This window comes from Diceros bicornis, chromosome 13 (assembly GCF_020826845.1).
Source record: "Diceros bicornis minor isolate mBicDic1 chromosome 13, mDicBic1.mat.cur, whole genome shotgun sequence".
In the NCBI taxonomy this organism is placed as follows: domain Eukaryota; kingdom Metazoa; phylum Chordata; class Mammalia; order Perissodactyla; family Rhinocerotidae; genus Diceros; species Diceros bicornis.
In genome coordinates, this window is record NC_080752.1 from 32,457,460 (window position 1) to 32,529,548 (window position 72,089).

Consider the following 72,089-nt stretch of genomic DNA (forward strand, 5'->3'; position numbering starts at 1 on the left):
TAGTTAAAAAAAATTGTACAGCTTATATTCAAAGTTCAGCACAGAATTAAAGGCAAGAAAAATGCTAATAAATATACAGAAAGGCAAAAATAATTCTAATGTTCTCCACCTCACAAAACAGCCACAAAGAGCTTTCTTAAATCACATGAAAGATGCCGGACTGTCTTCCTTCCTTTGAGCCATTGCAATGGTTACGTCCTCTGTCCTGTCTTCTCTTGATCTTACCTTTCTGATGGGCAAGATATCTTTCTGAAAGCAAGATCTTTCTCAGATTCTGAAAGCCGGGGAAAGTATTTTTATTATTCTCTCAGGCCTTGGTGAAAAAGATCTTCTAAGTAAAAGCATTTGAGTGAAAGTGACAGATTAAGAATATGCGAATTATGCAACACTCTTTCTGTAGTCATATCAGAAGCCAGGCTCCTACTGCCGTCAATAGAGAGCTCCCATCTGGGAGGGCTGGAGGTTTGCTCTTTGTGTTTGTGAATTCCTTTCCAAGGTAGCCTGTGCGAGGGCACGCAGAACTACAGCACCCAATGTGATTCGGACGCCTTTGTTGTCTGCTTTTGAACATTAAGAGAGGACATGAGCTGTGAGCTACAAACATTGCCTCGGGGGTAGTATTTTTTGTAAATGAAAAATGTGATGAAATGGACATTTGCACATCTCTAATTATTACAACTCTTTTAAGTAGAAGCGGTTTGTTGTATGGAATGGGAAAAATAGCTCCCTTGCTGATGTCACCACTGTCCTAATGTCTTACATCTCTAGTCTGGCTTCTCTTGTTGAGTATATTTCACCACACATGCCCCTTTCCACGCTGACTCCATCGCCACACCATGTGTACACATTTTTAAAATGTATTCGTCTTCATTTCAAGGGCATACAGAGTGAGGCAGGGACGACAGTCTGATGAGTTCTGCTGTCCACCATGACGTGGCAAAATGTCCACACGATTCTGACTTCATTTATACATAAGCATTATCCAAGGATCTCAATAAAATGCAGATTCCAAGGCCCGCCTGCACAAAGTCTACTATGGTAGGCTGGCCTGAGGCTTGGGAATATGATTCATAAAACACTTTGCACAATTCTGATGCAGGTGATCAAGGGACAAGACTTTGTGAAACACTGTGTGGTTACCGAGAGTGGGCTCCCACTCACCCAACCTGGGTTTGAATTCTAGCTCCATCATGGAGTAACTGTGATGTTGTGAGTCCATTACTCTTCAATTTCCTCACCTACAAAATAGGATGATAATATGTACCTTGCAGCACTATTTTGAGGCTTAAGTGAGAGTTTCTAGTATCTAGACGGAGCTCGATAATCGTTCTTTTTTTCTGGATCTCTAGCTCAGTTGTCTATGACTCATTTTTTAATCAAGAATATGACTCAAAAGAGAAAAGAAAAGTTATCGTGAAATGGAAGGATTTCATGGGACCAATGTGTGTGTATGTGTTGTTTTGCTTACATTTTAAAATGATAAATTATATTTACAAAAGTGTGACTATAATACATATGTATATTTTGAGGAATAAGTTGTTTTTTTTTTGTCTGAGGAAGATTTGCCCTGAACTAACATATTGCCAATCTTCTTCTTTTGTATGTGAGCCACCGCCACAGCACGGCCACTGACAGACAAGTGGTATAGGTCTACACCCACGAACTGAACTTGGGCTGTTGAAGCAGAGTTCAATAAACTTAACCACTAGGCCACCAGGGCTGGCCCAAGGAATAAGATTTAAAAGGCCACCTATGGCAAACAGCCGGGCACCCACCACCCAGTATAAGAAATAGGACATGACTAACATCTTGGAAGTCTCTTGGATTCTCTTTCCTAATCACGTCTTCCTCCCCCACCAGGGTAACCACTACCAAGTATTTGGTATTTATCATTCTCATGCATTTCTTTACAGCCCTGGTTCTCATCAGTATCATCTGGACGTTTGCTAGAAATACAGATTCTCAGGTCCCACTCCCAGACCTCCTGAGCCAGAAACTCTGGGGGGAGATCCAGCAATCTGGGTTATAAAAAGACCTCCAGGTGATTCTGATGCACACTAAAAACCACAGCTTTGTAGTAGGTAAATACTCTGTATGTGTCTGTGCGAGACTAAACAGTATATTATTTAGTTTTACCTGATTTTGACTTTTATACAAATAAAATCATACTGTATGTATTTTTTTCTTTGATGTTTTTCTCTACTTCATGTTTTTGAGGTTCATATGTATTCATATGCGTACTCATAAGGTCATACATTTTACAGCAATATAGTATCCATTGTTGAATATATGACAATTTATTTAACATTTCAGAGACATTGGATTTTTCCTAATGTTTTGCTATTTTGAGCAATGCTACCAGTAACATTCTCGAATATGTAACCGGTGCACCTGTGCAAGACGATGTCTCTAGGGAAGCACTTCCCAGATGTTTTCATGTCAGAGTGAACATGGAAAATGATAATATTTGTAAACAGGGGTTAAACAGGCTTCTCAGAGCCTACAGTGGATTTTTAGGCTTGGTTCTCTGAGTTCCTATTCAGCCATCCTTCTGGGTAAATAAAGAGGCTGGAAATCTAAAAAAAAAAATTCCCAGACTGGCTCGTAGCTGGGTTTCCAGAGGCAAAAGGGATTTTGCCGATTAGTTGCACTCCCATAAGATGGGGAAGGCCTTAGAGGGTAAAGCCATCCCAGCTGCCGCTCCTGGAGCTAGCGAGTTCCTTGTACCAGCCTCCCTGCACCCTCCTTTGTATATTTGAGTGACAAGAAACAACCCAGGGGAAATGCAAATCAAAACCACAGTGAAATGCCACTTCACACCCACTAGGATGGCTATAATCAAAAAGACAGACAGTAACAAGTGTTGACAAGGACGTGGAGAAATTAGAACCCTCGTATTTTCTGGTGGGAATCAAAAAGGGTGCAGACACTTTGGAAAAGTTTGTCGGTTCCTCGAAAGGTTAAACATAGTTACTAAGTGACCTGGAAATTCCACTCAAGGGATAAAAAGATGATGTCTCCCCAAAACTTGTACATGAGTTTTCATAGCAGTGTTATTCATAGCAACCACAAAGTGAAAACAACCCAAAAGTCCACCAACTGACAAATATAAAAACCAAATGTGGTATAGCTATACAATGGATTATTATTCAGCCATAAAAAGGATTGAAGCAGTGACACATGGATGAAGGAATGAAGAACGTACAATGTGGATGAAACTTGAAAGCATTATGCTAAGTGAAGGAAGCCAGACACAGAAGACCACATATTGTATGATTCCATTGATGTGAAATGTCCAGAACAGGCAAATCCGTAGAGACAGAAAGTAGATTAGCGGTTGCCAGAGGCAGGAGGGTGAGGAGGGGCTGGTGAATGAAGAGTGACTGCTAATGGGTTTCTTTTGGAGAAAATAGAAATGTTCTGGCACTAGATAGTGGCAATGGTCACACAACCTTGTGAATACATTAAAAACCTCTGAATTGTACACTTTGAAAGCATAAATTTTATGGTATGTGAATTACATATATCTCAGTAAAAATAAATAAGAAAGAAAAAAAGAATCCATTCACGTAATAAATATTTATGGAGTGTCTGCTATGTGCAAGGCGTTGTCCTGGATGCTGGGATGGGCAGGGAAAGAAAGAGATAAAGAAAGGGTGCCTCAGTGAGGGAGCTAGGCCTTAAACCAGTAGTAACAAGAATGTAAGATGAGAGCTGCAGCAGGACAGAGCAGGAGTGTCTTTGCTGGTCTAGAAGGTATGGGGGAATGCTGACCGTCCTCTCTACCCAATGCTGCAGGCGAAGAACTCACAAGTTTAGAAGATGAATAACCGTTATGGGTTGAATTGTGTCTCCCAAAAATTCATATCTATAAGTCCTAACCCCCAGTACCTCAGAATGTGACCTTATTTGCAAATAGGGTCACTGCAGATGTAATTAGTTAAGATGAGGTTGTACTGGAGTAGGGTGGGCCCCTAATCCAATAAGATTTGCGTCCTTTTTAAAAAGGGGAAATTTGGACACAGAGATATGCACACATGTGAACATGAAGGCAGAGATCGGGCTGACGCTTCTACAAGCCGAGGAACACCAAAGATTGCCAATAATCCACCTCTGGGAAGACGCCTGGGAAAGATTGTCCCTCAGAGCTCTCAGAAGGAACCAGCCCTGCTGGCATCTTGACCTTGGATGTCCAGCCTCCAGGACTGTGACGTAATAAACTTCTGCTGTTTAAGCCCCCCAGTTTGTGGTACTTGGTCACAGCAACCCTAGCAAACTCAAGCAGCCACATACACAGACCTTCATCTGGGGAGAGGACAAGATCCCACCTTTATTGAGTGAGTACCTGTATACACGCCAGGCATTTCTGCAGGTGTATTACATGCCTCGTCTCATTTATGCCTCAGAACAACTCGCAGAGGTGGCAACTATTATTATCCCCATTATACAGAGGATGACACTGAGGCATGGAGGTTAAGCAGGCTGTCGGACGTCACACAGGCAGTAAGTAGTCAGGATTCAAACCCAGCACGTCTAGAGTCTATCAACCCAAGCCCTAAACCTGCATGATCCCACTTTAACCGGCACAGGCCATGTCAAGAGGCCTCTGGTGTCCCTTAGCTTCCTTTGATCCAGCTGGCCAAAACACAAATCCAGGAGACGCTCCAGTTGGGTCTCCTTGAAGAAGCTGCATTTGCCTCCAAGTCTGAGAATCCCCCAACCCTGTTTCTCCACTGAGTCTGCAGGGCAAAGGCAATGGGGCTGCACATAGATTTTAGCAGCGCCAGCTTTGGAGACTGCTTCCGCACACAGAAAGCGAGTCAGCTGGAAGGCACGCTGCTGCCTTCTGACTTTGAAGGAACTCTGGTGCTGCTGTGCAGGATAGGAATGCCAGGACTGCCATTGCCTGACACGACCGGGACCCAGGGGACCGTCCCTGCATCATGGAGCAGGGCCCTGCAGGCTGTGTGAGGCTGCACACCCTCTCCTGCCTCCCTCCTCGGGCCTCATCAGGCAGTTTCCTCCCTCTGAACTGCCCAGCCCGCATTTCAGGCCTTTGCAGCTGCCCTAAGCTACTGGATTTGGAATCTGAAATTTTTCTCTGATGCAGGCCTCCTCTGAAGCCAGAAGTGGCTGACTGTCTCCCAGCCCTGGGGTGGATGGATGGGTGGGTGGGCAGGAAGGGCACGTGTTGCTAAACAGTGTCCTGGCTGGCAGCCCTGGCAGGCGGCAGGGAGTCGGAGCCAAGTCAGCTTGGCTGAAAGGATGGCGATCTGAGGTGTGTGTGGAAGGTGGCAATGAAAGGTGGGAGCCTTTTGGGGTCCCTTTAAGACACACAGAAGTACAATATGATGGCATGGTCAAGGGTGCTGGAACAGACACACGTGCGTTATCACACCAGCTCCCATGCCAAGCTCATGTTCCTATCTCTAAATCCTGCCTCATGGGTTTCCTGAGGTAATGCATATAAAGCATCTGGCCCAGGCATATGGAACATTCTAGAAGCCCGATAGATGCACCTCCCTCCCTTTTCTTCCTGGCATTTCCTGTATGACAGTGATATTTAGAGTGTGTTCTGGGGGTCCTATGTCATTTTGATTCAAGCAACATTTATTAAGTGCCTTCCAGAAGCAAAGCATGGCCCTTGGCACAGAGGATAAAGAAATGAACAACAGAGACCCTGGTCCCTACTGTCACGTCACTGACTGGAGTCCTAGAGGTTTCCATGGGGAGCCACAGGGAACTGGTCCAGTGAGCCGAGTCCCACCGAGGGTGAGCGACTGTCCCAGTTTGCCCAGGACTGAAGGGGTTCTTGGGACATGGGCTAAAATCAGGACAGTCAGGAATTGCTGGTTACCCCTGTTTCAACACCCCAGCTGCCCCACCTGCACACATTCCGGTTCAGTGATCCACTCGGATCAGCTTAATTCTGCCTTTATCTCATATATAGTGAATTTCCAAGGAAGGTTTTGCCTGAAAAAAATATTTTTGTTACCAAAAAAACATTTTTTTGACAGCTTCACCTCCGTGCTCTATTCTACGGGCTGATTCTTTTGCAGACTTTTTGCTCAGACCACGAACCAGATGTGATGCACTTGCTAGACAGGACGTGTGTGTAGACTTTCTCTCTGTCTACGAAATGGGGTTTGCAGTTCTTGCTTGGAATTCCCACCCAGGGAACAGCTCACAATGATCTAAAATTGAAATTACCCCTGTAAATGCAGCTCAAACCTAAAACACTGTCTTAGGACAGGAAGTCCCTTCGTCACACCTAGGTGCTTGAACAATTCCTTATTCCTTATTAATGGATAAAACCTTGTTCCTGAGACTACAGAAGCCACAGTCTACCTTCCAGATGCTTTGTGCCAGCGTGTATTCAAGCATCTTTCTCTGCAAGGGTATTACTAAGTGTCTCTGTTGTTCTGGGGATTCGGGCCAATGACTCTCATTAAAGGATGCTCTAATTCCTTCCAAGACACTGATGCCCCTCTCAGCAAAGACGTAGAGACCCTGTGGCTCTGAGCATTCTTGCCTGTGTGGAGATGGTCTTACCAAGGAAACAGAAGCTCAGCATGGTGTGTACCTCTAGCTCCTGGGACCTGTTTCACTGCAGAAGTCACGACAGCTTTGCACAGACCCCAAAATCTTTCCATCAGGTTTCTTTTCTGCCTTCTCCAGGAGCTCAAGCTTCCTTCAAAGTCGGTGAGGTTTCCTTGACACTGGCAACCACCTAGGGATGCTGAGTGCCCTTTAGGGAAGAATTCAGCCAGGAAGATAATAGATGCTAATGTCAGAAGGGGAGCTGTGGAGGGGAAGACTCAGGAGGGAATCACCTTGCAAGAAGTGGAGTGCTGTTTCTGTAATTTCCCCGTGGAATTTCCATCCACCCTTGCCAGGGAATGAGGTCAGACAAATGAGTTTATTTATTCTCAAGGGTGACTAACAGAATGGAAGGGTCGCAGAGCAAAGGAGGATTTGGGGAACAAACCACAGTTAGCAATATTATGCAGAACTTGACTCTTCCAAGATGCTTCTTTTTCTTTTTTTTTTTTTTTAACTTTCACAGAATTATTAATTGGTCTGCAGCTTTTCAGACAAAGCAATTCCCTGAAGTCTGAATCTTCCCTTCTGGATGTGCAGACTCTATCAAGGCTTTTTTCAAGTCCCCAGATTTTAAATTATTTTTTGAGGCTGAACTCCTGCTTATCACAGCAGAAATGTGCTCTTCATTTTAAGGGGAAAAGGTCCATTTTCTAGGGTTACTCTTAAAGAGATTGTTGATGGTGGAGGCATCTGAGTTCAAGAGGAAATAACTCCTCCCAATTAAAAATTGGGCAAAGGATCTAAATAGACATTTCTTTAAAGAAAATATACAAAGGGCCAATAAACATATGAAAAGATGCACAATATCATTAGCCATCAGGAAAATGTGAATCAGAACCACATGAGATAGCCTTCACACCTACTGGGATGGCCATACTCACAAAGTAAGATAATAACAAGTATTGTCGAGGATGTGGAGAAATTGGAACCCTCATCCCTTGCTGGTGGGAATGGAAAATGGCACAGCCATTTTGGAGAACAATCTGACAGTTCCTCAAAAGGTTAGACATAGAGTTACCATGTGGCCCAGAAATTCCACTCTTAGGTGTATACTCAAGAGAACTGAAAACATATACCCACACAAAAAGTTGTATATAAACATCATGGTAGTATTATTCTTAATAGCCAACAAGTGGAAACAATGCAAATGTCCATCAACTGATAAATAGACAAATAAAAAGTGGTATGTCCATATAATGGAATATTATTTGACTATAAAAAGGAATGAGTACTGGGGGGCCGGCCCAGTGGTGTAGCGGTTAAGTGCATGCACTCCACTGAGGTGGCCCAGGGTTTGGATCCTGGGCACGCGCTGATGCACTGCTTGTCAGGCCATGCTGTGGCGGTGTCCCACATAAAGTGGAGGAAGATGGGCACAGATGTTAGCTCAGGGCCAGTCTTCCTCAGCAAAAAGAGGAGGATTGGCAGATGTCAGCTCAGGGCTGATCTTCCTCACACACAAAAAAAAAGGAATGAGTTTTGCTACATACTACAACATGGGTGAACCTTGACAACGTTGTGCTCAGTGAAAGCAGAAAGTCACAAAAGACCAATCTTGCATGATTCCATTGATATGAAATGTCTAGAATAGGCAGATCCAATGAGACAGAATATAGATCAGTGATTGCCCGGGGGTAGGGGGTGGGGAGGAAAGGGGAGGCCAGGGGAAATGGGGGGTGACTTTCAATGGGTAAGGGATTTCTTTTGGGGTGATGAGAATGTTCTAAAATTATTGATTGTGGTGATGGTTGCACAGTCCTGTGAACGTACTAAAAGCAATTGAATTGTAAACTTGAAGTAGGTGAATTGTACGGCATTTGAATTATATCTCTATAAAGAAGTTGTTATTTTAAAAAGGAAATGAGAAGTCCTTTCATTTGAAGTGAAAAGAAGTGACTCTTGAGCTGCTTGCTGAGGACTGAGTGGAGGTCACCAAGGTGAAGAGGAAGAGCAGAGCCTTCCAGCAGCAGCCCATGCAAAGGCCCTGTGGCAGGAGAGCATGACAAATTCAGGGTTCTGAAAGGAGGCAATGGGGCCAGAAAGTGAAAGAGAGCAAGGAGTGAGAGGAGGATGGGCAGCAGGTAGGGGCGAGATTCTAGAGGGCCTTGCAGGCCAGGAAAGGGAGTTTTGTCTTTATCCTCAGAGCACGGGAAGCTGTTACAGGAAACAACTATCAGATTTACTTCATGAAAACATGGACTGAGCTGCAGTGTGGAGAATGGATTGGAGAGAAGGTAGAGGGGAAAGTGAAGGACCACTGGCAGATCATGGAGCAGTTCAAGTGACAATGACAAATAGCATCCAGGAGTTTTCGATCATCACAGATACCTTGAGAATTAAGCACATCAGCAGTTTCCATCTTCCTTTGACACGTTGAGAAGTTAAGAAGTTAAGTGACTTTATGTGAGGTCAGTCAGGAAATGATAACAGAGATGAGTCTCTCCATTTTACTCTTAATGGAAACCGGAAATCCCATCCCCCCTACTCCTGGGAAAATGGAGCTCCTTTCTTGGCCAAGCTCACACTTGTTTTGCTCCCTCCTCCTGAGGGCAGGTGGGTCTAACTTTTCTCCTCCTGAAAGGATTTGCTGAAAGTAAATGTAACAATGCCAAATACTGAAGCCTGCTCCCGGGAGGCGCACGTCTCCATTGGAATCCCAGCTCCACCCCTGATGAAGCCCGAGGCTTCACCTCTCTATGCCTGAGGTTCCTATTCAATAAGATGTTGATTCAAGGAGTGCCTCGTTCAGGGGACTGTTGAGAGAATTGTCAAACAATCCCCATAAAGAGCTTAGAACAGAGCCTAGTATATGTCAAGTGTCCAATAAAAGTTGGCCATCATTATCACATTCATAACTATTAGTACCTTGAAGAAAAAGCACACATATAACAGCAGGCGGACCCCTTGCATCCCAGCATCGGGGGCTTCAGCGTTTCCCTGAGCGAAACTCTCTTCTTGCATCTCCTGCGCAGCAACCAGTGGTCCAACATCTGGACCTGAGAATCGGCCAAGACAGAGGCCCAAGAGGCAGGTGCTCTGGTGAGTGGGAGGCATGCAGATCCAAAGACCCTGACCCAGACTCAGGCTTTGTCCCCTTTGCATCCATTGTGTATCTCCTGTAGAAGCAGAAGGCTCTCTCTCTCTCAAAAGACCCACCGACCACTTTATTCAAGCCCATGCATGAGACCAGGGTGGGCTTCCTTGGTGTGCCACCTGTACAGCTGCCCAGGGCTCCATGCTTAGAAGGGCCCCATGCTGGGTTCAGTGATCTGCTCTCTCTGTCCCGAAACTCGTAATAATGTTTGAATGAAGGGCCCTGCATTGCCCGTTAGCACTGGGCTCTGCAGATTATGTCATGGGTTTTACAACCTGACCCTGTTGTTCCTCCAACTAGTAGCAAGCAAAGAGAGTTGTGGTGGTATGGGAGACCAGCTATCAGCCGACAGAATCGGCGACAAAAACCTGGCGTGGGCTGTGGCCCTGGGGATAAGCACTGGCTTCTGAGTAAGCACAGGAGGTAGAGGTTAAGATAGAGTAGCCACATCAAGAGCTTAAAGGGGGCTCAGGAACCACACCCCGTCTCTCTCTCTCTCACACTGTTCAGTGCTCCAGTATCTCTTCAGGCTAAGAACTAGGTCTACGTCTGTATGAGTGTCCCAGGGCTGCCATAACAAAGTACCACAGACTGGGAGACTTAAACAACAGAAATTTCTTGCCTCACCGTTCTGGAGTCTGGGAGTCCAAGGTCAAGCTGCAGCAGGGCTGGTTTCCTCTGAGGCCTCTCCTTGGCTTGTGGATGGCCATCTTCTCCCTGTGTCTTTGCGTGGTCTTCCCTCTGTGTGCGTCTGTGTCTTTATCTCCTCTTGTATAAGGACATAAGTCATATTGGATTAGGGCCCACCCTAATGACCTCATTTTACCTTAATTACCTTTTTAAAGGCCCTTTCTCCAAATAGTCACATTTCGAGGTACTGGGGGTTAAGATTTCAACATATTATGTTTGGGGGTGTGATGGTTAATTTTATGTGTAAACTTAACTGGATCACGGGGTGCCCAGATATTTGGCTAAACATTACTTCTAGGTTTGCCTAGAAGTGGATAAAATTAGTATTTGAATTAGTGGACTCAGTAAATCAATTTGTCCTCCCCAATGTGGGTGGGACCCAATCCACTGAGGGCCAAAATAGAACAAAAAGACAGAGGAAGGAAGAATTTGGCTTTTCCTGCCTTATTGCGTGAGCTGGGACATCCATCTTCTTCTGCCCTCAGCCCTCACCAGGTTCTCAGAACTTTAGACTCAGATTAAATTCACCACCATCTCTCCTGGGTCACCAGTTTGCAGACGGCAGATCTTGGGACTTCGCAGCCTCCATGATTGCATGCGCCAATTCCTTATAATAAATCTCTTACCCTATGTATGTATCTAGGAAGAACCTATTGGTTCCAGAGAACTCTAACTCATTCGGGGGGGGGGGGGGAACGACACAATTCAGCCCATACCAGCGTTCTTGGAGACCAGGACCGCTTCTTAAAAAGGCAGTGCGGATGCATCATCTCAGGACCTTGAGACAGTAAATGCCACAGCTGTGTGTGTCTGTATTGACACATGTATTCACATAAAGGCTTCCCTTTCAGCCTTCAAAACAGGTTGCGTGGGGCCCACACTAATTCCAAGTCCTCTGCTGTTCACCCACTACCCAGCTTCTGTTGCATCCAGCAAAGCGCCACATGAGTACACTAAGAATGTGGCCGAAAACGGGCAGGCTCTGCAATCCCAGGTCCAACTTTTCACGTCTGTAGAATGGAGATGCTTTCTAGGACTGCTGTAAGGATTAAATTAGATAACCTGTGTAAAGCAGTTAGCACAGTAGCACTCGAGAAATAATCGCCATTATTAAACACGACCTGCAGCTCTCACGTGGTACGGGTAGACCTATTTGTTTAGTCTTGGAATAAAGGGTAAAAAAATCCCCCAAAACCTATGCAGCTTCCAGGACAAAGTTTTATGCCTACTTTGTGGATCAACCAGGATCCCTAGATTAACATTCCTGGATACCCCAAATCCTTGGTTTAACAGAATTTACCTGACTTTCTTGGCAAGGAGCTTGGAACTAGAACACTCATTGCTTGTATTTTCTTTATGTTAGTCTTATTTTTAGTCTTCAAATTTGTGGACCTGTGGTTATTATCATCATCTTGGCTCTGCATATTTATGTGATTTACACTAATTGATATTAACTGTTTTTTGGTGTATGTGGGGAAAGGAAATTTCTTCCTCTGAGAAGCCATATATGAATTGTGGGAAAACTTAATCTGAGGGGGGGGAGAATAATTGGAATACAATTGAGTTTTATATATGCCAATATTTTTATTAGTGTTTGCAAATCCAGCTAATGACTGGAAAGTGAGTGAGAGTTCCATGCTCTCCAGGTGAGCCTGTGATAATAGGAGCTGTGGGGAAGGGAGATCCACTGACCTGTGGAACTTTCAGAAACATTTGGTTCCATTATCTCGACACGGTTTTATGGTTTATGACAGACATTGTAGGCTTGTTTGCCCAACATCCATTGCCCTTCCTGACTCTCCTCCCACTTGCTTCTCTCCACACTCATTTTCCCATCCTCCATTGCAGCTAGAGGGAGTCATGTGACACCATTCTGACCAATGAGGCCTAAGCAGAGGCCTTCTGGGGGTGATGATACTAGAAAACATTTTCACTTCTGGATAAAAAGAAACAGAAGATTCTGGCACTGCCAGCCCCCTCATTTCACCCTCACCTGTTACCACTGGGCACAGGTATCACCTCTGGGGTTGTGGCGGTCATCTTGGGGCCATAAGGCAACAGGCTAAAGTGTTAAAGATGGCGGAGTGGGAAGATAGAAGAGCTTGAGTCCTTGAACAGTTGAGCCAACAGCAGCGAATGTTTAACTCTGAACTCATCATGTGAGAAATGTAAACTCCAATCTTCTTAAGCCACCTCTGGCAGGTTTTCTGACACTTGCAGTCACGTGCATTCCTAGTGGGCATGTAGTTCAGTGGACATCCTCAAAGCTTTAAGGAGTACTTTGTGGGAAAGTTTTAAGAAATATAATCCAGAGAAACTCCTGCACTAGGGTTTGGGTGTCCTCAAGGGGAATAGCTTGGGTGGATAACTAAGTGGTTCCAGCCCAGACAGAAACAGTCATACTTCCATGGTGAGAAAGCAACAAGAAAAAGCCAGAAATGGAGATGAGGGGGAATTAGGAAGTGGAGCCCAAGATGACTGCAAAAATAACACCTTTTCTATACAGGAGACTCAGCCGTGGTGGAGCAAAGAATGGGATGTGTCATTTCTGCCTGTGTATGTTGTATGTATATATTGTTTTGTCTGCTGACATTGCTCTGTGCTGTCACGTCACAGAGGCAATAAAAATAACCAATATGCGTGCTTCACTCTGCAGCTTGCACAGCATACTTTCATCTTCTAATCAGTCCAGCTGTTTTGTGTTCTAGCAGTGTTAGGGGCAGAGGACACAGGGAGGAGATGGATGGGCTGAGATGCTGGGTAGCACCCCAAGGAGGGGCCTCTGGAAAAGTCATCCAAATGGCTGAGTCCTCCTCTGCTCAGAGGCCCTTCTGGAACTTTGGTTCAGCAATCATGAAGGCTGGGAGGAGAAGGGGCTGCAAGATGAGGGGGTAGGCAGAGTCCTCCAAGGGCAGATGCGGGCTGGCAGAGAATGATCAATGACAGATGAGTAAAGGCAGGTGCGGAGCTGATGGGAGGCATCCCTGTGGGCATCCAACTTTCCCTAAGCCTTCCACCAGGCCGGCCCAGGTTCACCTCCCCTGCAGAGGCGCAGCGGTGAGGTTGGCAGGCTCTGGGTGATAAATGGGCTCCCGCCTCCCCGCCTTTCCTCTTCTTTCTGCGTGTCTGTGCACAGGGGGCATCATTCCTCATATCAGCCGCCACGGGCTGACACTGTTGGATGAGCCACAATGCTGCTGCCTCCTCCGTGCACCTGTTCCCTCCAACACCCCCATGGCCGACGCTGCAGCCTCGGCTTTCATTCTGGTAAATGTGAAGATTCTGGGTAGAACCGAGGGCAGCTTAGCCAGGTCGGAAGAATACCACGGGGTATGAAGTTAACTACCATTAGGCAGATGTAATAGATCCTGGTGACCACCGAGCACTGCCAGGACAGTAGGAGTGGGGAGGTGACGGCAGAACTAATGTTCGTAAGGGCGAACTGTGAGCCAGCACTGCGTAACCTGGTTATCTTCTTTAAACCTCACAGGACCCTGGCAGCTTTATTCCCATTCTGCAGCAAAGAAACTGAGTCTCAAACCAATTATATTGTTTAGCTGAGGATCTCACACAGCTGCTAAGTGGAACAGGCAGAATTTAAGCCCATTCTCTAGCCCTGGAGCCTGCAAGAAGTAGATTGAAATAGGTTAGATGTCAAATCTGAGATTCGGCGTTCTAGGGCCACCGTTGATGAGAAGGTGGACTACTAAAGCATTCATGGTGTGTCAACATCTGGCATCTTCCCTCAGAACCAAGAACTTCGTCTCTAGTTCCTTCACTTTCTTCCTCTCCTTCTTCTTCTTCCTCCTCCTCTTATTCATCATCATCTCCTTCTTCTTCTTCCTCTAAGGAGATTCAGTGTTTCAATCAGTGAAGTTTGAGTCCCTTCCTAACATCGTTGGCTGGGGTCTTCCCATGTGTCTGCAGAGGCTCCTGAAACCCTTTGGAAGATGTAGACTTTGTCCCCTTTCCTCATCTTTGTCACGATTACCCCAGGTCCCTGGTCTTGGTTCATTGTTCTTCACACCAGGCTCTCCTGTCCCCCATTCGATTTTCCTGAGTGTGTTGAGGATGTCCGGGAAACATCAAAGGTGCCCGGAGTGAAATGGTCCCAGATTATTCCATTGATTAACCTTGTTGGAGTTCCTAAGCTCATGGGTCCACGTCTCCTTGCAGCCCCCACACAGCTGATGTCAGCATGCCCCCGCTCTGAGGGCAGCATCTTGCTTCTCCATGCACAGCCTCAGTTTCTCTAAGGCGATGAGCCTTCGGGAAGGTCCTGAGGGTTGAAGATAGCCGTAAGCAAGTCCATTGTCCGCCTCTGCCTGGAGGTGCTCCCAATCAGAGATTCTCTTCCAACAGACCAAAAAATAACAATGAAAGTGAACTGTATTGCATATTCACTCTGTGACAGAAATAGTTCTAAGTGTATTATATGAATTAACTATCTCATCTTCACCATAAACTGATGAGGAGTACAACTATCATCCCCATTTACAGACGAGAAAACCAAGACTCAAAGAGGTGAAATAACTTTACCATGGTCACACAGTTAGTAGGTGGCAGAGCCAGGAGAACCTGGGCATTTTGAGCCCAGGGCTCATTTATTTAACCACTATGGAAATTTGTTCTCTGTCCAATCAACTGAGATCCCCTTGTAGACCCGCCGCAAGTGCAACAAAACTAAGAGCTTCTGCTGCCGTTGGCTCCTGCTGTGTGCCAAGCACAGTGCCAGGCCCTGCATATAGTTATTATCTAAAGCTCACAGCATCCTTGCATGCTGCTGGTCTCCCATTTTACAGATGAGGCCACTGAGGATCAGAGAGGTTTCATGACTTACCCAAGGTCATGCAGCTGATAAGGGAAGCTGGAATTCACAATCCTGGGAAAGGGTCTTATCAGGGAAACTGCCCAGGCCCAGGTTTTGCATTTCTGGAAAATCAAGCCAAGTAGATTCTAATACCATCCATATAAAATGCCTAAAACCCTGGCACTTCTGTATATTTCACCCAGGAGTACTTTATGAGGCAATTATCTGTGGGAATAACTTTCTGCACCAACCCCAAAGTGCCTAGGTCGTAGACAGTCTTCTAGAATCATAACTCCTTGGTCAACCTGGTTCAGATCTTCCTTTCGGAGCCCCAGACACAGAGGTTCCCAGTGGGTGTGGCTGCGTTTGACGTGATAGAAAGAGATGAGCTCTGGAGTCAGGCAGGGCTGGGTTTATGTGCAGGCTCAATGACCTTCCAGCATTGTGACCTTTGACAAGTTATTTAACCTCTCTGAGCCTCAGTTTCATCATCTATTAAATGAGGATAATGGTACTTAACTCACAGTTGGTTGAGGAGGTAGAGAAAATAATTATACATCCTTATTGCAACCACAAAGCCGTCGCCATCGGGTCCCACTGACCCCCACCCCCCAACCCCTGCACCAGCCACACTGGCCTTCCATGATTTTTATTCAGTTACTCAAATGTACAGTTGTCTTTCCCGCTCAAGTGCCTTTCCGTATGCTGCCTCTTCTGCCTATACCCTGCCAAAAACCTAGACCCTTCCAGCTTCCCCCACCCCCAAACACACATATGTACACACATATACATGCGCACAGAAACACAAACTCACAGAGCCCAAGACACACACACACACACACACACACAGACACACACTGCAGAGATACATACAGAGAGACACATAGACACACAAACGCATCCACACGCATGCAGGACACACACACACGTTATCTGGTTAGCCCCTACGCATTCTTTAAATTGCAGCTCACTTACTCAGGGAACCCTTCCTGAGGTCAGATTCTTTAGTCAAACAACTGCAAAGGACCACATTCCTCTCCTTCACCCTGTTTATTTTTGTTTGCACTTATGCACTCCCTCGTTGAATCACGGGCTCTGCCTGCCCCTCTCGAGTTTGGCAGCTGCCCGTGGACAGGAACCATGTCTGCTCTGCTCTGCTCACCACTGTCGGTTGCCCAGGTTATGATCCTGCCTCCACCACTTACTGTCTGTGTACCCCTAGGGAAGTCCACCTCTCTGTGCCTCAGTTTCTCAATATGTAAAATAATCAGACTTACCTCATAGGGTTGTTGTAAGGATTAAATGAGTTAATATAGTGACAGCACTTAATACAGTGCCGAGCTTAGCAGAAGTACTGGCTAAGACTCAGCTATTATTAGCTGATGAATGAACGAATGAACGAATGTCTGGCATAGGGAAGACACTCAATAAATGGTAGCCACTGCTATTATTATTATTACTATCACTGCATGTGGGTCAACTTCTCAGTAAATGCTGTAGTGATGGCTTAGTTAGTGCCTTCCCTTGCTGTTATGGATGCATTACTATGCGGCTATTTCAGCTCCTCGGGAGAAAGGCCTAAGCATGTAGCAGGTGAGAAATTAGGCTTCTGCATCTAAACCCCGTGTCCATAATTCCTAGCTGTGTAGCCAGTGCTTTAGTCTCTGCAGCCTCAATATATTTCTCATAAGCTTGTTGCAAGCTCTGAATGAGGTAACACCTGTACTGTGACCAGCTCAGCTCCTGTCCAGTGTCTAGCTCACGGTCAACACTCAGAGAACAGGAGCCCCCATTGTTGTTAATGACCACAGACTATTGCCTCGTTCTGGCCAGACATCTCGAAATTACACTCCTTTGGAATAAAGTGGGGCTGAGTTTTTGCATTTCTTAGAAGATGAGTTGTGTAATCATTGTGCACAAAGAACAGCACAGTTCTGTGTGTGGGTGTATGTGTGTGTGTGTGTGTGTGTATGTGTGTGTGTGTGTATATGTGTGTGTGTGTGTGTGTGTGTGTGTGGCATGCCATGTTGGAATTATCTAGAGGCAAAGGCCCTATGGCTTAGTCATATATCAATTAGCAATGCTTTCAGCTGCAAGAAACAGAAAACCTGACTCCTGGGGCTCAGACAGAAGGGCTTACCTCCCCCGCTAACGAGAAGTCAGAAGGTGGAAAGTTGCCAACAGGGTTCCCTGTCTCCTCCATGTCCAAGTCGGCACCCACGTAGTCCTCCAGATCTTCCCCCCAATTTTTGCTTCTGTTAAAGGTAAGCGCTGTGCTAAGTGCCAGGCATCATGTTTACATCAAGCCAGGAAAATGGAGAAAGGGTGGCCTGAGTGGTCCATCCTTTCTTGTCAGAAAGGCAAATAAAGATTTCCGTTGGCACCTCATTGGCCAGAACTGTATCACTCGGGAGAACGGTTTGGGAGAACCACTTGCAGTGCTGCAGGGCTCAGTGGCTCCCACCCCCCATAATAGTCCTTAACATCCTCCACCACCACCCCCAGTGTGACACTGGTGACAGATGCTGTTCTCTTGCCCCATCCACCCTAGAGGGAGCACTGTTGACACACCACTCCCCTGACCCCCAACATTAGCTATAATTCCATCCCCCTCTATCTCTGTTACTCATTAGAAGACAAAGAACAAGAGGAATGGCCTTGAATTTGCTCAAACTTACATTAAAAATGTAAGTCTTGGAGGGGCCGGTACGGTGGTGTAGTGGTTAAGTTTGCACGCTCTGCTTCGGCAGCCTGGGGTTCGTGGGTTCAGATCCCGGGGACGGAGCTATGCACCGCTCATCAAGCCATGCTGTGGCAGGCATCCCACACTTAAAGTAGAGGAAGATGGGCACAGATGTTAGCCCAGGGCCAATCTTCCGCAGCAAAAAGAGGAGGATTGGCAACAGATGTTAGCTCAGGGCTAATTTTCCTCACACACACACAAAATGTAAGTCTTGTACAAACATCAGACTTTATTGTGAGTAACAAATGATTGGAGACACCTCAATGGGTTGTGACAATTTACTTTAGGTAAAATTGGCTCTGTCTTATAGGGGGTCATTTTAAGCGGACTTCTCTGTAAATTGTCCAAAAATCAGCCCAAATGCCACAGAGCCCCTGTCTTTCATTGACTCGCTTCCGTGTTTGTCTGTCTTCTCCCCCATGAAACTCGAGATGGCCTGTGTATAAAAACTCATCAGACTGTGTTAAAGACAGAAGATATTCCTTTGATTTATGTTTCAGGGAATGCAGTTCTTTTTCTTTATGAGTTTAGATTTATGAACTATCTCTCCTCCATCCCCCAACACACACACATTATTTTAATGTTCCTTTGATATATATCTCTGTACATTCTCCTTTTCTCTTATTTTCATTTAATTACTCCACAGATTATTTTTAGTTTGCAGACTAAAATTTTGGGAAGGAATAAAAGCATACCTGGTGCGTGAAGCCTGTGGTATCTGCTTGCTATTTCTCTGGACATGTCTCCAAATCTTTGGAAATGGGTGGGGGTGGGGGTCAATTTCTCCCTTGCTTATTAAACTTGAACAGTGGTTCTCAACCATGGGAGGAGGTGTACTCTGTGTAATTGGTTACTAATAATAGAGTTTACGGATGATTTTTTCTTTTCCTTTTTAATAAGCTGGAGCAAATTCAAGATTTTCCCTTCCAGAGGCAGCCCTGATGGCCTAGTGGTTAAAGTTTGGTGCTCTCACCACTGCGGTAGCCTGGGTTCAGTTCCCGGTCTCAGAACCACTCCACCCGTCTGTCAGTTGCCATGCTGTGGCAGCAGCTAACATAGAAGAACTAGAAGGACTAACAACTAGCATATACAACCATGCACTGGGGCTTTGGGGAGGGAAAAAAAGGGGGGGGGGATGATTGACAACAGACGTTAGCTCAGGGTGAATCTTTCCCTGCAAAAAAAAAAAGATTTTCGCTTCCATTCTTGGTCACTGGCACTGCAGCCTGGTTTCTCCAGAGGGAGGGCAGGGGTGGCGTTCTGGCTGTGAGCAGGATACTGAGCACAAGAAAAACGTGTTTTACCTGTGCCGAAAGGAGTGCGAGTGCTATTGTTGATGCAACGTGGGTAATTGTGGTGGTTGCCAAGTATCCATCCAGTCAACAATTTTTTATTGAGCTGCTATTGTGTGTCAAGCACTGTCTTCAGTTTAGGGCACACAGAAGGGAAAATACAAACATGATCCCTGTTCTCAAGGAGCTTAGAACCTGGTGGGGGAAACAGATGAGAAATGAGACAAACAGAGAAAATTACTAGACTGTGATAAAGCACTGCATTTAATCAGTCATTGCTGAAATAATGCTTCCTAACAAACCACTCCAAAAGCCCAGGGGCTTACAACAGCAGGCATTTATTTCTCATTCGTGGGCTGCTGGGAAGCTCTGGTTCTGCTGGTCTAAGCTGGGCTTGGCCTCCGGCTGCAGGTCAAGTTCAGGTTTGCACCACGAGTCTCTCATCCTCTTGGCCCAGCGGCACCTCGGACGAGTTCTTCTCATGGTGAACAGCAGGAGTTCAAAGAGTGTAGACCTGGCCTTCTGTACACATTTAAAGCTTCTGCTCAGAACACATTTGCTAAAGTCCATTAGTCAAAACAAGTCACATGGCTAAGCCCAAAGCTAGCAGGGCAGGGAGTATGCAGGAAGAGGAGAGCAAATACTTGCCAAACAATAATTGAGTCCATCACAAGCATCAAGAAGGAAATAACCGTGGTGGGCATGGGGAAGCTGTTTCTGTAACATAGTTAGGAAAGGCCTCTTTCAGGGGAGTTGAGGGACATTGGAGCTGAGAAGAAATCCACCCTGTGAAGAGGGGAGAATGATGTACTTGGCAGAGAGACCCACACGTGCAAAGGTCCTGGGGCAGGACAGTGCTTAGTGTTGTCCTCGTATGACAATAGAGCCAATGTGCTTGGAGTATGGTGAGCAAGCAGAGGAGTGAGATGTGAGAGAGGTGGAGAAGTAGCCCAGGACAAGGTCCTACAGGGATTAGGGTTTGGGTTATTCCAAGTTCAACGGGTAGCCACTGAAGGATGTTAGGCAGTGGAGTGATTTAATCTGATTTGTATTTTCAAAAGGTCTCTGTAGCTGCACTGAGGAACACGGATTAGAGATAATGGCCTTGACTATGATGGTGGCCATATCAATGGAGAAGAGAAGACAGGTTGGCCATAGATGCAGGAGGTTCAATCGCCAGATATTGCTACATCATTTTTTGAGAAACCAAGAAGGCTTTCTCTCCTACAAATTTGTTTGGCACTTCATAAAATCTGAGCACATCCCTGGGGTGCATCCCACCTGTGAACACCATCTGTCACATGCATCGGGGGAGAGAAGGTGGAGAGTCCTTGTGTAACCTTGGTGTGGAGGTATACACCCCACTGGAGACCTACCCTGCATTCTGCAAGCTTGTGGCTCCCAGAGTCTTGAGAAAGAATCCACAAAGATGCCAATGTCAGCCTCGGCCTTGGGGAGGGTTGATAAATTCCACATGTTGGGACAATAAAGCCTTCACCAAGAGAATCCATAGAAATGTCTTAGATGGAAGGCACAGCCTCACAACCCAGTGAGCCCCGGAGGTTACACACCTAGACCACAGGTCATTCACACAGCGGGACTTAGCGTTCCATCCGGGAGGTGGACAGTAGCCAAATGCACACTCCTTGTAGTTCACATGTCCTGTTGCATTTGCTGTACCTACTAAGTGGAGAAGCAATTACAGTGGAAACCACAGGCCAGAATCAGTGGAGGAGGGTTTGATCCTAAGTGTCCTCTGGCCCGATGGCTCTTTAGAGCTGTGGCTCTCCCTTCTTCAGACCTGCCAACTCCTCGCTCCTTACTTCAGACCTTCCAGCTTAGGAACAACATCTACAGGTTTTCATCACGAGATTGATCTTGGCCGCTGTCTAAGCCAGGCCACCGGGGTAGTGTAGACACACCCCTTCAGAGTGTAGCCGAGCCTGACCTCGCAGGGATCTATCTGTTCCTGTGATTCATGTCAGACTTCGAGCACCCGCTTGACTCTTTGACAAGGCTGCTCCTCCTGTCGGGAAACTTGGCTTGATGCTCCACAGGCCTGTCAGCAGATGAAGCGAGACATATGCCAGCAGCAGGAAGCGTGCATTAAACACAGAAATCTCTTCAGATCCCGACTGCACCGGCCTGTTCTCTATAGAAGACACTTGGCAGGCATTCATGGCAGCCAGGTCCCAGACATGGCGAATTAATCAAGGATGGGGCGCTCCTTGCTTCCCAAGGCTGGCCCCATCTTATCTTCTGGGTCTCAGCCCAGATGTCACCTCTGCCAAGAGGCCTTCCTTGACTACCCTACCAAAGTTAGGACCCCTGTGTCACTTCCTACCTTTCACACCACCTTATTTTCCCTTCGTAGCACTTACAATAATCTTACTTATTTGTATACTTGTTTATTATCCATCTCTCCTAACTAGACTATAAGCTTTGCGAGAACTGAGATCTCCTCCTTCACTGTATCTCACTACCTAGCACAAGAACTGGCACTTGGACATTTGATGGATGCACAGATAAATGAATGAAAAAAATGAGACATGCACAGGGGAAAACAAGGACCATTTTTTATTGATAATATCTTTCCCTACTTCCGAACTGACAGGCTTCCCCTGAAAGCTTTCCAACTCAATGCTGTGGTTGTAATGAATGACAAGTTTGAGAGCCGAAGTCCCTTGAGTCACAGCAATGAGTTGGAGAGAGCAGACACGTCTATAATGAAGTTGTCACTTATTCTCAAATCAATGCAGACCACAATCTGGAAGCATGTATGGCATCTCCCATTTTGTTCCAGGAGGAACTTGAGAAAGTGAGCCGAGATTAACAAGCAAGTAGGAATCTCAAATGGAGGTTCATGAACGTTTCCTCAGAATCCCAAAGAAGAGTCAAGACATATGGTGATGACACTGAAATAGGCATTTCTGCCCACATGTTGAGTAGATGAGATTGTTAACATTGAGGGAACCATATAGACCCAGGGGCCTAACAAGAATGTTTTAGTTGATCATTCCAGTTGGACTCCACAAAATTATATGCCAAATGGTGTGTACAAGTGTCCTTATACAATTACCTGGAGACAGGGATCACAGTGTTCTCAGAAGAGTCTATGATCTCCAAAAAAGGTTAAAAACAGCTACTCATAGGTCCCTCGTGGGGAAGGTCATATAGATCATAGATCTATAGACTCTAAAAGTGAAAATGTATCTTACTTCTTGGTCGCCAAGAGTCACCCCTCCCCTTGTCTTGCAGGTCATGGTGAACAGCCTGAGTTGGAAGGAGGGTAGTTTGATGGGGATTGGTGTCAGCTATGAACTGGTTGGGGTTATATGAGCAGGAGTTGCGATGTGTTTGGGGACAGGTAGAGCATGACATTAGCTCCTGGCACTTTTGCGTGTGTCTTCACCTGGGCCCTACACATCCCATCTTGGTTTAGCTATTTGAGGTACATTTCACTCCAAGTTAGTTATAGACTCAGGACTCTTAGGACCGTATCCCTGCTTGGTGATTTCAATGATTAAACAAAGAAGCCAAAAGGAAGTAGATGTCAGTGTTTCACAAAGTGTGGTCCATGGGCTACCCACATGAGAATCATTTGGGTAACTTGCTAGAAATGCAGATCTCTAGGCTCAAGCGCTGCCTGACTAAATCAGAGTCTACAAGAGGAGGATACAGGAATCTACACTTCTAAGAGACTTCCCATGTCATTCTGATGCATAACAAAATTTGAACCTTGACCCTGGGGGGAGCTCTCAAATGTTCTTTAAGTTGATCCCAGAGTGAACCAAGATGCCTTTGCTTATATCCTTCTCATTTCTATTTATGTATATCCAAATTCTATTTATCCTTGAAGCTTACCTCATCTCCCATTGGATCCAAGAAACCTTTTTCAAACTTCTCTGGCTTTCATTGATTGGGTTTTTTTCATGAATCCGGTACTCAGAAGTCTCGCCTTATTCTCTTTTCCATTTAGGTGACTGTGATCTCCTCAATTCAGTTATAAGCAATGAACTCCTCAAAGGCTGCTTTGCCCTCCACCAGCGCCTCATTTATCTCTGGGGGCAAGCAGGATGTTCAATAAACAACACTTCTTCCGGAATACGACTGCCTATCAAAATGTTGTCAAGCCGGTTTTAGACTCTACCAAATAGAAACCAAATAGTCTTAGTTTACCAACTTCAAATATTGATGGTGGGGTGGTGGTGTCCTACCATTTGGAAATCACAGTCGCCTCCTGCTATCTCTTTTGGTTTCCCAAGGCTGACCTTCCTATTGGTATTTCCTTTTGACGTGGTAGGAAAAGGACCCAGAATAATTTGAATTACATTCTTCAGTGCAAAGAGTTGGTGCAAAAAACTGGCTGGCCATGATAGTTTCCAAAGAGCTCAAAGAATTTCACCTACCAGTGTTTGACTTTCCTCCAACATCTCAACAGGCTTTTCTTTGAGGTTCAAAGACTTCAAGGAAAGACTGTTAAGCCTTTAACATACAAATCCCTGAGGATTTGTTTACAACCTGGAGAAAAGGACTGACGAGGGCTCTGGCCAAATTGCGCACAGGATAACTGCACATCTGTGTGATTCTCACCCTTGATTTCCATCTCATGAAGCCTGCATATATTTAATAAGCTTCAATGAGTATCTGGAATTTTGGAAGCTTGCTAAAATCACATTCCATTCTGAGAAAGTTTGGTCCATTCCCCAGACTCATGTCAAACATTGCTATTTTTCTTTCAGAGGTCATCCATAAGGAACTGGACAATGAATTCATTTCAGTGCATTTCCAATGATCCAGGAGGCTCCTGAAACCAGTGGACTTCAAATATATTCCCAAGGGTACATCTGGGTTTTGTAAAACCATTCCAAATCTCTTTTCTACCACACCACAGTCTTAATGCATGACATAATTTACTTTTGCATTTTCCCTTCATTCTTGAATCGTTGGCCTGGTAGCTACTCCTGGAACTCATAACAGAGATGTCAACTATGGAAGTTGATGAAGCCCCAGGACCCTGTCATCTTTCATCAGAACGTTCTTTTTGGAAGCCTTAAGAAGCACGATTGCTCTGCAGCCAAAGCTTGTTCTTTTTAAATAAGAAGATAGATCTATAAGCCTCTGAAAAAAGGATTAGCATTTAAAAATTAATAATACACACAATCTGGCTTCTCTCTTTTTCTACATATTCACACATCCCTACATTTTAGACAGGATATGGATCCACCGCATTTTCATTAGCCTATGTCAGCTAAGGTTAAGCAACTTGGATTGAACTGAGTGCCTCCTAGCTAGAATACAGCCAGCTGAGGGAAAGACTACAATAACCTGTTCCATAATGTATAACCCAGTAAAATCCATTTGGGGAGCAGAATCTGCCTCCACAGTTTGGGAAACAAAATACAAGCCATGATATCAACATTATAGAATGACTTATGTCTTGGCATTTACAGATATTTTAGGGGGTCTGACAACTCCTTGAAGTTGAATGCAAAACTGCAAATGTGTATGCAAACTTGAGTTTAATGGAGAAAGAGTCTATAACTCTCACCAGATTTTCAAAGGGGTCTGTGACCCCAGAAAATGTTGAAAAAAGTAGCAAACACCATATTGCATTCAAGTTCAAATGTGTCTATTTGCTGAACCTAAAAGCAGGCTGCGTCATATATCAACGTGATATTAATTCCGAAGACAGTGGAGAAAAAAATCTGAAATTAAGATTACCCCAGATAATGTCAGGCATATGGTTGTCTGACTGCAGAATGATGTAAGGGACAAGAGTCAGCTCCCCTGTTTTTTTAACTCATGACACTTGCACTGAACATTTGGGTGGCAGGGTCTCTGCTAGGAACCAGAATTTCAAAGATGAATTGACCTCAGCACTGTCTTTAATGGGCTCACAATCTATGGTGAGATGCAAGGCAATCCCCTTTCCTTCTAGAATTATGGCTCACATGTATTTGCTTTGCTGTAAGAAAAATCCAACAGAAGCACTTTGGGTTCTGTGGCAAGGGGCTCTGATATTAATGGGATGGAGCGGAAAAGCTCTTGCTGCTTTTGGGAACCCCATGAGAGTTCAGAAAATATGAAACCCCCCTTCCCCTGGGAAGCACACTCATCTTGCCTGTCTGCTTATCGTGCCTTCTGCCCATGAGGGGAGGAAACGTTACAATTTCTGTTTCGAGAGATTAAATTGCTTGGCTGACTGTTGTGGCCCTTGGTGGGACGAAAGCAGACATCGTTAGTGGAATGTGTTGCTGCACTTTTTGGTGGATCGTTTTGAAAATTATTTAACTGGAGAACATTAGCAAAGCTTGGGCAAAAGTGCTTTGTAGGAAAATTAAATCCGCGTATTTCTCCATCTCTGCAACTGCTCCCCAAGTGCAGCCTTTCAAAGGGGGCTTTGGCAAAGGCCAACATGTTGGGGCTGGCTCTGAAGGCCCACGGACCACACCCACTCAAACGCAGCTGGTCATTGCTTTGCGGTCCTCACCGCTCATGGTCAATTTATCAGAGGCTTGTAACCTCTCTGACAGGCCACCTAGAAAGATTGAGAGGGAGGATTCAGCAGAAAGGGAGTGAACTTGGGGTGCAGTGGGCTTTGGATTCTCGCTCCACCCCTTCCTGATTCTAGCCTATTTGGACCTAAGACCCTGCTGTTGAAAACTGTCCTGTCCAGCCTCGCTGCAAAAGTAAGCAGGCAAGGTGACTTCTGGAAAAGGAATGCCTTGTTCTGTGCCAGCATGTGAACTGGTCCCATCCCTGACCACAGGGGAAGGAAACTAGGGTGAGCAGAGTGACCAAGAGCAGACTATCACAGAACAAGAGATGACGGGTGAGCTGCTGGAATTAGCTCTCGCAGACAGGGCCAGATCTAGACGTTGCCAAATTTAGCTCCAAATCAGCAGCGTCTAGAATGTCCCAGGCTCTACCTACAAAGAATCACAACCAAAGTTCGTTCTTTGAGGGACAGGTTGAGATTTGCTTCTTAGGTATTTGGCTCCTGTCGGGAGCATAGCGGTGAAGCTAGCAAAATTTGACCTGCCTGTGCCCACTTCTTTCTATTTCCCTCCAAGTTGTGAGCAAGGGCCCAGTTCTGCCACTCATTCCATTAAGTTGCTCTCCAAGATCTGCTCATCTCAATGAGTTGAGCCCTAAATCACTTAGCAGAAAGCAAAGTACACAAGGGGATATAATAAACAGATGTTGACCCTAAGTGGTCCCACAAGTTCATATGCTGCCACCTCCGCTGTGATGTCCTCCTTGATCCTCCTGCTGAAATAAATCACTTCTTTCCTCTCACACCTGCCACCTCTGCACCTGTCTGACAAAACACTCCACACTGCCTTGGGCATGACTTATTCACTCCTATGGGACCCCCCATTCATATATTCTCCCAATGCCATGCCAGAACACTCAATAACTGGCATCAACATTTTGGTTAATTATAAAGTCTAACCAGCCCAGATGTTTCGGGCTGCTTATCCCTTCAGTGTTAATCACACAGCTATCACTGACACTTCTATGATCTAGGCACTCTGTCTACATTATATCACATGTATATATACCTCTTGCTACAACCCTCTGGAGGAAAACACTATCATTATCCTTCTTTACAGATGAGGAAATTGAGACTTAAAGAGATTAAGGAGCTTCCTCCAAGACCATTAACTCTGCTGGTGCCAGAACTTGAACTCCCGCCCACTTAACTCCAAAGACTGTGCTATCGATCCCTGTGGGACACTGCCTGTCCTCAGATGCCCAGGACAGAGCCTCCCAATGGGCAATGGTTCCCGCTCTTGGGTGGGAAAATAAACCATATGTACAAAGAAGCAGTAACATGTAGTGGTTAGCCACCAATGGATGCTAAAATAGTGGGTCAAAGTTTGGTGAGAAACAGGATGAATACAAAGTCCCAGACTACCTCCCCACAAATTATTGATTAACTACAACAGGAGAAATAGTAACTTTACATTGGAGAAAAATGGCAGATATGACCTTAACCAAGTGATCAAAGCCGACATCATCAATATGGGGACAAAAGGAATCTTGTGTCTCCTGGTGTGATGTACTGTGAATGACCCGACATCACTCTAATGTTCCTGCCAAAAATGCATAACCTGAATCTAATCATGAGGAAACATTAGGAACATGATACAAAAAACTGGCTATGCTCTTCAAAAAAGATCAAGGTCAGGAAACACAAAGAAAGGGTAAGGAATTGTTCCAGATTAAAGAAGACTAAAGGGCCATCCCTAATGCCAAGTGGTTAAAGTTCTGCATGCTCCGCTTTGGCAGCCCAGGTTCATAGGTTCGGATCCCAGGCACAGACCCACACCACTCGTCAAGCCGTGCTGTGGCAGCAACCCACATACAAAATAGAGAAAGACTGGCACAGATGTTAGCTCAGGGCAAATCTTCCTCAGCAAAAAAAAAAAAAAAGGGACTGTGCATTCCAGGTTAAAGACAACTAAATGCAATGCGTGCTCTTGAGTTGCACCCTGAACCAGGGCAAAAATAGCCATATCAGACATTACTGAGACAATTGATGAGATTTGAACATGGGCTATGAATTAGATAACAATGTTGTATCAACATTAGATTTTCTGATTTTGTTATCTGTACTGTGAGTACATAGAAGAATATTCTTAGGAAATGAACACTGCAGTATTTACGGTTATATGGGCACAACGTCTCCAACTCACTCAATGGTAGAGAAAAACATAATATGCATATGTATGTAAAATACACAGAAAGAATAATAAAACAAGTGAGACAAAACATAAACAACAGGTGGATCTAGGTAAAAGGCATGTAGGAGTTTCACGTACAATTCTTGCAACTTTTCTGTAATTTTCAAAATTATATCAAAATTAAAAGGTGCAAAATTTTTTAGAGTAGTTGTTGAAAATTTAGGCTCTGGAGTTGTATTAACTGGTCTTAAATCCTGGATCTACCAAGTACTGGCTGTGTGACCTTAGGTACGATATCCAACCTCTCTGTGTCTCAGTTTCCCTGCCTGCGAAATGGAGCTAATGAAGTACCTACCTCTTATGATTTTTCAATAATTAAATGGACTAACACATGTAGACTAGAACCTGGTGCTTCATAAGCACTCACTAGACATTAGCTAAGATTATCCGTGAATGTGAAGGTCAACTGTACCAATTTCTTTGGTATTGTCCTGATACATATGGATTCCTGGTACGTTAGATGGCCTCCAGAGGTGCAGTTCTAAAGATGAGCAAATTGTTGTTAGATTTGGAGCCCATTTCATCAAACATATGCTGTCCTCGATGGGCTTGGATGCAATGCGGTTAACAAGAATTAATGAAAAATTGGCAGCCTGATATTTTTGGCGTAGTCAAGATGTGTGACATCTTATTGCTAATTAATCCTCCACATTTTTCCTAGAGCAATGCCACCTATAGGTTTCCCTGATTTATGTATTTATTTTTCCTAATGGCAGTTGCCTGAAAGTTTCAGGAACCTGAAAAAAACATAACTAGAATTTTAAAAAAATAATTGGAGTTATTATGCAGCAGGATGGGCCCTTAAAAAAAGATGGTTAGATTTTTGTGATACATCACCCATTTGTCTAAAACGACAATTTTAAGTCAGAGAATTATCACTCAATTAATAAAGATTGATTTCTATCTACTAGTTATAAAGCACTGGGAAAGACACTATTGGGGACACGAAGGGAATAAGATATGGACCAGTTCTCAAGTCACACAGCAAAGACCTTGGTGTCTGGAGCAAAGGATGGAATGAGATGAGGTCAAATTAGTGGCCACAAAGAGATTTCTGGGGCCTTGGAGGCCACGGGGAGGAATTTGAGTTGATGCTAAGGTGCCACAGGAATCCACTGCAGGGTGTTAAGCATAGGAATGGTATTAATTGATTTACATTTTAAATATACATATTTTGGCAGCTGTGTGGTCCAAGTCCAAAGCAAGAAGATCAGAGAGGAAGCCATTGTAGGTCATCAGGTGACAGATGATGGTGCTGGATGAGGATGAGAACAGTAGAGAGACATCGGTTCCCAGTCAACAGTTATTTTGAAAGTAGAACCATCAGGACTTGCCACTGGGATTGGCTTGGGTTGGGCTGAGGTGTGGTGAGGGAAAGGCAGAAGCCAAGGATGATCCTAGTTTTAAAAGAAAGGTGGGATTTGAACATGTGGTGGTGAGAAGGAGGATATTATAGGCAGGAAAGTGTGAGCAGAAACATGAGGTGAGAAAATGAAGCCCATGTCCAGGGAAGTAGGAGTAACTGGAATCTTTCTGGAGAATGAGGTGCCAAATGGGACAGGGTGGGAGATGTGATTGGAACTGGAGTGGAAAATGCCAGACCAAAGGAAATGAATTTCTTTCCGCAGGTGATATGGAGCCTCCACAGGCTTTTGAACAGACTAGAAAACTCCCAGCAGACCCCGGGTTGGTTAGAACGAGTCCACCACCTTCCTAATGACCCATTCTTGTACTCAGTGACTTAAAAAGTGTTTTGCATCTAGCATAAATCTCTCTATTGGTTCCATGGAAAACACACACACCCACACATTGCCTACTTCACTGATTTTTAAAACGGCTTCAATTCCCTTTTAAGGCTGCTGGTGGGCCGACGTATTTACCAGACTATTGGCAATTTCACACATTCAAATTACAACCTCCAACTTCTGCAAATAAAAGATCTTTATGTTCCCCAGTTGTGAAGTTTACTTGCAATTTCTATGCAGAGCGTTCCGTCTGTACTTGCATTCAGAGGCTCTGGGAGCACATCTGCTCGCTGCCATGTTTGAGAATTCCCAAGAAAAAGAGGGTTTTGTTATAAAAGGGCCCGGCAGCCCCGGCTCTTTCCAAAGGATGCCTCACAGACGCTGTGCTGCAGCGAAATTGTCACAACAGAGGCACCAACCCTGACAGTGTGGCCAACTATTTTGAGAAGTCTAACACCAAAGGAAGCCCCCAACGATGGGCTTGATAAGAGATCCATCAGGATTTTTGTCCCATTGATGTGATGACCTGTTTTGGGCTTCTGCAGGTCATTCTGTCACTCAGTAAATATTTGAAATAGTGGATGTGAAATACCTTTGTAACCATGGTGAGAAATTAAAGATTAGATGCTGTTCTCATCACTTATTGGACCTCACCATCCAGGTCCAACACTCTATGCTGCACCATAAGGGGAAGAGAAAAGGAGCGTAGGGGGAGGTTAAGAGTGGGCAAGGACTTGGCAGTCAGATAGACCTGGGTTTGAGTCCAGCCTCTAGCACTTATTAGGTTTGAGACATCGAACTTGACCTCTCTAAGTCTTTAGTTTCCTTACCTGCACGTGGCATAATAAGAATTACTTTGTGGAGTCATTGGGATCATTCGACAGGATGAGTTGTACATAGTTTTTGTCTCATAATAAGTTCCCAATAAAGCTTTAAAATCCCCATCTTTTATATCCACATTGAAGGCAGTTTTGTCATTAAGCCACTAGATGGATGGTGGAGCTCATGGGGCTATAGAAATTTAGAGAAGAAGCATTCGTGTAGTGGAGTAATCAGGAAGGCATCATGAAGACCAGAAATTATAGCTAGGTGTCGAGCCACAAGAAGTATGTCCACAGGGCTTTTTAGTTTTCTCCTGTAGAATTTAGTACACGTATTCTAACTGAGATACAACCGACTCTAAAGAGCAGGGGTCATGTCTGATTCTTTCTTGTAGTGATTCCAGTGCTTGGCACAGTGCAAGGCACCCAGAAATGGATTAATAAATATTGGATGGATGGATGGACGGATGGATGGACAGATGAGGGATGGATGGATGGATGGATGGATGGATGGATGGATTGATAGATGGATGGACGGATGGATGGACGGATGATGGATGGATGGACGGATGATGGATGATGAGTGGATGGGTGGGTGGATGGGGGATGGATCTAAAGAGAGAAATTTTAACTGAATAACATCCTAGAAAAGTGGAAAAGCAGTACAAATGTATGGAAGTGGGGATCAGATGGGGCATGGCCTTGTTTTGGCTAATAATAAACTCATGATGCTTGGAGCAGGGTGTGTGTGCTAGGAACTGCAGGAAAGTAAGTACCAGATATTAGAACCAAATTCAGGACTCTCTTCAGGTTGGGGAGAAAATGCTCACCTGATATGGAAGTCAATTGGGGTGTCTTCAGCTAAAGAGTATCAAATGAAGAAAGAGATATTAGGAGAGTTGGTCTTACAATGGTGTGAAAAAAGACTTCAAGTGGAGACATAAGAGAGAAAAGCCAGTCAGAGGCTACTATAGGGAAGCAGAGAGTGTAGGAAATAGAAATGACTTTGGTGTCAGCAGACTCAGGTTCAAATCCTGGCTCAGCTGTGTGACATTAGACAGGTTGCCGAACATCTCAGTCTCTGTTTCCTCAAAATGTCTGGAATGTAGTCCTGTTTCCTCCTCCTTGCAATAAAAATTACTTCTGGAATATCTTTTAAATAATAATGATAACACTTAGCACTGAATACTTACTCTTTGGAAGGCCATGCCACAGGACTTTGCGGGCATTGCCTGCTTTCCTAACTTAATAGTTACAACAATTATAGGAAGTAGAAAATATTATTCCCCCGTTTAATACATGGAGAAACTGAGACTTAGGGCAGTTTAATGACTTGAGCAATCTCTCTCAGCTGATGGAAGAGGCAGGATTTAAACTCAAGTCAGCCTGATGCCTGAGTTTACAATCATTATTTTTTAGTAAGCTTTTATTGAAATATAATGTGTGTGGTAAGTAACCTTCTAAAATGACTCCCAAGGATTCCTCCCTCATGGCATTCACGCCCTTGTGTAATCTCCTCCATTTAAGTTTGGGCTGGACCTAGTGACTTCCTTCTAACGAATAGAATAGTGATGAGATGTCCCTTCCGTGATTAGGTTATAAATGATGGTGACTTCCATCTTGGTAGTGCTCTCTCTACTCCCTTCTTGACTTACCTGCTTTGGTGAAGCAAGCCGCCATGTTGGCCCATGTGGTCAGGAACTGAGGATGGCCTCTGGCCTCCAGCCAGCAAGCAACTGAGGCCTTCAGTCCAACAGCCCACGAGGAACTGAATCCTAGCCACAGCCACATGAGTGAGTCGGAAACAGAGCCACCCCACTTGAGCCTTGAGATGAGACCACAGCCCCAGCTAACATCTTGCTTCCGAGACCCTGAAGCAGAGGGCCCAGTTAACCCATACCTGGATTCCTGACCTATAGAAACTGTGATATAATAAATGTTGTTGTTCCAAGCCCCTACATTTTGTGGTAATTTCTTATGCAGCAATAGATAACTAATACAGTATGCATAGAGGAAAGTGTGAAAATCACAATTGTACAGCTTGATGAGTTTTCACCAAGGAAGCACCCATACCTGGGTAACCAGCACTGCAATCACTGATTAATCAATGTAATCGAGAGATAGAGCATCACCAGCACCCCAGAAGCTGTGTTCATACACCTCACAGTCCCCACACTCCTCCACCCCAGGGAAAATGTCTCTTGACATCTAGCAGAATAGATTAGTTTTGCCTGATTATGAACCTTATAAAAATGGAATCATGCAGTAAGTATTCTTCTGTGTCTGACTTCTCTCTTGGAGCTTGCCTTCTTAATCAGTCCCTAAACTTCCTCATCAATGGAACAAGTGAACCTCGTTATTCATCTTATCTTGCTATGATTTTCATCCATCCCACATAATTAATTCTGTGTATTTTATCCATCTCATATAACTAATTCTGTGTATGTATTCTACAAAACAAATTATCCCAAAGTAGCTGAAAAAAAAGTTCAGCTTTTCTTGTCTATGAAGATGTGGTGCTTATACTTATTATAAACCATTTAAAGACATTGAACTAGCTTAAAAGGATCCTCTATTCTTGTCATTTGCTGTCCTAAATTCACTAGTAGACCCTCGGAAAGTCACTGTACTTTTCTGGTCCAAGGTTTCCTCTCGTGTCAAATTAGATAGTTTGACCTAATTTTAAGTTCTATCTGTGGAGTCCTAAACTTGTAAGAGGAATTTCTAGTCTAGATCATGACACACCCTGTGGTGTCACTCCTTTACTCAGGCATATTGACAAATTTAAGTAATTTTCAAAATCTAGTTTAATTTTAATTCATCTCAAAGACACATAAAATCTACCACTTTGGATGGAGAGATATTATGAAATGAAATAAATAATAAATAGGATGTGAATTCCAAAAGGGCTGGGAATCATAGGCCTGGAAAAAAATGATAGCTTGGCTTTTTCAAGTGGAAAATGAGGCAATAAAGACAAATTACAATGATAATTGCCTACTTCTAATCAGTGGCAAATTATGGGGAAGTGGATAACTGGACAGTTAGTCCCAGAAAAAGCCATTTGCTCTGTAATATTAGATACAGATTTAAAAATTCAGCCTTGAATGAAAACACTTTAACTCCCATGGGCGATTTCTTCCCACATCTGAACATTTAATCCTTTCCATTGGCAGTTCAGGGTCTGCACAGTCCTGTGTGTGCCTGTACCTACGTCCAGAAGAAACTGTACTCCTTGTAGAAAAGAGGAGCGAGATCTCAGGGTTTTTTTTTGTCCTGAATCTGTGACATCTGCTGTGGTCACCTTGCAGCCATATTTGTCTAAAATGTCTACAATAGCTTTCTACTTAAAATTGATCAAATTTAGAACCATAAAATTTCCACACCTTATTTATCAAATCACTTTTTTATTAAAGCAAATGAAAAGAAACATTATCCAAACTCATCGCTCTGGTGGCCTTGCTCGTCTTCATGGACTTTGTCATGAATCATCGCTGCCTCCATTCCCTGTGCCCTGGCCATATGGGATTCCCGTCAGTTCTCAGGTTTAGCAAAACACTTTCATGCTTCTAGGTCTTTTTGGCACATCACTGGCCCCTTCTAAAAGCTCCTTTCAAGAGGTTTCCCTGGCAACCCTATCCAGTAGCTTCTCCCCTGTTCCTATTACTGCATCCTAATTCTTACAATGGCATGTCATCATTCTTCCATATTTTTGTTTGTTTAAAAGTAAATTTTTTGTTAAGATATAATTCACATGCGATAAAATTCACTCTTCTAAAGTGTACAAATCAGTGCTTTCCAGTACATTCACAAGGTTGTGCAATCACCACCACTATCTAAATTCCAGAACATTTTCATCAGCCCGAAAACAAACTTGATACCTATTAGCAGTCATTCTCCATTCTCTCTTCCTACAAACCCCTGGAAACCACTAATCTACTTTCTGTATCTATGGATTTCTCAATTCTGAATACTTCATATAAATGGAATCCTGCAATATGCGATCTTTTGTGTCTGGCTTCTTTCATTCAGCATAATGCTTTCAAGGTTCATCCATGTTGTAGCATGTATCAGAATTTCATTCCTTTTTATAGCTGAATAAATTCCATTGTACAGATATACTACATTTTGTTGTATGGATAGACTGATTTTGTTTATCTATTCATCAGTTGATGGACAGTTAAGTTGTTCCCACTTTTTGGATATTATGAATAATGCTGCTATGAACATTCATGTACAGATGTTTGTGTGACATTCATTTTCTTCATTTAATTCTCTCGTTTTTTATTTGTCTATGAGGGTGAGTCCTTCATCTATCTCATTCACTGCTGTTTCCCCAAGGCCCTAACACAGTGCCTGGCATAAATGAATACATAAATAAGAAAACAGTGAAGCAGATAGTGTTATAGAACATATTTTTTAAATCAACTTTTTGGTACAGTAAATAAAAGTTTCCTAAGATACATACAACCCTTACACCCAATAAAACATACATACTTTGAGTGTGCAATTGAAGTTTTGACAAATGTCTACACCTCTATAACCGCTGCCACAATCAAGATATAAAACACCACACTCAAGATGTAAAACACTTATATAACCGTAAAATACTCCCTTGTGCTCCCCCCAGTCCATATCCAGCCCCCAGTGCCAGCCCCAGGCACACAGTGATCTGCTTTCTCTCACTATAAACTATATCTGTCTTTGCTAGAATTTCATATAAATGGAATCATCTTTCCCTATCATTGCATGTATCAGTAGTGTGTTTCTTTTTATTAATGAGTAGTACTCCAGTCTAAGTATATCCCACCATTCATTTATCCATCCTTCTGATAAGGGATATTAGATTTGTTTCCAGTTTAGAGCTTTTATGAATAAGACTGCTATGAACATTCATGTTCAAATTTTTTGGGTAGAAGTATGTTTTCATTTCTCTTGGGTATATACCCAGAAGTAGAATTGCTGGGTCTAATAACAAATGTCATTTGACTTTATAGAAGCTGCCCAACTTTTGTCCAAAATAGTTAAAATGTTTACATTCCCACAGGCAATATATGAACTTTCCAGTAGCTCCACATCCTCAACACACTTTATATTGTCAGTCTTTAAATTATAGTCATCGGAGTGGATATGTATTGGGATCTCTTTGTGCTTTTCATTTGAATTTCTTTGATAGCTTAATAGTATTGAGCACCTTTTCATGTGTTTTCTGGACTTTGGTGAAGTGTCTGTTCAAATCCTTCACCTATTTTTTTTTTGAGTGTTTACCTTATTATTGAGTTGTAGGAATTCCTTATATATCCTAGATATAAGTCTTTTGTCAGATATATATGGCAAATATTTTCTCACAGTCTTTGGCTTGCTTTTTTATTTTCCTAATGGTCTTTCAAAAAGCAAAATATTTTAATTTTGGTAAAATTCAATTAATCATTTTTTTTCCTTTATGGATTACACTTTCTGTGTCCTAATTAAGAAATTTTTGCCTACACCAAGATTGCAAAGATTTTTTCCTGTGTTTTCTTCTAGCACTTTTATAGTTTTAGCTTCTATGTGTAGGTCTAGGGTTCACTTTTGAGTTAATATTTGTGTATGACATAAAATAAGCGTTGAATTCATTCATCCATACACAATTGGCCCAGCACTGTGTGTTGAGAAGACTCTCCTTTTCCTATTTAATTCCTTGGCTCCTTGTTGAAAATCAATTGACCGTACGTGTGTGGATCTATTTTTGAACTCTCAATTCTGTTCCATTGATCTATGTGTCTGTCATTACGGCAATACTATACTGTCTTGATTACTGTAGATTTGTGATGAGTCTTCAAATCTTCTAGTGTATCTTCCACTTTTGTTCTTTTTATAACTTGTTTTTGCTATTCTAGGTCCTTTGTATTTCTATATTAATTTCAGAAAATCTTGTTGATTACTACTGAAAACAAAAATCCTGATAGGATTTTGATTGGGATTGCATTGAAGGGGCAGACCAATTTGGGGAGAATTGACACATTAAAAACATTGAGAGTTTCATTAACATGATATATCTCTCAGGGTTTTTTTTTAAAGGTCTTCCTTAATTTTTTCCAGGAATATTTTATAGTTTTCGGTAGTTAGAGCTTATATATATTTTGATGTATTTATCCCTAAGTATTTCATGTTTTTATGCTATTGTAAATATTTTTTATTTTTTATCATTATTATTATTTATTTTTTGGTGAGGAAGCTTGGCCCTGAGCTAACATACATTGCCAATCTTCCTCTTTTTGCTGAGGAAGATTAGCCCTCAGCTAATATCTGTGCCCATCTTCCTCTATTTTGTATATGGGATGCCGCCACTGCATGGTTTGGTAAATATTATTCTTAAATTTTAATTTCTAATTATTCATTGCTAGTATATAGAAATAGAATTGATTTTGTATACTGACCCTCTATCCTGCTGTTTTGCTAGATTCATTTATTACTTACAGTAGCTTTTTTAAAGATTCCTTCTAATTTTCTACATAGATCATCATGTCATCTGAAAATAAAATTTTACTTCTCCTTTTCCAATCTGTATGCTTGTTATTATTTTTCTTGACTTACTGCACTGCCTAGGGCTTCTCATACGATGCCCAATAAAAGTGACAAGAATGCACATCCTTGTTTTATTTCTTTTTTTTTTTTTTTTTTACATTTTTGCTAAATTTAAATTTAAATGACAGAACCATACATAGTACACCCACTTCAGGGAACCCATCTTTAAAGTAACTCTCTGGTAACGCCTTTTGGAGCTTCAGTGCAGCTGGAAGAGAAGCGAGTGTACCTTGAAAGCCTTGTTGGTGTCTGCGGGCATGGCCATGGCGGCTCCAGTCATCTGCTCCTGCATCATCCATGACTGGTCAGCAGCATTATCTTGGCCAAGAATCAAAGAGTAAATGCTCCGAAGCCCAAAGACATTGAGGAAGTACCAGGATGCAGAACTCACCCAGGATGCATCTAATGTGAGTAGTTCGATTCCTTGCTGTAGCATAGGCTTAAAACGGAGGGTGAGTGGAAATGGGACCTTGGTTGTGACAAAGCCTGAAAATGTCATGTTGATCCATCCACCAATAAGAATCATAGGGAGGACATTTGTTACATTGCCTTTCATCATGTCTGTGAGCATAGTGGGATCAGTCATAGGAGAAGGAGGCACTACCTTCCTTTTGGGTTTTTTGAAAAATCCATCGTCTGGGTTGTTGAAGTAATATTTTCGTGTCAAGAAAGACTGTTTGGGAATGTATTTTCCATTTTCCCTGAGGACTCTGCTTCGAATTAGGACTTGACTGTCGGAGACTTGCTCCTGGGTGAGCTTCTTGTCGCTCTGAAGCAGGATGGACACGTAGTGGCGGATCATGCCCACGAAAAAGGTGATGATAACGATGGGCAGGACCACCCAGAGGCGGATGTTGGAGTCGAGCAGCAGCTCGGGCCCTGCCATCTTCACAGAGCGCCGCCTCCCGGCCAAGTGGAGCCGGGTTTCTCTTCCGGGAGCCGGGGCTCCTCTTCGAGTTCGCCTCTGGACCTTCTCACACCTCTCAGCCTGGCAGGCCCTGCACGCTACAGCCGCCTAGGCCCTTGCACACTGCCGCCAGCCAGGCCACCCGGTCGCCCACTTCTGGCGCGGAAGGCTGACGTCACGGGGCGCCTCGGTGACGTCAGGGTGACGTCAGCGTGGCGTCGCGCCGGGCGGGAAAGTCGAAAACGGGAGGCTGCGACGGCTTCTCGGCGGGTGAGTTGAGCAACGATCGTCGTCTCTCGAGGCTCCGCGCCCCTGTGGCCTAGTCTCTAGACCCAAGCCAAGCCGGCCTTTCCTTCTGGGGCTTCGCGCCCCGAAGCTTGGCTTCCTCGTCTGTCCTATCGTGGAATAATCCCCCAGGTACCTCCCTGCGTCGTTAAAATGATGAAATGAGAAGGGCTTCTACCCCTACCCCCTTCACGGATGACGGGGTCCGGGCCGCCGGCCCCTCCCCGTCTCTCAGGCTTCTCTGGAGGCGAGACGGTCTAGCACGTGTTGAGCGTGTGTGCCCTGAAGTCAGACGGCCCTGACTTGCCTTAGTTTTTCCGTCTGCAAAACGGCTGATAACGGTGTAAGTATTAAACGAGGCAACGGACAAAGAAGACGCTTAGCATGGTGCCTGGTGCATAGTAAATGTTAACTGTTATTGGAAGCCCTTACTATAATCAAGAGTAAGTGGAGGTGGTAGTTAAGACTGCAGACTCTGGAGCCAGACTGCCTGAGTTAGAATCCCAGCTCTGCCACTGAATATGAGAATAATCATGGTACCTACCTCAAAAAGTTTTGTGAGGAATAAATGAAGTGTTAAGTATAAAGCACTTAAAATAGTTGTTGTTAGCTATTAGTATGTACCTGCCTGCCAGCCATTCTTTTTTTTTTTTTATTGATGTTTTAATGGTTTCTAACGTGAAATTTTGGGTTGTACATTTTTGTTTGTCCATCACCATATATATGACTCCCTTCACCCCTTGTGCCCACCCCCCACCCCCCACCCCCACTGCCCCTGGTAACCACAGTACAGTTTTCTCTGTCCATGTGTTGGTTTATATTCCACATATGAGTGAGATCATACAGTGTTTGTCTTTCTCTTTCTGGCTTATTTCACTTAACATAATACGCTCCAGGCCCATCCATGTTGTTGCAAATGGGACGATTTTGTCTTTTTTTATGGCTGAGTAGTATTCCATTGTATATATACACCACATTTTCTTAATCCAATCGTCAGTCGAGGGACACTTAGGTTGCTTCCACTTCTTGGCTATGGTGAATAATGCTGCAATGAACATAGGGGTGCATAAGCCTCTTTGGATTGTGGATTTCAGGTGCGTTGGATAGATTCCCAGTAGTGGGATGGCTGGATCCTAGGGCATCTCTATTTTTAATTCTTTGAGGAATCTCCATACCGTTTTCCATAGAGGCTGCACCAATTTGCATTCCCACCAGCTGTGTATGAAGGTTCCTGTTTCTCCACATCCTCTCCAACATTTGTTGTTTTTTGTCTTGGTGATTATAGCCATTCTAACGGGCATGAGGTGGTATCTTAGTGTTGTTTTGATTTGCATTTCCCTGATGATTAGTGATGTTGAGCATCTTTTCATGTGCCTATTGGCCATCTGTATATCTTCCTTGGAGAAGTGTCTGTTCATTTCCTCTGCCCATTTTTTGATCGGGTTGTTTGTTTTTTTCTTGTTCAGTTGTGTGAGTTCTTTATATATTATGGAGATCAACCCCTTGTCAGATGTATGTTTTGCAAATATTCTCTCCCAGCTGGTTGGTTGTCTGTTCATCTTGATTCTGGTTTCATTTGTCTTATAAAAGCTCTTTAATCTGATAAAGTCCCACTTGTTTATTTTTTCTTTAGTTTCCCTAGTCTGGGTAGGCATGTCATCCGAAAAGATTCCTTTAAAACCAATGTCAAATAGTGTGTTGCCTATATTTTCTTCTATGAGTTTTATAGTTTCAGGTCTCACCTTCAGGTCTTTGATCCATTTTGAGTTAATTTTTGTGAATGGCGATAGCACATGGTCCACTTTCATTCTTTTGCATGTGGCTGTCCAGTTTTCCCAGCACCATTTATTGAAGAGACTTTCCTTTCTCCATTGCATGTTCTTAGCACCTTTGTCAAAAATTAGCTGTCCGTATATGTGTGGTTTTATTTCTGGGCTTTCAATTCTGTTCCATTGATCTGTGTGTCTGTTTTTGTACCAGTACCATGCTGTTTTGATTACTGTTGCTTTGTAGTATGTTTTGAAGTCAGGGATTGTGATGCCTCCTGCTTTGTTCTTTTTTTTTAGGATTTCTTTAGCTATTCGGGGTCTTTTGTTGCCCCATATACATTTTAGTATTATTTTTTCTATTTCTGTGAAGAATGTCATTGGGATTCTGATTGGGATTTCATTGAATCTGTAGATTGCTTTAGGTAATATAGACATTTTAACTATGTTTATTCTTCCAATCCACGTGCATGGGATATCTTTCCATTTCTTTATGTCATCATGGATTTCTTTCAATAATGTCTTGTAGTTCTCATTGTATAGGTCCTTCACCTCCTTGGTAAGATTTATTCCTAGGTATTTTATTCTTTTTGATGCAATTGTAAAATGGTATTATCTTTTTGAGCTCTCTTTCTGTTAGTTCATTATTAGCATATAGAAATGCAACTGATTTTTGTAGATTGATTTTGTACCCTGCAACTTTGCTGTAGTTGTTGATTGTTTCTAATAGTTTTCCAACAGATTCTTTAGGGTTTTCTATATATACAATCATGTCATCTGCAAATAGTGAGAGTTGCCTATTTGGATTCCTTTTATTCCTTTTTCTTGCCTAATTGCTCTGGCCAAAACCTCCAGGACTATGTTGAACAGGAGTGGTGAGAGTGGGCAGCCCTGCCTCATTCCTGTTCTCAGAGGAATGGCTTTCAGTCTTTCCCTGTTGAGTATGATGTTGGCTGTGAGTTTGTCATATATGGCCTTTATTATGTTGAGGTACTTTCCTTCTATTCCCATTTTATTGAGAGTTTTTATCATAAATGGATGTTGTATCTTGTCAAATGCCTTCTCTGCGTCTATTGAGATGATCATGTGGTTTTTATTCTTTGTTTTGTTGATGTGATGTATCACGTTGATTGATTTGCAGATGTTGAACCATCCCTGCGTCCCTGGTATAAATCCCACTTGATCATGGTGTATGATCTTTTTAATGTATTGTTGTATTCGGTTTGCCAATATTTTGTTGAGGATTTTTGCATCAATGTTCATCAGTGATATTGGCCTGTAATTTTCTTTCTTTGTACTGTCTTTGTCTGGTTTTGGTATCAGGGTGATGTTGGCCTCGTAGAATGATTTAGGAAGTGTTCCATCTTCCTCTATTTTTTGGAATAGTTTGAGAAGGATGGGTATTAAATCTTCTTTGAATGTTTGGTAAAATTCACTGGAGAAGCCATCTGGTCCTGGACTTTTATTTTTGGGGACGTTTTTGATTACTATTTCAATCTCTTTACTTGTTATTGGTCTATTCAGATTCTCCATTTCTTCTTGGTTCAATTTTGGGAGGTTGTATAAGTCTAAGAATTTATCCATTTCTTCTAGATTGTCCAATTTGTTGGCATATAATTTCTCATAGTATTCTCTTATAATCCTCTGTATTTCCATGGTATCCGTTGTAATTTCTCCTCTTTCATTTCTAATTTTATTTACTTGAGCCTTTTCTCTTTTTTTCTTAGTAAGCCTGGCTAAGGGTTTGTCAATTTTGTTTATCTTCTCGAAGAACCAACTCTTTGTTTCATTAATCCTTTCTACTGTTTTTTTGGTCTCAATATCATTTATTTCTGCTCTGATTTTTATTATTTCTCTCCTTCTGCTGGCTTTGGGCTTTGTTTGTTCTTCTTTTTCTAGTTCTGTTAGGTGTAATTTAAGGTTGCCTATTAGGGCTTTTTCTTGTTTGTTAAGGTGGGCTTGTATCGCTATGAGTTTCCCTCTCAGGACCGCTTTTGCTGCATCCCATATGGTTTGATATGGCATATTATCATTTTCGTTTGTTTCCAGATAGTTTTTGATTTCTCCTTTAATTTCGTCAATGATCCATTGGTTGTTCAGTAGCATGTTGTTTAATCTCCACATTTTTGTCACTTTCCCAGTTTTTTTTTCATGGTTCATTTCCAGTTTCATAGCCTTATGGTCTGAAAAGATGCTTGTTATGATTTCAATCTTCTTAAATTTATTGAGGCTTGCTTTGTTTCCCAACATATGGTCTATCCTAGAGAATGTTCCATGCGCGCTTGAGAAGAATGTGTAGTCAGCTGTTTTTGGATGGAGTGCTCTGTATATGTCTACTAGGTCCATCTCGTCCAGTTTTTCATTTAAGTCTACTATTTCTTTATTGACTTTTTGTCTGGATGATCTATTCATTGCTGTAAGTGGGATGTTAAGATCCCCTACTATTATTGTGTTGTTGATTTCTCCTTTTAGGTTTGTTAATAGTTGCTTTATGTACATTGGTGCTCCTATGTTGGGTGCATATATATTTATAAGTGATATGTCTTCTTGATGGAGTGTCCCTTTTATCATTATATATTTCCCTTCTTTGTCTTTCTTAACCTGTTTTATCTTGAAGTCTACTTTGTCTGATATGAGTATGGCAACACCTGCTTTCTTTTGTTTGCCATTAGCTTGGAATATTGTCTTCCATCCTTTCACTCTGAGCCTGTGCTTGTCTTTAGTGCTAAGATGTGTTTCCTGAAGGCAGCATATTGTTGGGTCTTGCTTTTTAATCCATCCTGCCACTCTGTATCTTTTCATTGGAGAGTTCAATCCATTTACATTTAGGGAAATTATTGATATATGAGGGCTTAATGTTGCTGTTTTGTCACTTATTTTCTGGTTCTTTTGCATTTCCTTTGTTTCTTGTCCCATTTGTTTTGGACTGCCAATTCAGTTTGGTTGTTCTGTCTTAAGACTCTCCTAGTTTTCTCTTTGTTTATCATATGTGGTTTTGTTTTGATTATTTGTTTAGTGGTTACCTTGAGGTTTGGGCAAAAAACATTGTGTATGAGATAGTCCATTATCTGATGGCCTCCTATTTCCTTATACTCAGTCAATTCAGTCACTTTCCTCTTCCCCTTCTAAGTTTGTCTTGTTATACCTTATTCTATCTTGTGTTGTGGCTGTGTGTTTACAGTGATGAGGTTAAATTTATTTTTGGTGAATTTCTTCCTTTGATCTTTGAATTTAGTATTTAAGTGGTTGCTGACCTATTCCGGTAAAGATCTACTATTTTTCTGAGTTTATCTACCTACTTTTCTCCTTCCTCCAAGCTTTGTGTTCCCTTTCTCTTCTTTTTTTCAGGCCTGAGGGCCTTCTTGAGTATTTCTTGTAGTGGGGGTCTCGTGGCCATGAACTCCCTTAGCTTTTGTTTATCTGGGAGAGTTACTATTTCTCCATCATATTTGAAGGATATTTTTGCTGGATAGAGTATTCTTGGCTGAAAGTTTTTGTCTTTCAGTATTTTGAATATATCATTCCAGTCTCTTCTAGCCTGTAAAGTCTCTGTTGAGAAATCTGCTGAGAGCCTGATGGGAGTTCCTTTGTATGTTATTTTTTGTTTTTGTCTAGCTGCCCTTAATATGGTTTCTTTGTCGTTGACCCTGGCTAGCCTTACCACTAGGTGTCGTGGTGAAGGCCTTTGTCTGTTAATATATATAGGTGTCCTGTTGGCTTCGCTTACTGGTATTTCCTGCTCCTTCCCCAGATTTGGGAAATTCTCAGCTATTATTTCCTTGAATAGGCTCTCTGTTCCTCTTTCCCTCTCCTCTCCCTCAGGAATACCTATAATTCTTATGTTACATTTTCTAATAGAGTCAGATATTTCTCGGAGTCTTTCTTCATTTCTTTTTAGTCTTAGTTCTCTCTCCTCTTCCATCTGGAGTACATCTGTATTCCTATCCTCTAAGGTGCTAATTCTTTCCTCCATATTGTCATCTCTGTTCTTTAGAGATTCCAGATTCTCCTTTATCTCCTCCATTGTGTTCTTCATCTCCATCAGCACTGATTGGTTTTTCTTTATGATTTCAATCTCTTTTGTGAAGAAACTCCTAATCTCATTGAATTGTTTGTCTGTGCTGTCTCGTATTTCGTTGAACGTTTTTATGATGGCTATTTTGAAATCTCTGTCATTTAATTTATGCATTTCTGTGTCTTCGGGGTTGATTTCTGGGTGCTTGTCATTTTGTTTCTGGGCTGGTGATTTCATATATTTTTGCATTGTGGTTCCTGTGTTGGTTTTGTTTTTCCTCATCCTGGAAATCTCTGGTTGCAATTTCCACCTGCCGCCACTGTCTGGTGGTAAAGGGCTGTGTAGTCTAAGCCCCCTGCGCTCTGCCCTGGTTTTTCTGCTGCGATGCGCAGTTTTGTTTTTTTGGGGTTTTTTTTCCCCCGCTGCGATCCATGGGTCCAGTCTTTTGATCAGGTCTGCCGCGGATCGCTTGGTCTGGTCTGTCGCGGATCACTTGGTCTGGTCTGCCGCGGATCGCTAGGTCTGGTCTGGTCGGTTGAGCTGCAGAGTCCGGTTTGCCGGGAGGGGGGAGCTCTCTCTTTTGCCCTCTGGGTCCCTGACGTGGGAGGCTTCTCGTTTGCCCCTCTTTATCCGCTCTGTGGGGTGCTCAGATGTTGATGGTAGCCCTGTGGCTCCTCTGAGTCCTCTGTGCCGGAGTTTCCCACTGGCTGAGAGAGTCCAAAGAGCCACGGTTTCCCCGCCGAGTGCCGCCCCTCCCCACTCTCTGGGAGCCCCGAGGACCGGGATCTCTGATCTGATGGGGAGGGAGAGGAGTTCTCCTTACCTCTCCCCACTTCCTCCGGGGGCCCAGCACGTTCCGCTCTCAGATGTGCGGCAGTGTGGATCCCTCCGCTTTAGCTTTTCACTGTCTGGGATTCCGTTGTTGGTCTGTGACTGTTCCTTTTGTTGTATCTTGTCAGGGGAAGAGTTCACGGGAAAGCTCACTCCGCCATGATGCTGACGTCACGCTCCCTTGTTTTATTTCTGATCTAAAGAAAAAACATTTGGACTTACATTCTTAAATATTATGTTAGTTGAAGGGTTTTTTTGTAGATATTCTCTATCACTTTGAAGAAATTAAGCTTCTATTCCTATTTTGCTGAGAGTGTTTATCATGAAAGTATATTAAAAATGTCAACTGCATTTTCTACATCCATTGAGGTGATCTTATGATTTTCTCCTTTATTCTGTTACTAAGATGAATTACACTGATTGATTCTCAAATTTTAAACCATCTTGGCATTTCTGGGATAAACCTCACTTGGCCATGGTGTATTACTCCTTTATATATTGCAGGGTTCTACTTACTAAAATTACATTAAGAAATGTTTGAGTCTGTATTCCTACACAGACTGTATTCCTATACAGACTATATTCCTATAGTTTTCTTTTCTTATAATATCCCTTTCTAGTTTTGATGTCAAAGTGATTCTGATTTCATATAATGAGCTAGGAAGGACTCCCTCCTGTATTTTCTGGAAGAGAATGTATAGAATTGGTTAATTTCTTCCTTAAATGATTGATAGTATTCACAAGTGAAGCCATCTGGGCATAAAGTTTTCTTTATGGTAAGGTTTTTAATATGAATTTAATTTCTGTAATAGATATAGGACTTTTCATATTTTCTTCTTTTTGGTATCAGTTTTGCTTATTTGTGTCTTTCAAGGAATTTATCTATTTCAATTGAATTTTTTAATTTATTGGCAAAAAGTTGTTCAAAATTTTCCTTTAATAGCCTTTTAATATCTGTAGAATCTCTAGTGATATGGGATCTAGTGATGAACCCTATTCCATTTCTAATATTGGTAGCTGTGTCTCCTCTCTTTGGTTCTTGATCAATCTAGGTAATAGTTTATTAATTTTGTTTTCTATTTCACTGATGTTGGCTTTTATCTTTATTACTGTTCTACTCATTTTTAGTTTAGTTTTCCTTTCTGTGGAACACTTGGATCATTGGTTTTGAGCCTTTCTTTTTAAAATTCTTTTTATAGCGTTTAAAGCTATAAATCCCTAAATCGTATATGTTGTATTTTCATTTTAGTTTAATTCAAAATAATTTCCAATTTCCCGTATGATTTGTTTCTTGACCCATGGATTATTTAGAAGTATGTTCCCTAGTTTCCAATTATCTGGGAATTTGCCAGCTATTTTTCTGCTGTTGGTTTCTAATTTAATTCTACTGTGCTGAAAGAACATAGTCTGCATGATTTTAAATCTTTTAAATATACTGAAAGCCTTGTTTTGGGGCCTAGCATATGATTTATCTTGGTGAATATTACATATGCACTTGAAATTAATGTGTACACTGCTGCTGTTTGTTGGCACAGTCTATAAATGTCACTTAGGTCAGATTGGTTAAAAGTGTAGTTCATGTTTTCTATATATTTACTGATTTTCTGTCTACTTCTCTTATTGATTATTGAAAGAAGAGTGCTTGATTTTCCAAATATATTTGTGGATATGTGGCTTTCTCCTTTAAGTTCTGTCAGTTTTTGCTTCATAAAGATCAGTTCTGAAGCTCTGTTATTTAGGATTGTTATGGCATCTTGATGAATTGACCCCTGTATCATTATATAATATTCCTCTTTATCCCTGTTAATATTCCTTGTTCAGACGTCTATTTTGCTGATGTCAATATAGACTTTGCAGCTTTCTTAGGATTGTTGTTTACGTGCTGTAACTTTTTCCTGTCTTTGACTTTCAAACTATTTGTGTCTTTATATTTAAAGTAGGTTTCTCGTACTTAACATGCAGTTCGGTCTTGTATTTTTTTTTAATCCAGTGTGAAAGTCTCTGCCTTTTAATTGTAAGTTTTAGATCACTTACGTTTAATGTATTTATTATACCTGTGCACTGAGTCTACATCTTGCTACATTTTCTATTTGCCCCATCTGTTTTTTGTTCCTTTTTTCCTCCCTTCTCTTGGATTATTTGAGTGTTTTTAAGGGTCCCATTGTTGATTTAGTAGCTACATTTTATTTTGTAGAAGTTACTCTGTGGTTTACATATGTATCTTTAAGTTAACACAGCTTGACTTCAAATGATGCACTATCACTTCATGAACCTTATAACACAATACTTTTCTATTTTCTATTTTTCCCCTCTCATTTTTTGTGCTACTGTTATCATAGATTTTACTTCTCCATGTGTTATAAACTTCCTGATACCCTGTTATCGTCTTCACTTTAAACAGGCAATTATATTTTAAAGAAATTTAAAATAAGAAATAATTTTTTATATTTACCTGCATATTTATCATTTCTAGTGTTCTTCATTCATTAGTACATTCATGTCATATCTCTTGTAGTGCAGACCTTTCGGGGACAAATTCTCTCAACTTTTGTATGTCTGAAAAAGTTTTTATTTTGCCTTCATTTTTGAAAGATATTTTTACAGGCTCTAGAATTTTATACCATCTGTTTATTTTTCTTTCAGCATTTTAAAAATGGCATTTCATTTTCTTCTACATTTCGTAGTTTTTGACAAGACGATTCTTGTCATTTTTACCTTTGTTTCTCTGAATTTAATGTGTCTTTTTTCCCTTCTGCTTTTAAGATTATTCCCTTTGACATTGGTTTTCAATAATTTGATTATGATGTGCCTTGGTGTGGTTTTCTTCATATGTATCCTTCGGGGTTCATTGAGTTTCTTGGATCAGTGGTTTATAGTTTTCATCAAATTTGGAAAATTTTTGGCTCTATTTTTTCCAATAATTTTCTCCTCCTCTTTTCTAAACTCCTGTGACACATACATTAGATCACTAGATATTGTCCTACAATTCAATGAAATTCTGTTCTTTTTCTTTCTGTAATTTATTTTGGATAGTTTCTATAGCTACATCTTCTAGTTCACTAACATTTTATTCTTCATATTTAATTTGTTGCTAATCCCATTTAGTGAATTTTTAATTTCAGATATTATACTTTTCATCTCTAGAATTTCCATTGGTTCTCTTTGCATCTTCAATTTCTTTTCTCATTATATTCAAGTTTTCCTTTGAATACTAGAAAGTAGTTTAAATAACTTTTTTAACCTCCTTCTCTGCTAATTCCATCACCTCTATCACTTCTGGGACTGCTTCTTTGATTATTTACTTTTTCCTGGTTCTGGGCCTGTCAGGTAATTTTTTTATTGTGTGTTGGACATTGTAAATTTTACGTTTGGGGGTTTAGATTTTGTTGTCTTCCTTTAGAGAGTGTTGGGCTCTATTCTGGGGGAGCAATTCACTTACTTGCAAGTCAGTTTCACCCTTTCAAGACTTGTTTTTAAGCTTTACTAGGGTGAATCTGGAATAACCTTTACTCTACTAACTACTACTAGGTGTGGCCTTTCTAGGGTCTCTACTGAATGACCCAAGTGATTACTGAATCACCAGTAATAACTCTACCTGGATCAAATGATTCCCAAAGCTGTGTGAGCTCTGGGAACCATTCAGTTCACAGCTCACAGGTTGGTCTCTGCCTGCCTCGTGGAGATTCATCCACTACATGCCTCAATCTGTTTTCAGCAAAGACTTCAGAGGACCCCAATGCAGATTTCTGGAGCTCTTTTCCTACAAAGCCCCATCATCTCCAGAATTCAGCCCTCTGATGATCTGAACTCGTATTTCTGTCTCCTTAACTCAGTGAGTCCTCTGAACTCTGCTTGTGACCCCCCTCCCTTCTCCACAGTCTGCAGTCTGCCTCCAGGCAGAAAGTCAGGGCAATCATAAGGCCTGCCTTGTTTATTTCCCTTCTCTCAGGGATCCCAGATCTGATCTGTCTGTTGTCCAATGTCTGAAAACTGCTGTTTCATCCATCATGTCCAATTTTCCAGTTATTGACAGCAGGAGGGTAAATCTGCTCCCTGTTTTCCTATTATGATTGGAAGCAGAAGTCCTTTATAGAACACATTTTTAAACAGAGTCAAATTTTATTATTTTATTGCTAATTCTGACCTATAAAGAATTTATTCCAACTGTAATCCTATGTATAGATTTGGCTAGGACATTACTGTTACTATTGATGTCATTATTAAAATCTAAAAGAATAATAACTGTCAATTATTAAGTGTTTATTATTTGTCAGTTATGGTGCTAAGCATTTTACAACTATTCTTTTTATTATCACTATCTTAAAGTTGAGGAAACTGAGGCTATGGGACAGTAAAGGCAGAGTCAAAAGTCAAACTCAAATACTATTCTTTTGCGACCCAGCCCCAAGTGTCTTACATTCACCAAACCTTTGGTGGAATGAGAAGGGGAGGGGTTTATATGATTATGGTAGACAAAAGCTCAATACCAATGTTTCCCAAATCGAGGCAAGGTGAAAGGGATATAGTGTCCTGGTTTCTATCTCAGAATGTCTGAGTCATAATTTCGGAGTGATTATATTTATAATCTATATTTTATTTAGGTTCTCAAAGTATTCTTATACACAAATATTTGAGAATCACTAGTCTGACTGAATTGAAGATTTGATATCTTTCCTAATGTGAGTCTTAGTGCTAACTGCTTCCAAATGATGAAGGAATCACTTTCTTTACCTTGCATGCCTGCTGCTCCCCACTGCTCCACAATTCCAGCATCAAATATTTGAACTCTCAGACCTCCAGCATCCTCCATCCCACCAAATCAAAAAATAAAGAGAAATTTCAACCATACAATCTGTTTCATGCTGAATAACTAAATGCTTCCTGGCAGTTATCTATACCTGCTCCTTGTCATTTGCATTTAAATATAGTAACTGTTGTGTTAGAAAAAACCAACAGTCAGCAGGGTTTCAATTAGCCTCTGATACCACCTGCTTTGAATCATAAAGCTTCCACCTATGAAGTCATGCTTATATCAAAATATAATGTTTTAAATTTGGGGTTGAAGTTCTCAACTCTATAGCCCTTAGCTTCCATGTTTTTCAAATTAATGGATTAGACATTTGAAGTCTCTTGTAGCTTAAAATTTTATTATTTAAAATATTAGTTTTCTTAAAATAGCAAAAAAGTTATCAGTGTTTTTGCTTAACCTTTAAGCTCTTTTAAAGAGATTTCATTTTTTAAACTATCTTCTCTGGAATTAACACTAAAAGTCACAAGAATGTGCAGTAGCATTTCCTGGCAGCCCTGAATGGCCAAAATGCACCATGAAGCACCCTTTCCCCTTCGGAAATGCTCATTCTGGCTCTTTGAAGTATACAGCCTGGCTTACAAAATTTGGTTTGTCAAGGTGAAGGAGAGTTATTGATCGAGATGTAGAACAAACAGTCAAAGGAAATGCTGAATGTTTGTCTTTTTAAAAAATCCATCTCCAAGTCAAAACCAACCAGAACTTGTATAGAGAATGGCCAAGCAAAGAAAAAAATACAAACTTTTATCTGTGCTAAGAAGTGGTTTTGCCCAGTCTCCTTTTTATTCAAATGAAAGTGTTTGAGTTATAAGATGCTATTAATTGTTGAGTAGCTGTTACTAAAAGTGTAGCATAGAGGGTAATTAATTACAGAGGGACATGCAGAATTTTAAGCCTAAACCTGGATTTTATTATCAAGGATATGACAGGCAGTAACAGAACTTAGTACGTATAATTTTGTCCCTGGCTCACTAAGGCAGCCCTAGCCAGCTGTGCAGTCGAAGTTATTTGCATTTATCTGATCAGAAAATGATCATTGTGTTCTATAAAAGCATCATTCATTTCTTATTACCACTGATCTCCAGAGAGTTTCGCTCAGATCTTGCCAGGAATTTCAAATGGCACGTGGTAGGGCTATATTTTCCTATGATTAATCATATAGTCCAAATTCAGTGATTACAGCTCATTAAAGAGAGCAGATTTCCTATTAATGAAGGCTTAGTGCCAGAATTCAAGACACAGAAGTTACAGACCTAGAAATAAGGCAGACACTGGATTCTAAAAGAGGAGCTCTTACCCAGGGGCATCCCTGGAGAATCTAGCTCTGGCCAGGCTCCCTTTGGCACATATTGGAACACTACCCATGAAGGGCTTGTTCACTTCAGTATTATACATTTCACATTCTATTCACTGTAAGAGCTCTATAGCCAAATATGATTGTGAAGACTCAGGACCTAATTTTTGAAGTTCAAATTAATCTACTGCTTGTTCAGCCCTAACACACTTGTTAGAGCCTGTCTGAAAAACTTGGTCCAAAAACCAAGTATAGAATGATGACATGACATTATCTTACCAGTTGCATTTGAACCACAGAAAATGGTCTCGTATCTGAAGCAAACTCCTACTCATGTGTGAAGACTTAACTAGGTCTCCTCCCCATTCCCATAATTTCAGCCTCTTTGCCCTTCTTTCCTTCTGAAACAGCCTCCAAATGGCCTCTTGGAGTCTGAAATCCATATCTCTAATCCCTTCTATCCACAGCCTCTTGATTGCAAGTGTTATAAGGAGGTGACATCTGAAATCACTTGTTTCCAATCTTTTATCTAAAGGAAAGGCCTCTCATAGTAGACAGAATGGACTAGGTTTGTCTCCAAATTTAGTGACTTATAACAACAAAGGCTTATTTCTTATTCACACTATCTTGCAGTTTTGAGTCATAGAGGTGGTGGTGGGGGTGGGGTTCCAGTGTCTTCATACTCAGGATCCAAGACAAATGGAGGCTTCGCCACATGGAGAGGCACCCAGTCACTGTGGCGGGGGAGGGAACACAGAAAATTGCACATTCTGTTTTAAAGACTTTCTGTAAGAAGTACTTCCACTTGCATTTCACACGGCCAAATTAGGCTACGTGGCCACACCTGACGGATGAGCAGGGCGGTGCAACCCTACCATGGGCCCAGGAGGAGAAGACCTGGAAATATTGATGAACAGCGCTAATAACTGTTCTATAGTCTATCATTCTGGTCACCAAATAGTTCACCTCTTTCTTACACACAAAATACCCTCATCTCTTTATGAAAGGCCCCATTCAGGCAGAACATCGAGCTCAAGGTCCAAGATCTCTGGTGATGTAAAGTAGTCTCTACAGCAGGTCTGGATTCAGAACTAAAAAGATGAGGAAGCTGTCCTTCACATATCCACTATACAACGGTAGCACAGGGACAGGGTAAGCATGATAAATGCTCCCATTCAGAAAGGGGAAGGACACTGGTCTGTGGCAGTTCTGCAATCCTGCTGGGCAGACGTTGTGAGGTTCCCCTCCCAGAGATGGAGGACATTCCCTGTAAAGGCCATGATTCCGTTCTCCGGGAGGTCCTCCCCTGTCCATTGTCCTTTGGGAACCCTGGCTCTGTCCTCTGGGAGAGTCTTCCTTTGCAAATATTTCTCTGTGCCACTTCTGAATTGGGGAATAATTCATCCTCCTTGGAGGATGAACACCTTCCTCAGCTCATACTCTACATGTACAGAGTTGGGACCCAAAGAGTCATTTGAGCTCTAGAACCATCACATCCTCTTTTAGTCCCAGCTGATGTATCTTTTATTATTACAACTTGCGCCCTAAACAGATGGCTTCTTAACTTTCCGATTCCAGCCAACAACTTGTGCCAATAGCCACTCACCATTCATTTCAAAATATAATCCTCCTGTTTGCTGTATTTTCTGCCTTCTCACTGCCTCCCTCGTTCTTTCCTAACTTAATCCACTACATCTGGAACCCATCAGGTGTTAGTAGGAGAATCACATACTTATTTTCTTTTCCCTGAGATATTTGGCCCAATTGATAGGATTTGCTGGAACACAGCTTGGCTGAATCTTTACTTGAGACACCTTAATCCATTCGAAGGTTTGAACAGAGGGTATGATGGCTACACCTTTCATCTGACCCTTGCCAGAGATTGAGGGTTTTTTTTTTACTTTCTAAATTAATTGATCTTCATGTCTCCAAGACTGTTGATTTTAACTCGTAGCATATGTAGTTGAGAAGCAGTTGTCCCTCCCAACCTTACAAGTTCTTAAATTCATGGACCCCTCTTTTCCTTTCCTTTCCTCTTTGCACTGACCGACTCTTTCCTGAGTTCATCTCATACTTGTAATGCGTTGCCAAATGTGGCCAATAGCAGCCTACACACCCTAAATATGGTCTGCTTGCCAACCTGTTCACCTAAACGTGCGTGTCCATTAGGGGACATGGTGTGCCTTCCAGTGTAACCACAGGTGACAATCTACCAGATGCTTTTTCACTCCCTAACATGGCTCGCCACCTTCCCAACCTCTGACTACAGTTTCTTTGCTACTCGCTACTGATTGCTGATCCAAAGTCACATATTTTAGGTTTGTGTTATGGCAGTAGCTCACTTCGTGGTGCCAATTTCTGTATTAGTGAGTCTGGGCCACGTGTGCTGCCGTAACAAGAATCCCTAAACTCTCAGTGTCTTCAAACAACAAAGACTTATTTCCTTCCCACACCACACGTCCATCTCCAGTTAGTGAAAGTCCCACCCCACAAAGTTCTCAATTAGGGACCCGTGCTCACGAAGCCTTCATAATCTGAAATGTCTCCAGTAACCACGACATGGAGGAGGACGTAGCAACTGTTATACTGATTCTTAAAGGCTTCTTCCTAGAAATGCCCAGGCGTCACTTCAACTCACATTTCTTTGGCCACAACAAGACACAAGGCCTTATTTGACTTAAGGGTGCATGGAAGTGCCAGCCTACCAAGTTTCTGGAAAGGAGGAAAGTACTGGAAATATTGATTTCTACTGCACCACTGTTATTCCCTAGCCCCTTCCCATGGGCTCCATGTTTTAAAAGATTTTCACCAAACAACATTAATTATGTAATAGTTTCTCCACTTGAAATATTCTAAGACTTACAGCTGCAAATGCAGATATTGCCCTCTAAACAGCAGCTTGACATCAAAACTATCTATGTAACTTTATTGCAAATTAAAGTACAATTTCCATTTGGCTGTGTAAAATTATGAAAATAGCCCATGAACTCATGTAATTACTTTTGTGAACCTAGAAATACAGGTGCCTTTGGAAGGTGGATGTTATTAGGTTTTTATCAAGTAGCTTCTAAGCACAGAATTTTCTAGGAAGATGGAAAAGAGCTGAAAGGAGAGGAAAGAGGATGTAGAGACAAGGTCATCTGCCTTCAAATTTTGCAGGGGGTCTGTCTGCAATGCCTACCACCCCGCTGCTGGCTCACGTGGACATGTTCTTTTGTGCGCTCTGTCTCTCTCAATCCCTGTAACCTCAAACGTTCTTCCGCGGGGATTAAAAACAACGAGGAGACGCCACCCTTCCGAGCGTTCAAGCCACACAGGCCCCACTGAAGCAGAGTGCAGTTACAGCCATTGAGATCACTGCGAATTTGTAAAGAGAACCTCACTTCTCCTCCTCCTGTGTGTCTCCTTTACTCACTGCTACCACACTCAAAACACTTCTGACACCAGATGTGGGGGTTTCCCCCACAAGCAATTCTCTGCGACACCAGCTGGGTGTCCTACAATTTAACTCAATTCTGACACTATTTACCTGGAGATCATGTCAGATCCCACAGGCTGAGGCTCAGTCCTCCAAGACTGCTCCCTTCCCTTCAGATGCCAAACACAAGGCCAGGTTGTCACCTGTGCTTCTGACCAATTGGCTATAAACCAGAAGTTCCCACAATCCCTCCTCGGGTTCAATTAATTTTCCAGAGCAAACTCAGGAAAATAGTTGACTTACTGTCTACCAGTTTATTATAAAAGGATATGTTAAAGGATACAGATGAACATCCAGATGGAAGAGATGTGTGGGGTGAGGTATGTGGGAAGGGGCGTGGAGCATCCATTCCATTGTTGGTGCACCACTCTCCCAGTCATGTGTTCACCAGCCCGGAAACTCTCCAAACCTCGTCCTTTTGTGATTTTTATGGAGGCTTCATCACACTGGCATGATCAATCATTAACTCCATTTCCAGCCCTTCTGCCCTCTGTGGAAAACGGAGGGTGGGGCTGAAAATTCCAAGCTTCTAATCATGACTTGCTCTTTCTGGTGATGAGGCCTCATCCAGGAGCCCACCCAGTATCACCTCATTACAACAAAAGATGCTCCCATCACCCAGGAAATTCCAAAGGATTTAGGAACTCTGTGTCAGGAACCAAATATTAGAAAAAAGAGATGCTCCTAGTGTTCTTATCACTTAGGAAATTACGGGGGTTTTAAGAGCTTTGTGCCAGGAACCAGGTCCAGAAACCAATATATATTTTTCTGTTTTCTCTCAGTATTCAATGCTATCTTGAAAATGCTGCCCCAAGAACACAGGGTGTTTGCTTCCCTACATTCCAAATAAGCTTTATGCCACGTTTAGAATATTTCTGAGAAAATACCAAACATCAGTAACCCAAACTAGCGTCCATTGTACATGACTTTTTCGTATCATTTGACACAGTTGATTACTCCCTGCTCCTTGAAACTCTTCCGTTGTGTGGCTTCTGAGACAACCCTCTGTTGATTCTCCTCCGACCACACCAGCCACTTCTCCGTCTCCTTTGCTGATTTCTCCACATCCCCCTCACCTCTTAGTGCTGAGGTCCCCCAGGGTTCTAGTCCAGGGAACTCTTGCCAATCTGCAACCACTCCACAGGTGAAGTCACCTGGTCTCCTGGCTTGCAAAACCATCTCTACATTGAGGACTCTCCCATTTCTGCCTCAAGCCCAGACTTCTGCTGTGAACTCCACATTCTTATATCAAACCGCCTACTTCACATCTCCACCTGAGCGTCTCATGGTCATCTCAAACTTAGCACAGCCAAAAACTCAAATTCTGGTTTCATCTCTCAAATCTGCTCCCCTGAGTGCCCACCATCACCACCACGACATCTTAGTAAAGGAAAACTCCATCCTTCTTGTTGCCCAGGCTGTAAATCTCAGAGGCATTCTTGATGCGTCTCTTTCTTTGTTTCTTTTCTTTTTTTTTTTTTTTTTTGATGTGTTTTTTTCTTTTTAACAACCTGGGAATTTGCAGTAGACTGACTCCCCACCTTCCCTATTTAAGACTCTTTCCTGGGACCGTGAATGTGATCCCTCTGTTTACTCAGAAGACAATGGGCTGTCATCAGCCCCACAGTGACATCTGTGCAAACACTGATCAGGTGTCTTCAATAGTAAATTCACAGGTGGCTGCAGAAGAAGGTCTCCTCTCATGGACCATGGAAAAATAATTGTGCCTGTGTAAGAATGCTTAGAGAAGGGGGAAATTAAATAAGATGGTCCTGCTAAGCTCTCTGGAAGAGAATCTTTCAGAATGAAATTACATCAGCCTCAGAGATTCTAATATCTTGGCCCTTGGGTCACTTATTTTTTCCTTATGAATATTTTTGTATGTTCAATGAACAGAAATGTCTCTGGCTCATGTAATGGGAATAACTTTTGATCCTTTTCTTCAACTATGGACCAGGCAGACAAAAAAATTAACCTATTTCTTTCTCCATGAAGTAACCATTTAAGGCTCCAGCAATATCCATGCTACCTCCCATCTACTACGTCCAATTTTTCTCTGTTCTTGGTCCAAATGTTCCTCTTTCAATTGATAGCAAGTCTCTTTAGATGCAGTAGATATGCATGTGTGAATTTCAGAGGCGATATATTGCTAGTATTTGTTATGCTTTTTAATTTTTCTCTGCATCTTCTCTGCTCTCAATTTCCCAGACCTACACCACTCGTCAGCCATGCTATGGCAGCGACCCACATACAAAATAGAGTAAGATCGACACAGATGGTAGCTCAGGGCTAATGTTCCTCAAGCAAAAAAAAAAAAAAAAAAAAAAAAGAGGAAGATTGGCAATAGATGTTAGCTCAGGGTAAATCTTCCTCAAGCGAAAAAAAAAGAAGAATTTTATTGATTCAGATGACCAGTCTAAGGGTATACCAGCTTCAGACATAGTTAGATCCCAGTGCTGAAACAACATTGTCAGAAATCTCTCTCTCCTCTCAGCTCTGCTTTCCCCTTTTTGGTATCAATTTTAGGGATGATCTTCTTACAGGCTGGTGAGATGACCATTAACAACGCTGAGCCTGCAACCTACTAGATGAGCAGCTCCAGGAAAAGGAGATTGCCTTTTCTCAACGGTTTCAGAGCAACTCCCAGGGAGATCTTCCGCTGGTCTAGCTTGTGGAATGTTCTCACCCCTGAGCCGATCACTGTGGCCGGGAAAGGAGGCTGAGGTCATCCCCACTTGAACCACGGAAACTGAGAGTGTGAGAGGGGATGGCCCCCAAAGGAAATTCAGAGTGCTATTACCAGGAGAGGGAAGGGATATTATCAGACAGAAATGACAAATATCCATATGAAGTAGTATGCTTCACATGAGGAAACATGGAACGCATTGGAGAAGACTTGGCGGGACATGATTCGCAGACCTGGAATGCAGAAGAGAAATTAGGTGTGATCTGTGAGGGCCACAGCAGAACGTGGCTCCATGGGGTGAGCCAGGTCTGCCCACGTCCAAAGCCTGCGTTGGTTCCCCCACATCCTGCAGAGCTGCACACCTGCACAGCAAAAACAGGGGGCGCTGCACCAGCCGGACCCCAAGTTGAAGCCCAACCCCGCCTCTCGGTAACTCGGCCAAGTTACTTAACTTCCTGGATGGCAGTTTCCCCACAATTCAATGGATCAGTTTCAAGGGCTTAGATGAGCCCGTGTTTGGGTCACAGCCAGCTCAGTGCTCAGCACTGGGAGTCATCACTCAGTCAGTGTCGGACTCTCTCTCATCCCCTCCCCTTCTAGCACGTTTCACGGGGTTTTGTTTCAGGGTTGCCTTCCGGGATGGAAGAGTTGAATGTCATAAAACTTGCGATTAAAGAATTCCTAGCACTTCCTAGAGCTCCTAATCACGTCGTTAACCAGGACGGGGTATTGCCGCTTCTGAGCGCCTGGAAGCTGCTCGGGGCGCCCTCAGCTGCGCAGCTGTGACAGCTGTGCGGGTTCTCTCTGAGTTAGTCGGAGTGCCATCTCTGCGGCACAGAAGCAAAGGAAGCTCTGCGGTGAACGGCAAGATGGGCACTGGGAGACAAAGGGAACACTATCAACTTGAGAAGAGGCCATTTTTTTGTTTTTTGTCTGTTTTTATTAACTGGGTGCAAAATCAATCTCATCTTACTGCGGGAGATGACTTCCTGCTGGGCAGGTAGAAGACAAAGACCAGTGCCCCTTTCTCCTTCTGCTGTCTTCCCTCTCCTTTCCTCATCTCAGAATTCCCAAAGCTGGTGCTGGCTGACTCAGAGGAGCGAGGCTCTCGCCATCCCTGCGGGCTCCAGCCACGGTGTGTGCCCATGGGGGGAAAGAAGCATCTGCCTGAAACACCGTCAGGCTCCTCTCAGCAGGACCACAGCCGCACCAGCTAATCCCCCTGGGAGTGTCATTGCATATGTCAGAAGCAAACGGAAGACGTTGAAGCTGACATGAGCTGAGGCCAATTCAGGGCTATCGCTTGGAAAGCTGGACCTCTCACCAGGGACTGTCTCTCTCTGCTTTGCCGTGACGTAAATACATGCGTGTGGTCATCAAGGCTTTCAGAAGAGCCCAGGGCAACTGAAAACACTAAAATGATGAAGAGGGAGCTGCTTATGTACATCATGCTACAGACATGCAATGGAACGCTACGTGACCATTACAAAGAATGAGACGCACTGTATGTGCTAATCTGGAAACACTTCTAGGATATATCGCTACCTGAAAAATTCAGCCTCCAGAACAGCAATAGCTTATGTAGGGTATATATAGTTTCATAAATAAAAGTGCATGCACATACATTTATATGTTGATGTATGTACAGGAAAGAATACTACAATCTCTGGATTGTAGCTGGGCCCATGGCCTGGTAGGATCAAGTCTACACTTCCTGGGCTCTCTTGCAGCTAAGATTTGCCCGATGATGTCAGCATAATTGACATGCAATTTCTAGTCATTGCCTTTAAATGGAATGGGAATGTCCTCATGGCCCTTTTCCCCCTGCTGTTGGAAATAGCGGTGGGCTCTCTCCTATCATGCGGACAAGGGAGACTGTGAAACCTTGAGTTGGAAGGGGATCCCCACCTGAGAGGCAGTCCCTACAGCCAGCACAGCCCACTGTGGTGTGGGAGGGACCTTAGCTCCTGTCTTATTTGTGCACCTGTATATTTTGGGTCTCTTTGTATTAGCAGTGGTTTCTATCCTCATACGAGCAGAATTTTTCACCCAAACAGTTGACTGTGGTTACCTCTGAGGTATGGCATTAGAAGTGGACAAGTGGGGAGAGAGAGATTCTTATTAATTTTGCTTTTTTACCTTACAGTATCCCCTCTATCTGCAGGGGATATGTTCCAGGACCCCCAGGGGATGCCTGAAACCACAGATAGCATCAAACCCTAGATACACTGTGTTTTTTCCTATCATACATACCCATGATAAAGTTTAATTGATACATTAGGCTAAGTAAGAGATTAACAATAATTAATTATAAAATAGAATAATTATAACAATATACCGTAATAAAAGTTACCATAGATCTTAGCAACCTCAGCATATGATGTTTTTTTCTTTCCTGATTAAGTCAAGAACTTTCACCTTTTCACTTAGAGGAAGCACTTTACGGCTTCTCTCTGCATATCTGAATTGCCAGTATTACTCCTCTGGCGCTCTGGGCCCATTATGAAGTAAAATAAGGGTGACTTGAACACAAGCACTGCGATACCATGACAGTCAATCTGATTGCTGAGATGGCTACTAAGTGACTAACAGGTGGGTAGCATATACAGCGTGGATACGCTGGACAGAGGGATGAGTCACATCCTGGGCTGGATGGAGCGAGATGGTGCAAGATCTCATCAAGCAACTCAGAACGACGTGCAATTTAAAACTTATGAATTGTTTATTCTGGAATTTTTCATTTAATATTTTCAGACTACAGTTGACTACGGGTAACTGAAACCGCAGAAAGTGAAACGGCAGATAAGGGGGGACTACTGTGTATGCTGCTATTTTTTTAATTTTGCTGTTACTATATGTTGCTTTTCAATTTCTTGGACTTCAGTGACAAAATTGGGTTAATTATAAGGCTTGTCTCATGATACACTGTCACTATTGGTCCATGCAGGCCCTGCTTTCATTTTACTTAATTAAATAGTTATTTCCTTTAAAAAGTAGTAAGCACCATCTATCCATCCCCAACAACAAAAGCTAAGACCTTGACCGTGGCCTTCATCTGACATATGCGGTCCACTCTCCCCCACCCGCTGGCAACCATTTCCCCACCTCGGCAGCTAACCTTTCTCCCACAGTCCACCATTCCCTTGCCTTTTTTCTTATATATTTTTATTGCATCTGTATGTACTCCTTAAAAGCCCATTTTTATTTTAGTTGGTTTTATCCTTATAAAAAGGATGTCACCCTATATATAAAATTTTGAGACTTTTTTTCACTTGCTGTTGTACTTCTAAGATTCATCCACATTTTTGCAAGTCACTTGAGGTCAGGGATCTGCAAACTTTTTCTGTAAAGGGCCACATGGGAAGCATTTTAGGCTCTGCAGGGCGTACACGATCTGTCACATATTCTTCCTTTTTTATTTTATAACCCTTAAAAAATGTAAAAGCCATTCTTAGCCTGCAGACCGTACAAAAATAGGGCCGCGTAGTTTGCCCCCCCGCTCTAGTTCATTAGTTGTGATTGCTGTATAATATTAATTGTCTCATAGTTTATTAATCGGTTCTTCCATTAATGATACTCGGTTTATCTCTAGGCTTTGCTATTGGGCAGAGTATGTTCTTAGCATCTCTTGTTAAACATGTGTAAAAGTTTCCTTCGAGAACTTTCGCAGGAGTGGAATTGCTGAGTAATGGGAGATGTGAGCATCCATCCTCAGGGGGAATGCTGAGGTGGCATTGCAGAAACAGGGCAGCACTCACCTCGCTGTCATCGCGATTTGCTGCCTCTGAGACAACCTCTCTGGCCGTCTGTGCTCCACGCTGTCCATTCATTTTCTCACTTTTCTGTGTGGTGGTTTTACTTTTGTGCCTTCACAACCCCGGCTCGAATGTGATTCCTTCGCAGGCCTGTTCTCTGGCAGCATCTTGACTGTCCTTCCTGCGGAACAGTCACAATAAACATGGGCCCCAGCACTGGACTTGGGCTTCAGCGTGGGCTCTGCTAGTTTCTGGCTGTTTGACGTCGGGCAAGTTACTTGCAGCTTTGAGCTAGAGTTTTTACCTCTCTGAAGGCATGAGAATACCTCATGTTCATTATGTGGTGGCAAAGGACAGGAAATCACTCTAAGTACCGAGCAAAAATGAAACTGAGTAGAAGCCTGAGTAAGAGCTGGAGAAATGACAGCCTAGCTGGGACTCGGTGGAAGGGTCTGGTGGACATCTCTGTAGGGCCCGGCTCTCAGGAGAAACTGACGCCCGTCTCTGTGCCTCTCCACTGTCCATCCACTCAGCAAATATTTATTGAGCACCTAGCACTTGTCAGGCTGTTCCAGGGTCTTGGAATACAGCAGGACGAAGGGTTAGGAGTGGTGAGAGTAGGGTTGAGGGGCAGGGGTCCGTTCCTGTTAAATAAGGTGGACATTTGAGTGACATCAAGAGTGACATTTGAGCAGAGACTTGAATGAGGTGAGAGAAGAGGGTGTGGACACCGGGGGGAAAGTGTTCCAGGCAAAGGAAAGAGTGGGGGAAGGACCCTGGGCTGAGACTGTGCCAGGACCCTGGGGGCCCGCCGGAGCAGAGTGACAACAGAGGGAGAAGGAGCTGACCTCAGAAAGGCGAGTCCTACAGGACCCTGGGGGCCCGCACAAGGACTTTGGCTCTCACCCTGCAGGAAACGGGAAGTCACTGCAGGGTTACGAGCAGAGGAGCCATGTGATGAGGATGCAACCAGTGGGACTGGGGACGGAGCATCTACATCCAAGTTCCTTCACGTGACTGTTGGCAGAGGCTTCAGCTCCTCGTCACATGGTCTCTCCATGGGTTTGCTCATGATTTGGGAACTGGCTTCCCCCAGAGCACGTAATCCAAGAGAGAGACAGACAGACAGACGGACAGAGAGACTGTCACTTCTGCTTTATTCTCTTCCTTAGGAATCGGTCACTAAGTCCAGCCCACACTCAACAGGAAGGGATTGATTACACAAGGGAATAAATACCAGGAGGTGCGATCACTGGAGACAACGTGGGACAAGGAGAACAAGGGTAGACAAAGAGAAACTGGTTAGAAGCTTCCTGCAGTGATTCAGGGAGAGCTGCTGGTGCGTCTCTCACCAGGGAGCGAGCAGCAGAGGAGGGAGACGTGGTTGGATTCTGGGTACAGTTTGTTCGTAGAGCCAACAGGATCTCCCGACCAGTTAGATGTGAGGTGTGAGAGTAAGAAATGAGCTAAGGATGGCTCCAAGGCTGCTGGCCTGAGCAACCAAAAGGATGGAGGTGCCATTAACTGAGATGGTATGATTGTAGGTAGGACAGCGTGGGATAGGAGGAGAAGTTAGGAGTGCGGTTTGGACATATGTGACTAGTAGGCAGTTTGGGAGGGAAGATTCAGATTCCAAGGAGAGCAGATTTGGGTGGCTTACCTTGGGTAGATGGACTTTCTTTGGCCAGTGGAGGGCGGGTCTTTTCTTTTTCAGGTGATAGTCGTATAACATAAAATTTACATTTTTAAGGTATGCAGTTCAGTGGCAGTTAGTACATTCACAATGTTGGCAAACATAATTTCTATCTGGTTCCAAAACATTGTCATATCCCCAAAGGAGAACTCTGTATTCAACAAACAAGTATCTCCAATTCTCCCCTTCCCTCAGCCCCTAGAAACCACTAATCTGCTTTCTGTCTCTATGGATTCACCTATTCTGGATATTTCGTATAAATGGAATCATACAGTATATGACTTTTTGTGTCTGGCTTCTCTCCTTTAGCGTGATGTGTTCAAGGTGCATCCATGTTGTAGCACGCATCAGGACTTCATTCCTTTCTATGGCTGAATAATATTCCATCATATGGAGAAACAACATATTGTTTCTCCATTCTTCAGTTGATAGACATTTGGGTTGTTTCCACTTTTTGGCTATAATGGATAATGCAGCTATCAACATTTGCGTATGGATGTTTGACTCTTCAGTTCTTTTAAGTACATACCTGGGAGTTGAATTGCTGTGTCATATGGTAGTTCTATGGTTAGCTTTATGAGGAATCACCAAACTCTCTTCCACATCAGCTGCACCATTTTGCACTCCTCCCAGCTACATACGGGGTTCCTCATCAACACTTGTTACTGTCTTTTTCATTTTGGCCATTGTAGTGAATGTGAAGTGGTATCTCATTGTGATTTTCATTTGTGTTTCCCTAACGACTAACAATGTTGAATATCTTTTATGTGTTCATTGGCCATTTGTATATCTTCTTTGGAGAAATGTCTGTTCCAATCCTTTGTCCATTTTTTAATTTGCTTTTTTGTCTTTTTGTTGAACTGTTTGTTTTCTGTATAACCTGGATACTAGACCCTTATCAGATATGTGATTTGCAAATATTGTCTCTCACTCTGTAGGTTGTCTTTTCACTTTATTGATAGTGTCCTTTGATGTACAAAAGTTTATAATTTTGATGAAGTCCAATTCATCTAATTTTTCTCTTGTTGCTTGTCTGGACGGGGTCTGAATACACATCCAAGTTAAACATGTGATGGCATTATCAGAAGGAGGTGGGAATAGATGCCAAGTGGGCACAACAACAAACCTCCACTACAATTAGCAATTTCACAGGTTTTTAGACAATTAGATGAGATGACACACACCAAACACTTAACACAGAGTAAGTGCCTAATAAATGTTAACTCGTGTTGAGTCTAGCACAAGAGTTTGATATGCAATTTTGGACAGAATAAATATGGTTGAGGCAGATGTCACAATTCTTTCTCTTGGTCTCTAACCAGAGTAACTCTAGATCATCTGTGGGGGGAGGGAAAGAGAAAATGGTGTTGGAAGCATCCATAATGGAAAGGAATGTGGACGATTCCAAATGGGCCTCCTTTCCTTAACATGGCAATAGTTTAAAAGTCCAGTCTTTAGGGAGCAAAATATTTTTAGGATCCTGTTTTAAAAATACGATCATCCCCCAATGAGTTTTACACATTGTCAAGATTTAAAGCTGAGTCTAGAGGCATGCAAATAGAATTTGAAATCCCTAAAATTGTGCGGCCAGCAGCTACAGTCATGTGCCATATAATGATGTTTCGGTCAATGATGGATCCCATAGACAGCGGTGGTGCCATAAGATTAGTACCATATAACCTAGGTGTATAGTGGGCTATACCATCTAGGTCTGTGTAAGTACAATCTAAGATGTTTGCACAATGACAAAATTGCCTAGTGATGCATTTCTCAGAGCGTATCCCCATCATTAGGCGATGCATGACTGTATTTGTTCATTTGTAAGAGAGGAATGGCTCCCTCTCTCTGAGGAGTATTTCTAATGCTACTTGTGGCCGTCGCTCTTGGTTGTCTACCCAGTGCTCATCTCTCCCTCTTCTTTGTTCACAGAAGGTGATTATATCCGCATTCCTAGAGTAATCATATCATTCTGGTGAGCTTGGACCCCTGCCCACCCTCCAAAGAGAGAATCTCAATCTTCCTAAGCCAGTCAAGGAGGTTTCTCTCTCCTCCTGCCCTGTGATGGTTTTAGGAATGACATTGACTCTCTGCTGGCTAATAATATGTAAAGGAAGCCTGCTATGTGGCTTTTGGAAAAGGTGACTTCAGGAAAGTAAAAAAGAACTGATGGGAGGAAATGTTCCTCTTCTTTGCTGTATACCATTGTGTCTACAAGCAAAGTCTGGAACTGCTGTAGCCAGTGTGTGACCCCAAGAGGACTCCACTGTGTCCAATATGGCAGCATAGAAAGCATCTGGCTCTTCTGTTGGTGTTGAACAAATTAGCCAACCCTGGATTTGTCCCATCTTCAGACTTATTGATAGATAGGTGAGAGACAAATGTCCTTTCTGTTTAGTATACTTTCAGCTAGGTTCTCTGTTGCTTATAGCTGAAAGCACCCTAAAGGATGCATTACTTCAGGAGAGACCCACATAGGAGAGCCATGATGGAAGGGGGCACCACCTAGCTGGGCAGGTAACTGAATCAATACTCGGGACCAGTGTGGTGAAGATGTCACAATTCAATTGCCCAGAGACTCTGATAAAGAAAAAAAAATCACCAAACTCTTGTCTGTCTGTGGTGTGAATTCATGGATGAACAACATCAAGGTAAAGAGAGAGAGATTGTAGTCTTTAAGAAATAAGAAATAATATGGAAAGAAAAAAACCCGTGAAAGCAGACATTCAAAGCTCCTGAATGCTATCATCCCTCAGGAAATGCTCCTGAATAGGGAGCAGAAAAAAGCAGTCAAAAAAATAAACTCTCGAACCACTTTAGATCCTGAGCAAATTAATTAACCCATAAATATGAATTAAGTATCTACTATGTGTTAGGCACAGGAGGGTAGGGTAATTAGAGGGGGTGGAGCTGTGTATTAGTCAGAGTTCTCCAGAGAAACAGAACCAAAGGATGTAGATATGCATAGAAAGAGATTTATTGTAAGGCATTGGCTCACATGATTATGGAGGCTGGTAAGTCCCATGATCTACAGGGTGAGTCAGCAGGCTGCAGACCCAGGAGAGCCGATGGCATAGTTCCAGTCCAAAGGCCGGCAGGCTTGAGACCCGGGAAGAGCTGAAGTTTCAGTTCAAGTCTGACGGCAGGAAAAAAACGACGTCCAGCTCCAAGGCAGTCAGGCAGGAAGAATTCCCTCTTATTCAGGGAGAGTCAGCTTTTTGCTCTATTCAGGCCTTTAGCTGATTAGATGAGGCACACCCGCATTAGGGAGGGCAATCTGCTTTACTCAGCAGATGGATTTAATTGTTACATTTATCCAAAAACAGCCTCACAGAAACACCCGGAATAATGTTTGACCAAATATCTGGACTCCTTGTGGCCCAGCCAAGTTGACAGATAAAATTAACCATCACAAGCAGCAACAGCTTTTCTCTAAAAAGACAGTGTCTACTCCTTCCTGCGAGTTATCCTTAGGCCCTTAACTTCTTATCACGGTTAACAAAGCAGCTCTCAATTTGCGATGGGAACATTCACAAGATGCCTATCTTCCTTATCCTGCCAATTCAACCAGCTCTCCCAGCATGCATCACTGTGAATTTCCCTAGCTGTGGTTTTCCATGGAATTTTGCAATGACAGTAGACATATTTACACATCTGGGCATTTCATACCGCTTGTTACTGAATATGTAGCTGGTAAAAACACAGACCTGGGAAATAGGGCGAAGGGTCCTCCATCAGCGTGCCAGAGCATTACATTCAGTGTGTGCTGAGCATCTCCACTCTGCGGGCTTGCTGTCTGCATCATTAAATTGCCGGCTCATTGGAAGCTATTTCTTATTTATCTCTGGGTCCCCCATGCCATATTTCCATGCTTTGCACAGAGCAGACATTTAGGAAATATTTGTTGATTTGGATAGTAAGATATGCAGTTCTTTTGAGAAGGTTTGCTTTACATAACCAAGTGTTATTGCTCTCCAAATCTCTGAGAATATCTTAGCAGGTCTCTACTTTTCCTGAATCCCTGGGTGTCTGCCTGGTAAATGCAAGCGGTGGAGGGCACCGGCTTGGGAGTCAGAAAAACCTGGGTTCAAACTCCAGCTTTAGTAGTTCCTGAGTGACCTCACTCTTGTTTCTTAACCACTCTAAGGCTCGGGTTATTTTTCTCCCGTAAGGAAAAATGTGCATTTCAGTCCAAAGTTTTGCGTTGTCTAGAAGACACCTCTCCAGGTTATCTGATTCTGATTTTGCGTTAAGTTGTAGACAACTGATAGCAACGTAAAATACTGCTGGTCTGTAGACGTGCAAATCATGCCGTGGAGGTCCCGCGGCTCCCCTGCCCCACTGTGGAGGAAGCCAGTTTTGCCTCCATTTGTCATTCATTCCAACATTCCTGAGTTACAGCTGTGGCTTTGACTCCTCCTTTGAATGAATTCTAACATTCGCTTGGTTCCTTCGTTAAAAGTAAAATTAACATTTTTATCGTATGTTCATTTTATATCTGCATGAAAGTCATGGTTTTACTTTAAAAAAAAATTAGCCTTTACAACACTCACCTGTAAAATGGGGAGACGATGATGATCTCAAGGGGTTGTTTTAATGATCAAATGCAATATCCGCCTGCACTTCACCCTCTTCGCTGAGTTCTTGCCAACGCAGGCAGTCCCCTGTTGAATCTTAAGTCAGGTTCATGCTGCTCCTTCACTCAGCACTGCAGTGGCTCCCAGCTCACGAAGTCCTCCCATATGCCCGTGACCTCCTGCTGTCCTCGGGTCCCACACACTCTTCCTTCACTCCTTCCCAGCTGCATCGGCCCCTTTGCTGTTCTGCAAATACACAAGGATGCTCCTGCCTCAGGACCTTGGCACAGGTTGTTCCCTGTACCTGGATTACTCTGCCTTCAGTCATCCACGTGGCTAACCCCTCATTTCCTTCAGGTCCTGACCCAGAGGTCATCTCCCCAGAAGTCCTCCCCTAGCTGCCCATCTAGAATTTCAATCCACCCACTTCCCACGACCAACACCTCCGATCCCCCATCCTGCGTCATTCTCCTTACCCCTGGCCACTTCCCGACCATCTGTATATTGTACTAATTTATTGCATGCATCTCCCGCCTCCCCCACTAGCCTGCAAGCTCCATGAGGATAGGGGTTTTTGTCTGTTCTGTTCACTGCTGTATCCTCAGTGCCTGGAACTATGCCTTGCACATAGTAGGCCTTCAATAAATGAAAGCTCTGAGATAATTCACATAAAGCACTCAGCCCAATGTTTGGCACATGGGAAGGGCCCCAAAACATCACCTGTAAGAGGAAAAATGAAAAAGAAAGTGACAAGCGTGGAGGGGAAAGGAGGTTGGGAGAGAAAGTGGGCTCCTGAAGAAATGAGAAGGGGATGAGGCAGGAGCAGTTTCAGGAAAATTTGGGGACGAGGGCTCTCAGAGGGGGGTCCAGAGAGTTGCCGTTGTCTCTATCAGATGCGATTTTTATTAACCCACGTCCATTAGACACCTCGGTGCTTAGCTGGCACATGCCATGTTCACCCAGTGCCGTCTTCCGATGGAAGTCAAAACCATAAATTCCCAAGAGCATCGATAGTTGGGGGTAGGATGGGGGAATGTCGAGGAAAAAGATCAGAAAGACTATTTGAGTCTGCTTCATACATTTTCTGCCACACTCGAGCAATTTAGGGAAATTGGCACAAATAAATGGAGATTGCTTTGCACTGAAGTGCTTGATTGCAGGAGTGAAAGATAATTTTTCCTTGGTTAAGAGCTATTGATGTGAAGGTCAGCCAATGCAGATGTGGGTGACAGAGCTCTGTGACGATCTTCCGAGTCGTGCTGACTTCGGGGTTTCCTGTCTCCATGTGGCACCATGCTGTTTGTGCGTGCCATGCTTTTAAACCTCAGAACCGTTAATGAGCTGTCCTCAAAGAGGATCATCATTTCGGTCCTGGAGAGCCTACTTTTTTTTTTTTTTTTTTTGGTGAGGAAGATCAGCCCTGTGCTAACATCTGCCAATTCTCCTGTTTTTTTTGCTGAGGAAGACTTGCCCTGGGCTAACATCTGTGCCCATCTTCCTCCACTTTGTATGGGACACCGCCACAGGATGGCTTGCCAAGCAGTGCGTTGGTTCGCGCCCAGGATCCGAAACAGCGAACCCCGGGCCTGTGCAGTGGAGCGCGCACACTTAACCGCTTGGGCCACCAGGCCGGCCCCCTGGAGACCCTACTTTTAAGACCCATGTTTGATTTCTATTGGTTTAGATTGGAACCACACACTGAATTTTGTTCGTAAAATGGTTTGGAAACCAATAGAATTTTTTTTAGATCTCCTTTTCAATTAATTCCTCTGTTAATTAGTTTTAGCTTTAATTGATTTTGAGACCCATTTTGAGACACTTAACACTGGCAGGCAGCCATTTCCCTTTCATCTCCTTCAGAGAACTCTTTTAATTAAAAACACATCACAACATTTTCATGTGAAGCGATTGGGGTGCCATTTTGTTTTTTAAAAGCCCCGTGCCCTAACCACTCTGACTGTGTTACATTAAGACCAGTGTCTACGTTGGCTCCGACTCCGCTGCTCTTTCTCTTGCTAGTTGATGAATCCAGAACCAGAAACTTGTCTGTCTGGTTCCATCGGCCAAAACTTTTCCTCTTCCATTGATGCCAGTGGTGTCATGTTCCCAGATCTCACCCTGCACATCACAGACATTCCAACCTCCAGGGAAGGCGTATCGGTTCATTTATTCACTTGTTACTTCCATCTTTCGTCAATTACTTACCTCAGGACACCATCCCACAGGTGCTTTCCTGTTCTCATCGAATCTCTCTGGCATGTCAACTCGGACGCTTGTACATGTCACCAGCAGCCAAAGGGCACTGGAAGAATGGGAAAGTTCCTTCCTCCCTTTGGAAACTTAGGATTAATTTTACTTCTAAAATAATAATCAGAACCAAATACCAGACCGTTATAAGCACAGAGAAAGCCCATCATTCCTGAAAGGAAATAGGCCCAGGGAAGCCACAGGCCCCCAAATGAAGAACAGGCCACTTCGTGACCTGATTTTCTAGACCGAAAGGAAGTGCTCTTACTTCTGAGGCCAACTCCACACCACACTAAACACTCTGGCCAGTAACTAGATGGTATATGAAACGTAATTGTTGGTCTGTATAAATTTTGTAAGAAGAAGTTTATAACTTTTGAAGCTTTTGAAATTAGTTGGCTACTAGAAGCTCTTTTGACTTAAGATTGGCTAAGATCTCTCAGGGAATCATATATACCCAGGAATTCTTCCAAAGTGGAAAAAAAACTAAACATATAAATTATCTTCAAATGTAATAAAAATTTTGAATACTAAACATTTAGTGAAATTGGGGTAATGTAGCATTTCATAGACGCATATGTATTTATTTCTCTTTTGTAGTTATCTCAATTTTCGGGTTGCAGACATTTTTATACATCCCCGGAAATCTTGTGGGTCCTCAGTGTTATGCCTTTAACAGCCCGGGCTGTGAAAGGGATTCTTACGTGTCTGTGAAGGTACATGGTTGTCTGTGGAGGCACATGGTTATGTGCAATTAGACACAGAATCAGGTCAGTAGCATTTTTTCCACTGAGGGAAAGGGATAGTCTTGAACATTTGTAAGGGTGCACAGTAAAGCCCTGAACTTTTATTGGCTTCAGAGGATTGGCAAAGCATTAAAAGACCCCTTAGGTAGAGGAAAGACTATAATAGGATCTTCCCTGATCCAGCCGGGTAAGGCCTCCTGATTCCAAAATCATTTACTACAATAAGGTTGATTACCTCTCACTCTGAGCGCTATAAAAAGCACCAATATTGTCCTAATTCTACTGCTGCTAAACCCATACTTATGTATGCTTTATGCTTTAATGCTTACAAAGCTCTTTTCACATATTATGACCAGAAATAATTTATTCATCCACTCATCTATCCATTAATTCATTCAACAACTGATTATTACATTCTTAGCATGTGAGAAAAAAAGGTGAGCAAAGAGACGTGATTCCAGGCTTCGTGAAACTTACAAATGCACTTTAATCAAATAGACAAATAAGTGAAAAGTTACAACTAGGCAAAGACATTACAAGATAAGAAAATTACAGACCAACCTGTTAAGAAGGATACTACATTGTGACTGATTTGAGTTTATCCTAGGAATGCAAGGTTTATTTAACAAATGAAAATCAGTTAATGAAATTCACAATATTAACACATTAAAGGAAAATATAACATGATCGTTTTTACTAGATAGAGAAAAAGCATTTGACAAAATTTAACACTCATTCATAATAAAAAAAAATTTTGCAAAACAAAGAATAGGAGGAAATTTTATCAATCTATTGTAGATCATCTACGAAAATTTAGTGCTTAATGGCACACTTAGTGTTGAACTATTGAGCACTCGCCCCCTAAAGGTGGAGTCAAGTCAAGAAAGTTCTGCTTGCATCGTTACTCGACGTCCTAGCCGGAACAAGAAGGCAGGAAAATAAAGGCCTATCAATTGAGAAGGAAGACGTAAAGCTGTCTTTGCAAATGACGTAATTTTGTATGTAGAAAATTCTAAGGAATCTACCAAAAATTCTACTAGATCTAACAAGTGAATTTATCGATGTCACAGGCTATAAGTCAATATAGAACAATTAATTAATTGAAATAGCATCCCAAACCACAAAGTGCTTGGGGATAAATTTTTAAAAGATGTCAAAGTCTTTAAATTAAAAACTATAAAGCATCAGTGATAGAAATTAAAGAACAAAATAAGTATAAAGGTATACCATGTTCTGGATTGGAACACTCAGTATTGTTAAGGTATCAATTCTCCCTAAAATTCTACCCATCCTCATCAAAATCTTAGCTGACTTTTTTTTTTCAGAGAATAAGTAAGCTAATTCTAAAATGTACTTGGAAATGCAAATGACATAGAATTGCTGAAACAATTTAATAAAACAAGGTTAGGGGACTTGCTCTCTATGACTTCAAAAATTCTATAAAATTATAGTAATCAAAGCCAGCCCTGATGGTCTAGTGGTTAAAGTTCCCCGCTCTCTACCTCGGCAGCCGGGGTTTGCTTCCCAGTCGTAGAACCACACCACCCGTCTGTCAGTTGCCATGCTCGGGGGTGGCTCACATAGAACAAGTAGAAGGACTTACAACTAGGATATACGACCATGCACTAGGGCTTTGGGGAGAAGAAAAAAAAAAGACAAAGATTGGCAATAGATGTTAGCTCAGGGTGAATCCTTCCTTGTAAAAAAAAAGAAAAAAAAATTATAGTAATCAAAATAGTGTGACATCATAGAAAAACTAGAGAGTCTAGAAATAGATACACATATACGTGGTTGACAAGAATGCCCAAGCAATTCAACAGGAAAAGGAAAGCCTTTTCAACAAATATGGCTACGATAACTGGATATCATGTGTCAGAGGGTAAGAGT

The 72,089-nt window shown here is 42.7% G+C and overlaps 1 protein-coding gene across 1 annotated transcript; it reads right to left on the minus strand.

The window, feature by feature from the left end:
• Window positions 1–37,246: 37,246 nt before the first annotated feature.
• LOC131412442 (ER membrane protein complex subunit 3-like) lies at window positions 37,247–38,152 on the minus strand. Its single transcript, XM_058552019.1, has one exon. The coding sequence runs from the start codon at window positions 38,002–38,004 to the stop codon at window positions 37,318–37,320; it is 687 nt and encodes a 228-aa protein (XP_058408002.1). The 5' UTR covers window positions 38,005–38,152; the 3' UTR covers window positions 37,247–37,317.
• Window positions 38,153–72,089: the final 33,937 nt, after the last annotated feature.

Coding starts and splice junctions, on each gene's coding strand:
- LOC131412442 (XM_058552019.1), bottom strand. CDS start 38,004: ATGGCAGGGCCCGAGCTGCTGCTCGACTCCAACATCCGCCTCTGGGTG.